Genomic DNA, 72,089 nt, shown 5'->3' with positions numbered 1-72,089 from the left:
CTGGAGGAAACCCGCCAAGCACGGGGGGAACATGCAAACCTTAATGACTTTAAAACAAGTCAGACTGGACCTGCTGGTGGTTCAGAAATAATATATATATAAAAAAAACCTATATGGGTAATAATTAACCAAAATATTGTTTTTAGACAATGTCTCAGACGCAGTGCAAGTCTATTTGCCATAACCTGACAAAGGTCATAAAAGTCTATACACAGATGTACAAAAAGTAAACAGACACGACATTATTTACTCTAGGGGGCTGTAATGGGCTTCCTCCTGGCTGCACATCCATAATAAACAAGCTGATGAACATAGATTACTGATATCCATGGTCTTATGTGTAAATTTCCTGACTACCCATCTTTTTAAATTAAACTATAATTCTGTAAAAGGTAGAAATGTTTAGGCATGCTTAAAGATGGGTCTATTCCAACCTGAAAAAAAAAGAAGAAAACAAATAGTAGTCATAATAAACATAATCAAACACACATTTTGGTGCATTTATTTTATCATGCAAATTCTGGGTGTGTAGTTACTTTGTGCATGTCTGTATACACTAAAGAGTCTAGTCTTGGTTATATTTAAATGAGGAATAGCATGTGCACATTGAAAAGAATAAACTTACCGCTTAAATGGATTAGGTTTTTGTATAAGGGCCGCTTTCTTGTTCTTGATCATTCACCATCACTGCTTGCACGTTACAGGAACACGTCTAGGAGTTATTGCCACATCCCCCATACAGTCCCGACCTCGCTCCAAGCCATCTTTATACACATATTAGTGGAGTTCCTGGGGGGCCAGCATTTCAGACGTGAATTTAGACAGGCAGTTGTGGTAGCCCTAGTATAACACGAAGTGTTCTATTATTCTGTACAATAAGAATAAAGTCCCACTTTGCCTTGAACACACCTCTTATAATCAATCTGTACCTTGTACCATCTATGGATTCAATGTATGCATTAATGTTTGAGAACAAAGTGTAAAGTTCTGACTCGAACTCAAAGGGTTGAATCATTGCTCAGCTTGTGATTTACACAACAGTAGCGTGCATACACCAAAAAAGAGAAGGCGCCAGAGATTGTTTTGATAAAACAAGTGTTCCATTAGTGAGTGTGTGTGTGTCCTCGTGTCCTCTTCCCCCTCCATAGCCCCTCTGACCCTTTGGCACTAGTCGAGCAAACACAGTCTGCACGCAACGCCGGGTCACCAATGAATGATTAACGCGGTAAATGCGCGCTCATTCCGGGCAGGAGAGCGACTGGAAGTCCGCTAAGCGAGGCGGGGTGCGACTCAGGCACTGGGGGAAAGGGTGCACACACACACAGTACCACGAGGGTATTGTGTTCAACGCATGACTTGCTCCCATGTCAAACACTCGTATCCTCTTTCTAAAACACCTTCCCATGTTTTTTTTTTTTCTGTTCTTTTCTTTTGTATTTTTTTTTGTGTGTGTGGCCCCCTTTTCGCGCCTCTCTCTCTCTCTGTTTCTTTCTCTCTCTTGTGCACGAGTCAGCAAAAAGTAGCGGTCACAACACCTCCGTTTCTGACAGTGAGATGGATGGCACAGATAGATGCTTCCGCACGCAACCATTGTTACGCAGCGCACGAGAGAGACGCTCTCACGCCAAATCCGCAATTGTAACAAGCATGATAATGAATCCTTCTCGAGAGTCGACTTTTTTTGAGTGTGTATAATGTGTGGGGTTTTTTTTCATTGAGGGAATATTTTATCCAGGGAGAAATAAGTCATTTAAAAAAATCCTGACATTTAACACATAGTGCCCTAAAATTCTATCTATAAATGCGAGGGTCAAAATATCACCCGATACACGATCAGGTCACGTGCGAAACGGTTATTATTAATTATTCATGGGTGAAAATTAAATCTGCTAAATGAAGGTGCATGTCACCTGCAATGCATTGTGCAAAAAAAAGGCATTTCAAAGTGCTAATTTGATTGCTTTAATACAAGAGGTGTTCAAGTCAAAGCGGGACTTTTGGATGTACAGAATAACGAAAGTAAAACTTCCATTATTTCTTTATATAATAAAATATAAAAAGAATAACAAATCACAGTTTTTAGAGTAAAAACCTTTATATCACAGTTCTGTTGTTCTCTATATAATCCCCTGATACACTAATGCACTTATCCACTAGTGCTTGGATACCGTCAATGTAGAAAGCTTTCCCAGTACGCCAAATCCATGATCTGATACGCCGGCCTCCCAGGAACTCCTATAATGTCCCAAACATGTGGAAATGGCTTGGAGTCAGGTCAGGACTGTATAAGCGGGATGAGGCAATAACTCCCAGATGATCTCCTGTAATGTGCAAGTACAGTAGTTTTGGTGTATGATTGTGTGTACAGTTGCCACAGACAGATGTGCCTTGGAGAGGATCATCATTAACGGACATACGGCCTCTTTTAAATATTTGCACCATGTTCCATCTGTGCTTGAAGGCTTCTGTAAATGTCAATCTGTCAATCAGTTTTACGTCTTCATTCACAGAAAAATTTCGTAACAAGTCCCACTTTGACCTGAAAGCCCCCTTATACAAACCTAATGCAGCTATGTAAATAGTAAGCTAATTATTTTCAATAATGTTCCTCATTCAGATATGACCACGATCATACTTAGTGTACAAAGACATGCATAAAGCTGACATGCTATTTGTTTTCCTCTTCTCAAATCAAAATAGACCCATGTTTAAGCATGCCTAAAGATTTCTAACTTTTTACAGAAGGTCAATATGTACCATGTTTACATTTACCACCGTTTAACAGATGCATTTATTCAGCAAGTTGGTGACAAGTTATCCGTCGCTGAATGTCCACAGGAACGACTGCAGTGGACTCCGAGCCACCTCAACCAGTTTTATGCGCTAAAATGCCCCCCCCCCCCCCTTACATAATCTCTATCAATTATTATATTAGAACATAAATTCATAGGTTTTTTACTATCAAATATGATACTACTATTATAATGAACCCTTGGCACGTGACAGCCGTCGAGACCATTAATACAAATTCTCATATAATGGCACATTTATTTTGCAGAGGTTTGTCATGTAATACAAAAATTACACTAAATAAATATTGTTTATGCTGAAAAAGTACACGAAACGATTTTTATTATAAAAGCGCATATATTGGCTTTTTGGAATTTTCATAAATCATTCCTAAGTGTCGACTTTTTGAAACATAAAGTTTGAACCAACAGAAATTGTCTGGATGTGAACTATGACCATTGATGAAGAATGAAGTCCTTGATCATCTGTAATCACTTCTCCTGGTCAGGGATGTGTTGGATCTGGAGTCTATTACAGGAAAACTGGGTAAAAGGTGGGAATTTACAGTACAATAGACATGACACCAGGACATTTAAAATTACATATAGACCTGTGGATATGTTTTTTTTTTTTTTTTTTAATGGAGGTGGGACCAAGTCTTGAACCTGAATTGAGGCTGGGAACCTAGAGCTCTGAGAAAGTACACAACATAACATTCCACCCAACTGGAAATTCCCATCATGTCTATAGAAATAGTTAGACCTAAATTAAAAGTCTTATAATGGGGCAGTGGTGGCTCAGATGGTTGACGGACTTTTTGAGTTGCGGAATTACCTTGAGAAATGGGGGAAAACTAACAATTTTATGTATGTTTAATTGCTGTTAAATAAAATATAAAAAGAAATTAAAGTATAATAAATAAAAAAATTAAACCAATGCTTTAGCTGATTTGAAATATAAAATGAATCCATACTTTAGCTTTTTACTTTGATGCTAAATTGTTTATTTATTCAAGTATAAATAAAGTGTTATATTTCACATTTTATTTAATCTTGTATAAATAAAATTTAAAATACACAAAAATATTTATACTTGGATAAATAAACAGTTTAGCATCAAAGTCAAAAGCAAATGTATAGAATAATCTACAGTGCCGGTGTAAAGTGCATGGAGTATACATTACACATTCACACACTCTTATTTATGCATACTTATGCATTACATTCATGTCAGATTGCTGTTAAGATTAGAATACCGAAGCCTGTGTGTGTGTGTGTGTGTGTGTATGTCATAAAATCTGAGGTATGTATTTTCATTTGCACTCTGTAAAGCAAATTTTACAGCCTTAAATGTTTAACAGTAAGTAATGTTTGCAGTAGCACATACATGTATAGTAATCCATGAATTATTTGTGAATGGCATGAGAGCTACTGCCACCCAGCCCGGTTATTGTCTCTCCAGCCTGAATGTTTGCGTGCTTAACAGTTGCACGTGTTGTCAGATGAGCTCACACGCACTCCGTCTCCATTAAACCTGTCGTCTCTTATCACGAGTGCCGTGCCATATTTCAAAGTGTTCAGTCTCTCTGCACCTCTCACTCCCACTCCGTCATTCTCGCTCTGGTGTCATTTCCTTGCTCTTACCTGACATAATTCTTTGAGAACAGGTGATTAATCAGTGTGTTTTGCCTCTGGATTAAAAGCCCCAAAAGGCCAGAGGAGGTCTTTGAGAATGCATTTAGCAGGAAATGCTGTAAGTGTAAGCTATCATTGAAGCTCAGGTGAACTAACAGTTAGGGATCAGATCAGAAGCAGTGCGACTTACAGGCTTGTACATCAAACGTGGCTGTAAAATACAAAAACAAACACACTACCTGTTAAAGCTTGAATTACAGGAGAGGAAAACGATTGCAGATAATACTATAGCAGATAATTATTTTCTTACATTTTCCCACCAAGCTGTCACCTGATGTTGGCTTTTTGAAGGTAGTGATGAACGCACAACTGGTATTCTGAACAACTAAGGGAGAGGGTTTTATTTTTCAGTAATGCGAAAGTGAAAATGTAATTTCTGCTTCTGATCCATGTGCTTTATTATATGCTCTTAATATGTGTTTTTTTTAGTTTCAGTACATTTATGCTTGTTACAACTTTAGATTACTGTAAATGCATGATATGACTGAAACCTGATGTGGTCTTTTGTTGGCTTAGCCCACCTGTTCAACACTTAATGCAATGTTTTTCTGCTCACCGTGGCTGAATAGAGTGCTTGTTTATGATTATTATGAGTTGAAACTCCTGTGTAAGGAACTTCCAGGGGACTTGTGTACTCCAACCAGCCCATTGGCCAGCAAATGCCAAATTCACAGAGGTCCCATTTTTTAACATTATGGGAACACTTGGGCTCATGATCTGCATCTGCATGATTATCATTTTTTTTAGACTAATGTATTTATTCACACTTTTTTCCCAACCGCAATAGTACCTCCAGTCAACATACACTCGCATTCACACACTACCGCCAATTTGGGAAGTTAATTAGCCTAACCTGCATGTCTTTGGACTGTGGGAGGAAACCGGAGAACCTGGAGGAAACCCACCAAGCACGGGGAGAACATGCAAACTCCATGCACACAGACCTGAATCAAACCCGGAATCAAACCTGGACCCTATATATATATATATATATATATATATATATATATATATATATATATATATATATTGGATGACTTATATATATATATATATATATATATATATAAAATCATAAAAAAGTCATCTAAAATAAATCTATACCCACTTCAGGAAAAAAAATAGTATTATGTATATTATAGTAATATAATATTAAGAATAGTATTATATTATAATCATATATATATCAATATATAACATATAGTAAAGTACTTGTATTAAATATTATTGAAATAAAATAATAATAATAAATAAATATTTTTTTTCCCCCAAAATAAAAATAAAGATTATCAGCTCAAGTGTTCCCTTGAAATAAATTCATGTTTAAAAACTAAAGATTATAGGAATAATTTAATGTAATTACCTCAATTAAAATTCACTTTTTTTTCTCTAAACCTTAGAAATCTCAGTCAAGTTTCATGACACTTTGATAATACATAAAACAAACAAAAAAGAAAAAAAAAACCCACATCTGCACACACCTGAGTAATTACAGGTGAGCAACAGGAGTCTGTGGCCTAGTGCGCTTCACAGCTGCTGCCCACATCAGGGACTTCCTGCCGCAGATGGCGTGCAGGTAGCTCGTTTTCTCATGCCGCACTTCAAACATCGACCTTCAAGCCTTCTTTGTCGCTCTGTGTTCAGGGCGGTGTCACGCCACAAACACGCAAACAGACTGACGGAACCTCTATATATACGCTGAGAAACCGCCGAAGCGTCCTGCGTACAAAGGATCCACCATTTCTCAGACAGTTTGTTCCCATGTGCGGTAACAGTCAGGCGTTTTCAACACTTTATCTCGACATGTATCATCGGTTTGCTCTGATTGAGGATTCACATGTGCTATATACTGTCGTGCATTCTCTCTCTCTCTCTCTCTCTCTTTTACCCACACACCCTGAGGTTAAAGTCGTCTTTAACAATATAGGTTATAACGTAGCGTGCTGAGGGCTCATATACCTTTACAGTTGTTTGACTACTATTCATCCTCCACACCCGTGCAGATTAGGCAAATCAGTGCTCCGCTTGTACTGTATTTGTACTGTCCTGACCCTGAGTGCGTGAATGTACACAACAGTACATCACAAATTGCACGATTTCAAACAGAAGTTTTATGATATGCTGTGAGTAATAGGTGCCACCACCCTGTGCGTGCTGAACTTGAGAGAACTCGCCTATTCAATCAACAACATAATGACCACACAGCCTACATGTAGGCTTTACGTAATACTCAGCAAAAGCAGTTCTGATTTTTTAAAAAAAAAGAAAGAAAAAAAACGAACACTCATTTGCATATAAAATGCATTACAATGACTATTTATAAAGAGGACAGCGCTTGGCTGGAGATGTTGTGTTGATAGATGATATCATGGCATTTGCATGTTTCAAGCTGCTTTATTAATGTTGCAATCCTGAGAATCTGGAGTCACAAATGTAGGCTCACACGCAAAGGTGCCTACGCTTGTCACGTCATTGAAGCTTACAGGAAGTGTACATGACTAACAGTGTAGCCAGTTTCCTATAACAGGACCGTTCTGTTTATGTGTGAAATAAAACATGACAGGGAATGTGGGTTTAGGGTAATAATCAGCTACTGGGTGATGTCATGCAGGCTGAAAGAATTATTCTTATTGCATAAATGTTTCAAATTACAGCTTTTTAACAATGTTTTTTTTTTTTTTTATGAAAAAATGAGGCATCCATTCATACTTTTTGTGGAATGTCCATGAAGCAAGTTAGTTCCTGTTCCCTGGCCTCTCTCTCTCTCTCTTTCTTTGTTGATAATCCAAAAAACCCAGCTTTTCATGTAAAAAAAAAACTGTTAGGACAAGTCTGTTCTGTAGACATAAATTTGCAGATTTCATTTTAAATAAACATATCCTTGCACAATCATCCAATACAAAATGAACACCTTGTTACCTGCAATACAGTAAACCATGTTTTGTTATTTTTTCCTACCCCCTTTATAGATGATTTTCCCTTCCTAATTTAGTCATATCCAATTCTGTGGCAATCCTCAATACAACACCCATCACCCCCACCCTTCCTCACCATCATACACCTCTTTACCTTAAAACCAGTAAAGGTAAAGGGAATAACATGCTCCCTTCAAGAAAGGTTGCACCAACTGACCGAACTGATCTTTTTGACCTCCGGCCTCCCCCTCCCACTTGCGTGACCTGACTTAGCTACAGGCTATATTGATTGATGTGGACGTGTAAGAATGGACCCCCATATTACCAAGGTGTGGCACCAGCTTGACATTTAAACTCTTGCTCTCTGGATAACAAGGGGAACGTGCTTCAGGTGCGCCACTCCGGAGCCTTATCTCCCTGGTTGGATGAATTCCCAACCTCATGCCAGCTCTCGTATCACATAAGAGACATCGAGGACAGAGAAAGTTAACATATTCTTCCAAGTTAAACAAATTCATCTTTTTCGAACTGATGCCCGCTTTAGGAGGTGCTTCAACAAGGCTTTTATAAAAATGGCATATTTGTTTGCTCAAGTTTGACAAGACCTGCATTCTACAAAACTTGCTTGTTTTTCTTCCCTATATCGCAAATTCAGATTAGCAGCTGAAAAAAGTTCCTACATTTATGTATGAATTTGCATTTTCCTTTATTACACGTAATTACATGCAATCATGTATAGTATGCTAATTTGCTGCTTTGGTGTAAGCACCACTCTACTTTTCTTTCTCTCTCCAATGGATGAGGCTCGCACTTTTGGCTGAACTCATATGCAAGTATTTCAAACTCTGCAGGAATGTTTAACATCTGCCTCTTTTCTTCAGCACCTCACATCCAAAGTAATTTCTGATGCTTGGATCGGAATGCAAACAGTGATGGTATCCGTCCCAGCCACCTGTGACCATCACAAGCATACTGTGATGTGGGAAATTACTGTATAAGTGGTTGGACACTAATTAAGAGGAGCTCAGTAACACTAAGGCAACTCTACTTTTACGATTTCTTAACATCTTAGTTACAGGAATCGCAAAGCAGATACACTCCTCAGTATTCATGATGAAATTTGCTTAGTACATAGGCACCTTTGTGCCTGAGTCATATGTTGTGTCTGTTATCTGGTCCATCAATGGCATTTCAGGGAATAAACATGTGCATATCCTGGCAAATTGTCAACCTACCCCTATTCTACTGGTCGGTATTCTACCCATACTCCTAGCTCAGCTTTCCTGGCTCAGGTTTCTGTTTTAAAGGCTTACTAACATCATTATAAAATCCTCCAGGACCATTTGTTGGAAAAATTAATTCACACAACAATAAAAACAAAAAGACATCTACTATAAGTTTTAGGTTGTTTCACAGCGTTTCTGTTTTTCCCAAGGGATTCTCATTGGAAGCTTTCCTGAAAGGAAAAACTCCTGTCCAGGCCTCATATCCATGTTCACAATTTCCTTCCTGTCCCTGAGAACTCTTGTACTTAGATGCTTTTTTAAACTACTCAAATTGGACATGATTGACGGTTCCTATTAGTAACTGATTAATGTGATTTGCGGTGGCACAGTGGTGTAGTGGTTAGTACAGTCCCCTTGCACCTCCATGGTTCCAGTTTTATTCCCACTTTGGGGTCGCTGTGCATGGAGTTTGCATACTTGCTGGGTTTCCTTGGTGGAAGGACTCCAGTTTCCTCCAAGGCTAATTGATGTTTCCAAAATTACCCGTAGTGTGTGAATGCTTGTGAGAATGTTGACTGGAGGTTCTACCATGGTTGTGAAAATGGGAATAAATACAATGGTCACCATTGGCTTCCATGGTCCCTAGCTGGACTACAGAGGTTCCTAGATGGATGAACTTCCCTACAAACATTTGCTTAGTAAGATTTTTTTCTCTCTCGCACTCTTTATTTGAGGCAAAAAAGAGCAGCTGTTCCATATTGTCTATAATATGCCTTTTAAAGTCCAGAATATAGCCACTGTGGAGTGATTAAGGAGCACTATAACTATGACACTTTGTTGTAATTAAGCCTTTTGTAAATAAATTAAATCTATGCCACTAAAAGCATTTTGGTTTGTCTCAGTAAACAAGCTATATATTAAAGATTTTGGATATTTACCTGAAGTTCTGGGGAATTTTCCTGGAGGTAACACAACCCATAATAAATGTCTAAGGACCAAAAATTCCCCTCTGACCGGTAATCAGTTTCATTTCAGTTTTGTTATTTTCACCCTCACCAATATTGTCTTACATCACATTTGAAATGCTTGAAATATCAGACTGAAGTAGAAACCAAGGTATTACTCACTGAAGCTGGTAGGGTCATGATACCTTACGCATGGCCTTTATCTTCTCAGGATTTTATCCTGAGCTTGGGTTAATGTGTATGAAGTTAAACGTGCTCTCCCTGTGTCTGCCTGAGTTTCCTCTGGGATTTCAATGAATAAACACTTCAGAATGCATTGTTATTGAAAAAAAAAAAGAAAATTCTGGCTGGGTAACAGTAACTCCAGTTCATTGTGATGTATTTTTGGCCTTTGGATTACGGCAACTGATAAAAATCACGCTTACACTTCATTCCATTCTTCTACTTCATTACTGTAGGTATATCAGTTCAACTGCTTGTTAAGGCAAATATGGGATCAGCCAATCACATAAGAGCAGCCCAATTGCATTTAGGTATGTGGACAAGGTCACGACAATCTGCTGAAGTTTAAACCAATTTCATAATGGGCAAGAAAGATGATTTAAGTAAATTTAAACATGGCATGGTTGTTGTTGCCAGGAGGGCTGGTCTGGGGACTTTCAAAATTGAAAAACTATCTCTGAATATACAACACATAAATCCTTGAAGAAGGTTTTATTTCACAAGACCTCAACCAAATAGAGCACCTTTTAGATGTGGGGAAACTGGAGATTTGCATCATAGATGGGAAGCTGGCAAATCTGCAGCAACTGTGTGTTGCTATAATGTCAATATCGACCAAAGATTTTAAGGAATGTTTCCAGCAGCTTGTTGTATCTATACCATGAAGGGTTTATGCAGTTCTGAAGGCAAAACAGGTCCAGCCCAGTACTAGCAATGTGTAAGTAGTTAAGTGCCCAGTAAGTGTATACTGTTATGGCCACCGCAACAGAAAAGCAATTGCCCTATCCTCCAAAGATCATGAAATTGTTTGCTCAATGGCTCAACAGCAGCAGCCTGTTGGAGTGGGGTTTGAACTACTGACCTTCTCATCAGTGAATAAGGGCCTTCATTATATTGGTGGAAATATAGGGCAAACAAAAGGCAGTTCTTATTACTCAATCTATTGAGACAGTGGGCATGGTTAACACTGTCATCTTGCAACCCCATGGTTGGTGGGTTAAATCTCACTCCTGGTCTTTATTCATGAAGCAAGCATGTTCCTCCAGTGCTTGGTGGGTTTCCTTTGGTTACTCCAGTTTCCTCCTACAGTCCAGTGCAGGCTGAATGGTATTGTCTGTAGTATATGATTGGGTGTGTAAGTGAGTGTTTACTGTGCACTGTGGTTGATTGGCACAACATCCAGCGTTGTGGCCTAAGTCCTCTGGAATACAGTAGGCTCCAGGTCCGAAGTGACCCTAGACCCAAGCGGTATAGGCCATGGATGGATTAATAAATGATTATGCTGGTAGAGTTTAGACTTAACTAGAACATAGGAGGCTCATGAACTTGAAAGTTATCATAGGCTCTTCGACATCTCATGAGGAGTTACGGAAGCAACACCATGAAGGAAACTAAGGTATACACTAAAGTGACAGCTATCTTAATCATTTCTATGGTAGTGGTAATCATTTCTATGCACAATGGATTTTTGTGGATTTTAGGAGACACAGACTTATTGGTCATTTATAACCGATTTGCACGATCTTGGGAAGAAATGAAGCAAGTCATTAAAATCTTTAAGCCCACAGCAAAATGAAGCTTGGTTAAAAGTTAATAAGCGCACTATAAATCTATCCTTAAGTGCCCCCATTATGGAGTGATAAGAGTTACCAGTTTGATCATGTTGCATGTTGATTCTCATGTCATTCCTGTCAGCCCACAGCAGCTGGGTCCAAATTAATCAAAGGCATTGCCACTTTGTGACAGTTTCTTGGAGCGAAGCACCATCCGAAATAAACCGATGTGAGCGCGGAACCGTACGGCGAGTCTGCACTTGCGTGTTCAGCGAGCTCCGTCCATGGCATGTAAAAATACGTCATTAAAATGTTTCCCTTTTCCCCTTTTAATGTAAACATCATTACTCGATCATTTCAAAGGAAGCACAAACGCTGCTGGCTTAAGACTGGCAGTCCCCTTGTGAGACGTGCGGACTAGACCTGCATGTTCCTACAAGCATACGTCTTATTCACACACACGCACAGTCAGACATAATCGCTTCCTTTTTTAATAGAGCTAATAAAGTAAGTAACTGCCTTATTTATCTAACTCTGTTCACCCCAGATGCACTTTAGTTAGGTAAACAAGTTAACGACATAGTAAATCAAACTCTTTTTAATAGTACAGACAAACTGACAGGGCAAAATATCCGAAAATAAAATCATAAATCCATTTACCTCTTGTTACCTACCATGTTTGATGTGCAGGATGGAAATCTGGTATTACAAGGGGCGTTCAAGTTAAAGCAGGACTTTCGATTGATAAGATGCAGAATAACAGAACACAGTTATGAGAGTAAAAGCTTACTACAGTGCTACATTAATGCACTTATCCCAGTGTTTCACTAGTGCTTGGATACCATCAAGGTCCAGCCATGATCGGCTGACATCGGACTGTCTGCCTTATGCTGGCCTCCCAGAAACTCCTTTAATGACCCAAACATGTGGAAATGGTTCAAAGTGAGGTCAGGACTGTAAGGTGGGTGTGGCAATACTGCAAACTCAAGTTCCTGTAATGTGCATAAACATAAATTGGTAAATAATTGTGTGTACAGTCGATCCTCAGATGCACCTCTTCCACAAGTTAGCGACAAGTTATCCATTGGTTTTCAAGAATCAAAAGTTTCACTCGGCGAATGTTCACAGAAACGAGTGCATTGGGCCCACCTAAGCTGGGAGGATCATCATATACGGGTGTACAGCCTTCTTTAAAACGTGCACAGTTTAAATATTTCATGTGCTTCAAACCCTAAAGGTACTAATTCAACTTTTACAATTTTACTTCTAACACTCAACATTTAAAGGTATTAGCTCAACACTAACGACACTAATTTATACAGTGTTATTGCAACCTCGTAAGAGCAAACTCAACCTTAACATATGCATGATTTCAGAAACTGTTTCCTGAATTCTCTTTTCGAATACACGCCCTGTTCGGCCAGCGGAGAGTGAATCACAGATAAGTAATCGAAAAAGTAGATTGGATAAAGATGTTTTCATTAAAGATGTCTTAAAACGTGTTGAACTCACGAATACTATTTCAGCGAATCCAAACAAAATTAAACGTCAGACAGATATCTAAATCTTGCGAAAGGTTCGATAAATTCTGTCCAGCAGTCGATTTAAGACGCGTCCACAATTTGACACAATACTTCATCTCTTAATATATTTATTAAGCTCAAATACTAAACAAAATTCAGAGTAAATTATGAGAGCTGTTTGTGTATTTATGGAAAAATCTGAATGATCTGCGTTAATATTAAATGCTTTTAGTGTCCTGTATCTTATGTAGCTGAGTGTCTTGTAAATGATGAAATGTTCTTCTTTCACTAGATCGCTGGTCTTTAGATTTTAGCGGACGGCATCTCTTTGGAGGTGTGTTTTGAAAAGCATGTTCGGAGGGTTCTTTGAAAAACAAATGGGCCTGGTACCAAAGAGCGCTTGTTTTACTAAAAAGAATAACCATATGGTGTTAAAGGAGCCTAAAAAACAACAATTTGATTTAATTTAACACTCGCTGAATAGAAAAGTGACACAAACAAGCGGCAGGGAGACAGTCTGAGTGTCTGAGCCTCCGTGCTGTACACACTCTGTTCCAGGACTCTGTTCCAGGAGTTTTTGCGGTGCGTCGCTTCCAAGAATGAAGCTCGGAGGACACTGAGCTCTCATGGGGCGGATCAGCCAAGAGTGCTGTGTAAACTAATGTAGCCTGGAGCGCCTCCGAGTACACACCTCCTCTCTCTCTCTCTCTCTCTCTCTCACACACACCCACTGTCTCTATCGCTCGGTTTCTCTATCTGTCTCACTCACACGCACTACAACAAGCTTTACTGGCATGATCTCTGCAGCTGCTGTTTAGAGTCTTTCTGTGAACTTGTAGGATGGATTTGCAGAATCGTGCGTGCATCATTGCAGCTGGTGTTGGTGTAAATGTTTGGTGTATACTGTATAAGTGGCCTCCGGATCTCACAACCATACTATACGTCCATTTATCCTTTCATCTAGGAATGATTGTAGTGCACATTTTTGATCGTGGAGGCCAGTGGTGACCAGGGTATTAATTCAAATGTATTTTTATAACCATGGGAGGACCTCTGGTCAACATTCACACAGTACAGGCAATTTGGGAAGGCCAATAAACCTAATCTAGATATCTTTAGACTGTGGTGGGAAACCCAAGAACATGGAAGAACATGCACATAGACCTCGAGGTGGAAATCAAACCCCGGACCCTGGAGGTGCGAGGCCACAGTGCTAACCCCCTAAGCCACTGTGCTGTCTTACTACAGCATGAGTGTGGCAATTACTGATTTGAATAATTTTTTTCTTTCTTTATCTTCCTCTGTCTGTCTGTCTCTAAAGACTCTCTCACCCACAATATCATTGGTTTACTCTCTCTCTCTCTCTCTCTCTCTCTCTCACTTGCTTCCTATCTATCTACCTGTACCTCTCTCGCCTATATTCTCTTTCTTCGACTGTCTCTTCTTCACTCCCCTGTCTCTCTCTCCCTCCCTCTCCCTCTCTCTCCCTCCCATCCCCCCAACACTCTCTGTATGTTTATGAGCCGTTCGCACGCGCGGCCACCGACAAGGCGAGACGGCGCCGGACAGGCCTGACTAGTGTCCTTGTTTTTTTTTAATAAAGGAGTGCTAGGTTAAAGGGTTAAAGAGTTAAAGGGGCAAAGGTCATGCCTGCAGGTGCATTGCGTGAGGACGCTGCTGTATCTCAGTGCCTAATAATAAGTCTTCATCATTCAGCACTGGCGGCGGGGCGACGACCCACAGCTGTACAGCTGTGTACACAGAGTGTATGTGTGTATATATATATATATATATATATGTAGTATTTCATTTTTCTAATAAATTTTAATTTTAAAAAAAAAAAATTTCTTAAAGAGAAATCCGCTTTCACTTAAAGGTCACTTATTAATATTTGTTGAAAAAAAACATATATAAATATATATAAATATATATAATACGGAAGGTATTCAGACCCTCTTAAATTTTCTCACTTTTTGTTATATTGCTAAAATCATTTAAGTAATTTTTTTCCTCATTAATGTACACACAGCACCCTATTTTTGCAGATTTATTAAAGAAGAAGCCATTTGCTAAAATCATTTAAGTTTATTATATATAATATTTTACACATACACACTTCCATAAATTTTCTTTTGTTAAAATTTCTTTCATCTTTGTAAAGCTGCTTTGAGACAATGACCATTGTTAAAAGTGCTATATATATATATATATATATATATATATATATATATATATATATATATATATATTATAGTAAAATTTTTCTTAACCAAAAAAAAAACTCTATATAACTCAGATATATACTGTAGTACACTGATCAGCCATAACATTACAATGTAACATATTGTGCCCGTTATTGTGGAGGTTCCTCTTGTGCCACCTGGGCAGCTTTGGCCCCCCCATGGTGCGGTTGGGTCTGCGCGGACCCTCCGGGTGCTGTAGGTTACGACGTGGGGCCTCTGTGGATCGAGCTTGTTTTTGTCCAGTGCGTCAATGTATGTAATTGATAATCAATTTTAATTTGTTATTGTAGTAGTATGTGTGTGCTTGAACTGGCCTGATACTGACCTGGATCTGTGCCATGTCTAATTGTAATTGCCATTTTCACAGGAATAAGATTTCATCTCGGTGCCTTTGTCCTCAGTTATTCCTGAGAGCTCGCGTCAGCTTCCGTTTACATCCTACGCATAAACTGACCCACAGACACATCAAGGTTGCAAAAAATCTCTAAGCCAAAAGACAACAAGGTTCTCCTGTATCCACGTATGTTTCTGCTTCATGAACGGCAGCTACAGTGTGGAGTCACTACAGTCTGATTAAGGTTTAAAACCTCAAACATCCTCAGGTCCATCCGTCTGAGAAGATTACAAAAATACCTACCCTTAAGGCGACGACCCGAGTGACAAGTGCTTGTACGCTGAAAGGTACGAGTGTGTGTGAGGAAGTGTGTGCATTAAAGAAAATCCAGGGAAAAAATAAACTGACAATTTGCATGATTATCTGAATGGGAGATGAATAGAGTCGTGATAGGCCCACATTAAGAAACAAGAGAAACGAGAGTGATAACATTAGTGTGTGTGTGTGTGTGTGTGTGTGTGTGAATGTGTGTGCGTATTTTTTTTTTCCTGCCCGAGGCGTTGTGCTCCAGATTTGAGAATGAGTTAGCGTGTGAAGACATCGTGTCTCTGCACACCACGCCTGCACCTGTCAGGTTTTGTGCAGCATGCCTATGTTTCGTGCGGACCAGTGATGGGCTGAGAGAGAGAGAGAGAGAGAGAGAGAGAGAGAGAAAGCATAGCTGATTTGCATGTGTATGTTTCTCTCATTACACACACACACACACACACACACAGCTGCATACCTGAGTGTGACACACACCTGGGACTTAACTCATGCCTTCAGTGGCCCTGGAGACAGGGCGAAATATTTACATGGACACTCGTTCTCGTTCTCGCTTTCAAGCCAGTTATCCTAAAAACAAAGAGTGTGAGGTATCTCTGAGGCAGGGTTAAGACTGTGAGAGTTTCGCTGTAATTACTGTACAATGCAGTCCGATGGTTTCTGCTGTATCACACTGTTCCTGGTTCAGACAGAATCGCATACTGACAGGAACCGGAACGTATGAATTCCTGTTTTTATGTGAATTCTTGATTTTTGTTTTTCTTTTTTAATTGCTTCACAGTCTTACTGTTGTATTAAAGGACATAATTAACTGAAAATATTTTTTTACTCTACTGTAAAATGCAATAAATAAATAAAACTGATAACTAAAGTGTTATTTTCATTAAAGCACAAAAAAAATTATTTTACAAAACATTCTTTATTTCTGTAAATGTTGAACGACATACAACTTTTAGATCCTAAGGGAAATTCCAGGAGTTTGTTTTCTACAAAAGTGTTTAATTAGTTAATTAATTTATCAATCAAATACATAAATAAATAAATAAATAAATAAATAAACATAATAAACAAGTCATATTTTATAAAGATAAAGAGACTTCATTGTCATTGTAGTGATACAACAAAATTTGTTTTGTAGCTCTCAGAGACCAGCAGCAAAAAGAAATAAACAACAGAGTAAACAAAATAATTAACAAAAGATAATTGAAATAAAATATTATTAATATAACTAAATATGTGATGTATGATGTGTGATACAAACTTTTTAAAGTATAGCACTAATACTAAAGTGCTACATTATGGCAATATTGCATATTTTATAACATTTATATTGGAGCACAATTTTGCATTCACGTGCCACAAAACTAACGATGCTATTAAATAAAAATAAAAAAAATCCATTTTGAAGCAATCAAATATAAAATTATTTCCAATGAAATAATTCTTGAAAGATTTCATTTCGACTATTCTGTATATCGTAGCTCAGATTAAGCCACACCCCTAAACCTCTAAAGCCTGAGATCTTGTAAAGCAGTTTAGTGTTTTCATAAGATCTCACGCAAATGATTCATCTTTTCAGCTAATTACCATCTCCACATGCACGACAACCCTAAGAGGCCTACGGTAATGCATGCACGCCACACACACTCAGCACTGATCACTGCTGCTTATCTAAGCTGGATTTGGTAATAAAATAACATTACGTTTATTATCCTTAAGACTGTACTGTATAAAGCTTGTTTAAAAAGCACAACATGCACAAGCACACTACACAAACACATCAAACCACACACCCTCATAATTTATATATAAAATCTAGCAGTGCATATGGTGTGCATTAAATGCTGTTAAAAGTTGTTCAACAGTTAGACCAAATTCATATTTTTTTGTTTTTAGATAATACTACATCAAAGTCTCTTTAGGCTCCCCGTTTCTTCACATCATGTTTACTTAATTTTTTTCGTTGTAGTTTTAACAATACAGACAAAAGAAAGCATTCTTGCAAGAGAATGATGTAATGATGTAAGTAATACCAGGACCTTTTTGGGAATGTTTGAGATGTCATTCTCTAATAAATTAAAAACAATATATTCCTGTGGTGTAAGAGGAACGAAAAACTTTCGGTGATGCTGATATTGGAAAATAATCAACACTATCAAGTACTCTCATGCTCTGCTGTATACTGGAGTTCGGGGCTTAAATACTGAATTTAATACATATCTTGGGTATGAGATATAATGAAATGAGGATAACAATAGCTCAACTGAATTAAATATTGTACATCAAACAATTTTTAGCTAAATTTATTTTTTATGTAATTTGAATTCAGATATAAATATATGCTGTGCAAAAGTATTGACCCCTGTACATTTCTCCCTATTTTGCTTCCTAAAATACAGATTTTATATTGTATTTTAGACCGTTTTACAGGCTTTTGTTTCTCATGTTTAGTCCAGTCCCTGTGCCTGAGCAGTTTCTGAGCAGTGTTTCTTCTTTGTTAAGCCAAACTGTGACGTATGGATCATTCAAGCATAAAAACCATCATCTAACTTAAGGCATGAACCGATGAGAAACTGGTGCAGCTGATGACAGATGATCAGGCGGTGATTAGTGTATGGCTGATTATGAATGCTGAGTGGTTGGAACAGACGAGAGAGGAAATGAGGTCGCTGCTAAGATTGTTACATAAACAACACATTTTTAATTGTTTTTATGCACTTTATGGTACGTTGCAGTAAAAACCCATTTTTAATTTAATTTAGTCTACATCATTTAAATTAATAAATATTTATATATTGTATATAATAAGTCATGGCTCAAGAATTTTTGCACAGTACTGCACATAATGTCTCTAAATGTACACGATGCATGCATTAATCTGCTTATGTATTGCAAATAGTAATATATTTATTTTATTCATTTTAATCAAGTCTATAGATCAGTTTATATTACATTCTGTGTGAGTGCGCCCGAGCATCAGCTCTCAGAACCAGGATCAACTCTCAGAATGGGTTTAGAATCGTTTTATACTTAAAACCTGCCTTGTGGGGTGGAAAGATTCAGTGGTTGAAAAATCTATTCCTTGCTTTTCCACTAGGGGGCAAAATTTTAAACCTTCATTCATACAGGTTTCAAGTTTCATTGTCAGTAGTTTCTTTGATGTCCCCTAATGAATGTTAAAAATAAATATAAAATAATCTAAACATAAATATTAAATAAATAGAATAAAAATATCTAAAATAAAAATATAAAAAAATTTAAAAATATAAATAAATAAAAAATTAATTTACTAACCTGTTTTGATTAGTAAAAACAAGTACACACACTCAGAAAAATGATGGACATAAAAAATGGGTATAAAAACAGAATTAAAAACAATAAATATGAAATATGAAAACAATATGAAATAAGACTATATATATATGATATATGATAATATGATATCATATATATAATATATATATACTGTAAACTATCCCCGTAGAGTGCAATTTACGCAAGTGTGTGAAAAAGTCCGCAATATGTTTGATAAAAAAGTCTGTACTGTGTCTGCAAGGCTGCAATGGTTTGTGCAGATTCCAGTGTTACTGTACTGTATCTACTCTTTAACTGCACACAAGTAGACTCTAATAATGTTCTAATAATTACAAGACTTTTCAATTGTAACTGGTTGCACCAGAATTAATTGGTAGTACTGGCACTGTGCATTATAGTTAAATAAGAGCTGGCTTAGTGGTTAAGACGCGCACCTCCAGGGTCTGGGTTCGATTCCCACCTCCAGGTCTGTGTGCATGAAGTTAGCATTTTCTTCCCATGCTTAGTGGGTTTTCACCCACACTCCAAAGCCATGAAGATTGTGTTAATTCATGTCCCCAAATTGCCCGTAGTGTGTGAATGTTACAAATGGGAATAAATACAATGCTAATCACCACTGACCTCCATGGTCCCTAGTTGGACTACAGAGGTTCCTAGATGGATCTGAGTCATGTTTTTATGTTTTGAGGATAGGGAGGTAGAATTAAATACTAATAACATTTAAATGCTTGTTAGTAAAGTTTATTTCTGGTTTATTATCTATTTATTTCTGCAATGATATTTTAATAAGTGCTCAGTGTTAAGAGCTTTAGGCGAGGTCTCCCCTCTCTCTCCCCACCCTCTTATAAACGGTGCACTGTACAATAAACTAAAAGAGTGATGTTTATCTCTGCAGCTTAAACCCAAACCGTGTTACATCTTTATGGAGGCTGGGTCGATGCTATTTCAGTGTTTCTTTTCCCCGAGGTGTTATCTCGGCTCTCAGCTCTGCTTCATGTCGATCAGCACGTAAGACGCGAGCCGGCCACGCTGACCCCGACTACCTGCACTGAGATACAACACCTGATTTTACCACTAAGGGAATCCAAAACATGAGAAACAGATCTCAGTCTACGCTCGTCTTTATATTCTATTTTTGCCATTAATTTAATCCCTTTCCCGGTATAAATATACACCGTATGACGTATAGTACTAAGCTGTCCTGATTTAACCTTCATATCAGGGCTAATTATGTGTGAGAGAGGCCATGATTTGATTGGTAAAAACAAGTACACACACATACACACACACACACTCAGAAAAATGATTGACATACAAACATGACCTCAAAAGACTCTCCCAGATTTCCTGTAACCATAATCACACGGCTCACGATTTCTAATTACGGACTGTTCCTGTGCCGAACAGTGTGTGCGTTGGCATATCTTTAACTTGTAGCTTGTCTCAATAAGGCAAGTTGTTTTATTCAATTATTTGTTTGTTTTCTTTATTTTAAACAAAACATACAGGATAATAAGAGGCATGTTTGTTCGCGTGTTCGACATGCGTGCCTACGCTGTGTTCTTAGGCCTTCACGTGTGTGTATGTGTGTGTGTGTGTGTGAGTGTGTAATCAAAACCCTTCCCTGTCGCTCATATCATCAGTGGTGGAATGTATTCAGTCATTGAGGAAGCGCTTTCCTGGCTCCAGTCCATCTCTGGTTCTGCTTTATCGCTCCTCAGGAAACACAGCCATCTCCTGCTGCTAATGGCATCCAGTGCCAACAGGAGCAGCTCACATTCGGTCCGTGTAAACCACACACACAAATTACAAAAATGAAATCAACACCAGTCTGCCAGCGCTGCTTGAGCCTGTCCCTTAGATTCCATCAAGTTTAGCATTTTAGGCCAACTAAAAGGAACTTAATTAGCTGTGTTCCTGTTCTTGAAAACAAGGACATGTTCTAAGTGTTAGTGTCACAGAAACCTGTTCAGCGGTGTATGGTTACCACGTCACGAGGGAAAGATATAAATGGAAGAAAATGACCTCATAATCATTCTGGATTATTTAACTAGAATATAATGTGTTGCATAATTGTTATAAAAAAAAATATATATATATATATATCAAGGACGGTAGCATAGTGGTTAGCACCGTTGCCTTGCACCTCCAGGGTCCGGGTTCGCTTCCCACCTCAAGGTCTGTGTGCATGGAGTTTGCATATTCTCCCTGTGCTTGATAGGTTTCCTCCCACAAAATTAAAAGACATGCAGATTAGGTTTAATCATTCCTGGTTTGCCAATAGTGTGTGCATGTGTGTCCTGAGATGGATTGCCATCCTGTCCAGGGTGTTCCGCAGCTCGTGCCCAAAGTATCCTGGAATAGGTTCCAGGCACACAAGCCTGTACAGGATAAGCGAAACTGAAGACCAATAAAAAATAATTATAATAAAATCTAAAAGATCAAAGGAATGCTACACAAATTGAACCATCAGCAATATGTAGTTGTGACCTCATTTAAACGTATTTTGTTTTAATATTGACTGGTTTAAACAAACTTTAAAGGTCCCATATTTTACCATCTCTTTAACAAGTTCTTAGAGGTTCTTTAATGTGTTTTTGTGTGTGTGTGTGTGTGTGTGTGTGTGTGTCATATTCCATCAGCTGTTATGCATTTTTCCCCCTCTGTTTCATTTTTGCAGTGTTTAAGCCTGTGTAAGTGAGCTACTCCTGAGCCACGCCCCTTTAGAGATCAGCAAAACTTCTTATATGAGGTAACAGTAGGGGAAAAAATCTACTTGGCTTGTTTAAACCTCGCCCACTTCATAAATGGGATAAATAAAAAGGATGAGAATTTAAATTTAAAATAAGACAAAAGACCCCACATTTTTATTTATTGGTTCTTAAGTTTGTTTATATAAATAAATAGAAAATCTTAATATTGATTGTGTTGAGAATAGTATAATATGATCACTCATGTTGTGTTAGATTAGATTTTGTGCTTTTTAGTATCTGGGGAATTTACAGGCCATGAATGCATACAAGAGCTACTTTTATTTCTTTACTTTAAAAAAAAATTCATAATTTTTATTTGTAAGTTCTATTTTTCAAATGAGCCGAAAAGCCATCTTCTGATCTGCTGACATAAAGTGGTGAAAGAACAATAATTACAGTAATGCTGCAGTTTTCAAAGGGGAATTCTAAGGAATAAAACACTTCCTGGTGTGCTGTACTAGAACAATAACCAGCAACAGGGTTGTGTGATGAACCGATTAAAGTCAATTATTGCCCTATATTAATACAGTGTTTTATTTTAATTACATCCGAGCAATTTGGCAATTATTTTTATATTATATTTGATTATTTAATAAAAACTTATTTTTGCATCACATCTAATAATATGCCAAATGAGTTAGTCCCCTACAGTATGTTACTATAATTTTTAAATTGCTTTCTAAAGTGCTTTCTTCTTTCTCTTTATGTTAGCCCCCATGTTCGACTGGTCCAGTTTAGACCCGACCATCACACTGGTTTCTTATGATCATTATGTTACCAAACGCCAGCCAGGAAAGTGAATAACTTTGGTTGCCAATCAATATGGCAGACAAGGAAAAAGCGAGGACGGTCAAACAGCAACAGCATCTCACAAAACCCACTGGCTGCACGATTATGCAGTGGTGGGAAGTCAATTGTTACAAAAACTGTCTGGTCCTCACACCTCACATGCTTGAGGATTCAAACCTTGGTCTGGGAGTTTGTATGTTCTTCAGGGCTTGGTGGATTTCCTCCATGTACTTCCGGTTTCCGTCAGTGGCCCAAAGACATGCATTGTTAGTTGATTGGCATTTCCAAATTTGCTATAGAGTATGATTGGTTATGTATGTGTGTGTATCAGTGGGTTGCCAGAGTAGTATAACTATACCTACAATAATGACTACTAACGGGGTTTTTTGGTATGGTAATGGTAATTGCCATAGTGATGCCAGCTTTAATGTCCTATATTGACCCAGGTTTCAAAGTTCCCCAAAGTACTGTAAATGTGTGTACTGTAAATTTCACAATTTAAATAGTTCTCAAATAATGCAATAAATTGTATTTCGTGCACTCCTTTAGAGAAGAACAGAGCTGGACAACAAGCTCGGCCGATTATATAAGGTTACATTAGGGGAAAATTCAAACTAGCATTTTAAAGCCCTGGTCAAAACAGGAAGAAAATCAGGAAAGGAAAAAGGGCAAAGACGGCGTTTTTTTTTTTTTTTTATCTCACATTTTTGTTTGTCCCCACACTGGAGATAAACAATGTCTAAAATGCATAAAAAGTGTTTTTTTAACAAGTGAATGGGTCACATGTAACCCTTAAAACTTCGAGAATTTTGCATAAAAAAATTATATATATATATAAATGATGAAGTAAATTTTTGTTCATTTTAACCTGTAAATTTTAACAACTGTACAAGCACAACTGAGAAAAAAAAAATGGGTGGCATAGTTGTTTTTATAACCAAATAATAATAATAATAATAATTATAATAATTATAATAATTATATACTGATTTTAAGAGTTCTACATGTTATGTACATGTCATTTACAGTACACATAATAAGTAAGTAATAATAACTTTTGTTTTTACCTGATATAAATATATGACAGAAAAAAAAGAAAAAAAGATATATATATATACTGTATATATAAAAATATAAAATATGTATTTTTTTTTAACCGTCATATATATGCTTACATGTTAGGGTTCATAGGAAGCTTCAGCTATCAAACTGTGCATTTGGGTTTTCGGATATGTCAGATAAAACAAAAGTTTAGTAATTATTAGTTTTATAACGTGTAAATTTGACCACGACTGGAATATGGGAATTATTAATGTTTTAATGGAAATGGATGTCTTTTTTCCACTAAAACATTAAAAAGCATTACTCTAAAAATAACACTTCATAGGGATGAGTGCATTAATGCCTATAAACCTATAATCTGCCAAAAATGACTCAACATCGTCTGAATCAGACCCAAGAACTCATCAGGGGGTTTTGTGGATATACAGTTCTCTCTTGTAAACTGATGTGATGTCACTGTATAATGTTTACGCTCCATTCATTTTAATTGGGTTGTGTAGCATTTAAACAGTTGTATTGTATTAATAAAAATCTGTGCTATGTTTTTTTTTTTTTTTTGCACTATAACAAGTCTCTAGCTGCAAACCTGATGATACATCACCATGATCCTGTTCTACTCCAAAAAAAAAGGTGTTATACTGTAGAGCATATTTGAAGCTGGGGTGTTGCACTCCACAGTATGACAGTGATAAAAGGGCCGGAGAGAGACGCATCCGAATTGAGACAACAATGGAGCATTTTCCTCACCGCAGCACCTTTTTTCAGGGCTGACACACGAGAAGGCAGACTGCAGACTAGCCGCGACGCCGCGGGAGATAATTACATGTTGATTGTGTGTGATTGTGACTTAGGCACAATAGTCACAGGAGCTAGAAGACTCAAACACTGAAACTCATTCAGCACTAAGATCACACTGGAAGTCACTAGGTGGCTCCTGAGCGAGAAATAAACTCGTCTGACCTTTTGTGGCGTTGCTTAAGACTTACTGTCTAACATGTGGTCTCAAATCCAGTCTAGTCCTGAGACGTAGATTCGTACCTATGACATGTTTAGCTTTTGTTCACAAACTTAGTGGTGTTCGACTTTACAGTACAAACTCCAAAAAGACAGCTTCCCTCTTCTCTTAGCTTCATCCACTGTAGTTATTTGAGATGAATTAAATTATCAGACGTCTCAGCCATGTGAGACACTAAAAGCAGACGTCCGACATGTGACGTGATAGACAGCAGGCCGACCGTGACTTAATCTCTCGACATCTAGCGAAACCAAATGTAACTTTGTACTCAGGACAAAGGAGTTAAAAGAAAAAAAAACATCTTTGGTGAACAGTCAAGGATGATTTAAGGTTGATATGAAAATATAATATTCAGATGTTTAATGTCACTTTGTAGATTGAATTGTTCCTTGACTTTGTTCTTCGGTATTGTAAGAATATTTAAATGTTCACATTTTTATTCTGATCATTTTCATTAGGATTGCTCGCAAAACCTCTGCTTGAGCTACTTATATTATTCATTTCCAAATATCTTTGACTATATTCACTGTATCTACTGTATACTGAAAGGGCACGGTGACTTAGTGGTTAGCACTGTCGTCTCGTACCTCCAGGTTTGATTCCCGCCGTGGGTCTATGTAAATGGAGTTTGCACGTTCACACCATGCCTGGTGGATTTCCTCTAGGTACTCCGGTTCCCTCCTATACTCCAAATACATTAGGATAATTAGTGTTCCCAAATTGCCCATAGTGTGTGAATGTTGACCGGATGTCCTATCACACTCTTACAAAATGGCAATAATGGACCTGCACGGTCCCCAGTTTAACTACAGAGGTTTCTAGATGAATGCATATCTACTGTACTGTATGTTGTAAAACTAATAATTATCTTTTTATGGAGAATTCTAGACTGGATAGAGAGTTGGGGAGCATCTGTTCCGGGTTTCGGTTATGTGCTAACCGAAAGGGTAGCATACTGTACAACCCTGGGGATATACTGTAGGACCTGAGTAACATGGGACCCTAGGAAAATAGGACCCTACAACTGTCAACACAGGGTTCTGTTCACACCGAACCTTTTCCCATGCTCACATTATGTGCCATGTAAACCTGAGGACCATAGGACACTGGGAGTGTACGGATGACCCCATCCTGCATCATAATTATAAAGGCAGGCTTGGCAGGGTTCGATTCCCATTTTGGGGTCTGTGTGCATGGAGTTTGCATGTTCTCCCCGTGCTTGGTGGATCGATATCCTCCCCGGTCCCTAGTTGACCTACAGAGGTTCCTAGATTGATGGATGGAATATTAGCTGTAGCTTACATTAAAAAAAAAAAAAAAAAAATTTTTTTTTTTTTTCGTTTTTGCTGGTTAGGAAATTAGATCATATGATCCTGTCACTCAGTTGACTTAAGGCAATTGACTTTACAAGATCTTAGCTTGGCCATGAAGCAGCAAATGATGTAATGAAGTCAAATTCCTGATACACATGTTTTGTCATAATCTGTTCCCATGGCAACATGACAACACTGTTGCAGCTGTACAGAAAAGGGTGTGTTTGACAGGACCATGGACTTTCCAAATATGTGCATGTCGAGGTTGCATATTTGCATGTTTGTGTGCGAGTGTATATGCACTGCAATAGTAGGCCACATACTTCTAAAAGATGGTTGTGAGCGTGACTTAAAAGAATTGCTTATGTCCATGATAAAATCATGCCAACGACTGCAATGTTGCAAATGTGAAACATGCAAAGAATTTACAGTATGTGATGTAATTAAACAAATTGGCATTTTATTGCAGAGCCGAAGAGCTGCTTTCTGTCTCAGCAGAAAAATACGAAATAAAGACATATTTTTTTCTGATGAAACGATATCAATAAAAAGAACAAAAAGGTCAAATAGGAGTGGGAAGCATTGTCGTTATTCTTTATTGCAAGCCACACAGAAATCGCATATCATGATGAGCTGAAATGCTGCATACTTTAACTTTTGTTTGAAGTAGAAGATATACATCATAGTCATTATTTGTATAGGGTTTATATGAATAGGTGATTACATTGCTGAGTCTGAATAAAAAAGTAAATCCCTGCATAATGTACCAACATGTACTTTATTTCAGGATGAGCCTTGACCTAAAATAATGTTTTTTTTTGGTGAGCGCTATCTGGGTGGCATGGTGGTGTAGTGGTCAGCACTGTGGTCTTGAACCTCCACGGAGTTTGCCTGCTCTCCTCGTGCTTGGTGAACTACCTTCCACAGTCTAAAGACATGCAGATTGGACTAATTGGCGTTTCCAAATTGCCCAAAGTTTGTGAATAAGTGTGTGTAAATGTGTGTGCCCTGTGATGGATTGGCATGCCATCCAGGGTGTACTCTGCCTCATGCCATAAGTATCCTGAGATAAACATCTACAGTATCTGTTTTCTGAATTTTGTCTCCCTCTGCTGGTGGAATATGAAAGTTTCACTTTAAACTCAATTCAATTGCAGTTAAAATCCAGTAGGTAACAATACCGCCAACTCTCAGACGATTGTCTAGTCCAGCCTTCCTTAAAAACATCTAATGCATGTTCAGTTAGTTGTTTGGAAGCTACACAAGTGCAGGACAAGATACTGTGCATTTGTTCTACATGTAATACATTATAAATTTTTTTACCATGCATGGTACAGCTAATGCGCTGCATAAACAAATTATGAAAATCTGAATAATTTTCACACTAATTGATGTGAAAAATGTGGCGAGGTTAAGGACATGCTTCTTTATGTATTTGGGAAGGGAGTCTCAATTACCAGTGCTATGTAACAGTTAGGGGCAAATCTATAACTAAGTTTTCCGACATGAAAAAGTCTTCAGTCTGATCTCTTATTAAATGAGAGAGTGGTAAAGAAACGACTGTTTATGAAGGACTGTTTATAGTTGCTTTTATAACATGACTTGATGTTCCATTAAATAATCATTAACCTAAAGAGATAAAAAAAAAAAAAAGCATGACATCTTTGTTAAATGAATTCATAAAAACGTAATCAAGGGCAAACTGTGGTGGTATAAAAGGAATAAAACCACAGCATAATAAATTTTAGGATGGTAACAAAGACTCCACTTCAAGTCACCAGCACACTGTTGATTATTTTTCTATAATAGCACACCACTAGCATATCAGACTTTCTCCATTTACACAATTCGAACTCATTTCACCGCCAGTGTTCAGGGTTATCATAGCTCTCTGTACACCCATGAGGAGACAGCTTGCTTGATTTGTCCATTGTTTCACTCCTGAAGACAGCCAGCTCCAGTTTTATGTCCTCACTAGCCATTTAGGGTCTCTCACCCTCCCGGTTGTCGCATCCGTCATGTATTATTGAGCGTCATCTCGTCTTGTCCTGAACCATCCGTGTCTTTAAACTCCGCCTCCCCCATGGAGTCTGCGGGCGTGTCCAGTATGAAGTCTGTCCTCTTTCCAAAAACTTTGTCTTGCAGCTCGGTGATGTCATGCCGGATATCCGCCACCATCAGTAGGAGGAAATCGAAAGATCCTGGAGGTCCCTAAAGCGGAGATGGGCAGGAAGTTTACAAGCAAGAAGAAATAACATTGTACTGACATACAGCACTGTGCAAAAGTTTTGCCCCCCTATAATTTCTTTATCTTTTGTTTCCACAAATTTCAGACTTTCTTATATTTTTTATATTATCTTGAGGAATAGGTCTCCAGGCTTCCTGAAGGACTTGTTCAGCTCTCGTTTCCCATCTAGTCCCTGTACCTGAGCAGTTTCAGGGGAATGGTTTTTGTTTGTTAAGCCATACAGTGACTTATGAATCAGTCAAGCTTTAAAAAACATTTAACTTAAAGCATGAATCAGTGAGAAACAGGTGCAGATGATCAGGTGATCAGGCTGCTGATTAGTGTACTGCTAATGCTAAATGCTGGTTGGAACAGATGAGAGGGGAAACGAGGTTGCTGCTGAGGTTTATACTGTACATAAAGCCCGTCACAGTAAAACATTTGTTCTTTTATTTATTATACATCGTTTTATTTAAATTAATATGTAGAAATGAGAAGTGGTTCAAGACATTTGCAAAGTTCTGATGACCACTTCGTTTTATTTATTCTTTTCCCATTTTCACCTGCTGCAACTGCATTATAGTCACTTCTTGTTTAATTTACAACCAGTTGAGCGCAGCATTGTTTGTGCCACTATGTAGGAAATTTGATTTAATTCTAATCAGACACAGTGTGGTGGAAAAAGTATTTATTCAGATTTAATTGCGTATTTGTTACACTTAAATGATTCAGATCATTACACAGATTTAAATATTACACAAGGTTAATCTGAATAAAAACAAAGTTCTGTTGTAAGTTATTTCTTGATTCAACGGGTCTGGCAGTAGCCAGGTATGAGTGTGGCAAGTGAAATTTAACTCGGTTCCCAAAAATCACAGTGCATTCATAATTTAGCAAGAGGGCAATTACTTTTTCACATAGGACCAAGTAGGTTTGGACAGCTTTTTTTACCCTCAATAGATAAAATCACCATTTAAAAACTGCATATTCACCCGAATTATTGTATTTATTGATTATCTGAACTAAAAAAATAATTAATACATTTTAACTGATGTATTTTTTCCTTAATATTAAGTTTTAATACTTAATTCTATTTAGGGTAAATAAAATGTAAAAGTTGAAAGGTTTCAAATCAACATTTCATTTTAGATCACATGACATGTTTGCAACCTGTGAGATGTACAATTTTAGATATCTTAAGCGATCTAAAGCAAATTAAGAATGACATTTGCAAAACCCATCAAGCACCATGATGAAACTGTCACTCAAAAAGACTATCACAGGAAAGTAAGACAAAAGTCCATTTAGAGTCACCAATTAACAAACAGCACCTCAGATTAGAGCCGTTATAAAGCTTTACAGAGCAGAAGTAGATATACATCTCTATATCAACTGTTCAAAGGAGATTATTGTATATTTTAATGCCTTCACCAATGTGAGTTTCAGAGGTCTCCAAAATACATCTTAAAAAAAAGAAGCTCTTCCAATTGAAATAAAGCTCAGATCATGCATTGATCATGAAACTGGGTTTTCCTAAAGAAAGAGAAAAAAAAGAAAAGCTGCCCAGAACTAGAGGTGAGGGATGGGCTAGGTAAATATTTTTGTTTTGTTTTGTTATAAAGGTTTTTTTTTTTAAAGGAGAAGACTTTTTTCAAAATGCACTTAATTAGTTGTTTCAGCTGTTCCCATTGAGGCGTCGCCACAGCGGACCATTCGGTCTGCACAACAACTCGGCACAGGTTTTACACCGGCTGCCCTTCCTGAGGCAACCCTCCCTCCCATTTCACCTAGAAGATGGTTCTGGCCTCGACTGGTGTTGGTAGCAGATTCTCTGAGGACTTTATCGTTTGATAGTTTAGGACTACCTGGACTCCATATTAACATCAATTAACATCAACTGTTATAGCTGAACTGACTGCCACCTAACACACTGTATAAATGCAGATCATTTACTGCTCTCTGTTTCACCCAGATGAGGATGGGTTCCCTGTTGAGTCTGGTTCCTCTTAAGGTTTCTCACCAGGGACAAACTGACCATTTTGATTCATACACATTCACATTCCATACAAACTTAAATAATTCTTTTGATTGTGTAAAGCTGCTTTGGGACAATGACAATTGTTAAAAGCACTATACGAATAAAATTTAATTGAATTTAATTGAATTTATTTTTTATGGATATACTGAAATACTATGGATATACTGAATAGGGAATTCAAACTTATTTGTAATAAACTTTAGTTTTATTAAGTGTGTTTCGTGTATTTGCTGAACTGACTTTATTATAAATTGCCCTGCTTCTTAGTTTGGGAGATTTTAACTCTAGATCAAACATGTAAACTCACCGGTGGTCCTCGGGGTCCAGGAGAACCCTTTTCACCCTGCATAAGCAAACACACACCAGAGTTCTGTTATAAAGGGTCTATTATAGTGTACATACACGTTTCAAATAAATCTCAGTTTTATTCCAGACATAGTACTTATATACATAATCCTTAATGCATTCTCAACACACACACACACACACACACACACACACACACACACCTTAAGTCCATCTCTTCCAGGTGCTCCTGGCGGTCCCTAAGGAAACAAGTGTTACTAAGGATTTTTTTTACAAAAAAAATAGTGTTATTCATGTGTGTGTGTGTGTGTGTGTGTGTGTGTGTGTGTGTGTATGGCAGTAAGTGCTCACCACTGGCCCTCTGCGTCCCCTCTTAACATGTGCCATGTCCGGCTGTGGACCCATAGGGCCCATATCACCCCTCGGCCCCTGAGGACCTGGAGTACCAATGGTACCAGGCTCTCCTTTCTGTCCTGGAGGTCCTGATTATTAGATAAAAGAAAAATGAAATAATAAGCAGTGTTGAATACTAGTGTGTGTGTGTGTGTGTGTGTGTGTGAGTGTGTGAATATGTGTGTGTGTGTATACGTACCTGGCAGGCCTGGAGGTCCAGGCACCCCTGGAGGACCAGACATGGTGTGGCAATCATGATTTTTTCCGACTCTACCAGGATGAGGCTTCTCACTGCTGTTAGCAAAATCAGGTGAGATCACCTAAACACACACACACACACACACACACACACATAAATATACACAGTCAGAAAATATAGTATGATGTATGTTATATTAATATAATATTAATATTATCATATATATTTATGAAAAGCGGGCTAGTATTTCAAAAATTTACCCATAAGAAATAATGGAAACCCAAATTATTCGTTTCACAACCCCAATAAAATAAATACATTAAAATAATTAGTATGAAATTCAAAGTAAAAATGAAAAAAATTACCTGCACTTTACCTTTAAAAAAAGTAAAAATAAATCCAGACAGATAGGCGTTTCTGTGTGTGTGTGTGTGTGTGTGTGTGTGTTTATGTGAAGGCGAGAGGAGGGGGGAGGAGCATGCCGTCCAATGACACATGAAAATGGATCTTTAACCTCTCTAATGAAACTTGCTTTTGCTTTATACGCATTTGCTTTGTCTAATAAAAAGTACACATGCACGTGAAAGGATGACTTTCATGCGCACACACATGCAAACACAAAATAAAAGATGCTTTAAACGCATACACATAGTCACACTGTTAAACAGTATTGTTGATTATATACATTATATTCATTCATCTAATTATTATCTAGACACATTTTTCTCACACATACTGTAGAGCTGGGGAGCAGGTAACCTCAGTCAAAAGAACTCCAGTAAGGATCCTGACCTCAGCTAGGGATTGGCAGCTTTTGGTGGACCTTGAACGACAGCTGAAGTTCCCCAGCCACATTGCTATTACCACCCTTCGACCAGACATTGTACTTGTGTCTGAGGCTACTAAGCAAGCTGTGCTGTTGGAGCTTACAGTCCCATGGGAAGACCGCTTGGATGAAGCCTTTGAGAGGAAGCTATCCAGGTACGCAGGACTAGTCAGTGACTGTCAGCAGGCTGGGTAAAGAGCAAGGTGCCTTCCAGTGGAGGTTGGATCCAGAGATTTTGCGGCCCGTTCCTTAGCCCGAGCCTTAAGTAGTTTAGGCATCATTGGAGAGCGAAAGAGGAGAGCTATCCGCAGTACCACCGAAGTGCCAGAAAGGGCCTCAAGATGACTGTGGCTTAAGCGAGGCCAACCATGGAGTCATGGTAGCTAGTTAGCCATCTGGACACAAGCTAGGGTCTGATCAACCCTGGCTGGGTCACCTGGTTGAGGGTGTATGATGTTGAAAGACCCGAAACACCCAATGATTCCAGGAATATCACTGAAGATGTGTCCAGATGCATCAGCAGATGTATTTACATAGTGTACACCCTGAGACATCAGTGACAGCCAGGAAAGACTGGATGACAACCATGAATAGTGTGGTGACTACTGGAGAGACAGTGACAGCTTGGAGAGACAGCAACCGGGGCAGAGTGGGCTGGCAACCCATTCTGTGTCCACCGAGAGGAGGACACCAATCTAGGTACTACGAATTCATTAGGAAAATACCCCCAGGGGTGCCCGAGAGGGGGGGAGGATGAGCATCCCAAACTGATGGACACATTGGTAACAGACACAGGCAACGGACAAACGACAATGAGCAAACAGTGTACATGTGGTAAAGTCTGCAAGAACATCCATGGCTTAAAAATCCACCAAACAAAGATGAAGTGTTTGTTGGGAGCAGGAGCAACACAACGCACAGGTGCTCAACCTGGTGAGACGCAGGAGGAGCCTGGCCCGGAGTCACCCCACAGTGCCCGGAACCTCCAAGTGCTGTCGACTAATCCCTTAAACATCAAGTCAGATCGGAGGCGGATTAAATGGCCTGCAGCCACCATGACGTCATTGTGGAAACAGTTTGACGATGATGTTGACCAAATGCTGGAGATAACAACAAAAGGAGAGGCTGACCGGAAACTTCAAGTTATGACTACCATTATTGTCAGCATTGCAGCTGAACGGTTTGGTGAGGAGGAGAAGCGAAGCTCCGGGACTTCTTACATAAAATCAGAGAGCAGCGAAGATACATGACATCAGGAAGGAGATGAAAGCTCTGAAGTCCCAGTATAAGGGGGCAGGAGAGGAGGGACGAATTGGACTTGCCCAGTTAATGTGTATCCTCCGGAAGAAGATTAGGGTTCTCCGCCGGGCAGAGTGGCACAGGAGGCGACGCCACGAGAGGGCACGCAGACGAGCAAGCTTTATTGCCAACCCTTTCAAGTTTACTAAAGAGCTGCTGGGGCAGAAGCGCAGTGGAAGACTTGGCTCTTCTCAGGAAGAAATTAACCATCACCTCACACAGATGTACAGTGACTCCTATAGAATGCATGAGCTGGGAGAGTGTAATACTCTCATAGATCCACCAGAACCAGAGGTGCAGTTTAATACATCAGATTTGCAGCTAAAGGAAGTCAGAGAGGTTGTACACAAAGCAAGAGCGAGTTCTGCTCCGGGACCTAGTGGCACTTCATACAAAGTGTACAAGTACTGTCCCAAACTCCTACAGCGTCTGTGGAAAATTTTGCGAGTCTTCTGGAGGAAGGGAAAGATCCCAGATCAATGGCGAGTGGCAGAAGGGGTGTGGATTCCAAAGGAGGAAAACTCCACCCATTTAGATCAGTTCCGCATTATTTCCTTGCTGTGTGTGGAGGCAAAGATCTTCTTTAGCACCATTTCCAAGAGGCTGTGCACCTACCTTACAAAGAACAAATATATTGATACATCAGTGCAGAAGGGTGGCATATCAGGTATGCCTGGCTGTGTGGAGCATACTGGTGTGGTGTCACAGCTAATTCGGGAGGCCAGAGAGAACAAAGGCAACCTGTCAGTGTTATGGCTTGACCTGGCAAATGCGTTCGGCTCCATTCCACACAAGTTAGTCCAGCTCACTCTGATAAAACATCATGTTCCAAATAGGTGCAGAGACCTCATAGCTGATTACTACAACAATTTCAGAATGAGGGTCTCTTCAGGAACAACCACATCAGTTTGGCATAAGGTGGAGATAGGTATCATCACAGGTTGCACTATCTCTGTGATGCTGTTCTCCCTGGCCATGAATATGCTGACCAAGTCCGCTGAGTCAGAGTGCAGAGGGCCCCGAATGAATTCTGGACAACGGCAGCCATCCATCAGGGCGTTCATGGATGACCTAACAGTCACGACAGAATCGGTGCCAGGCTGCCGATGGATTCTAAAGGGACTTGAGAAGCTAATGGAATGGGCCCGGATGCATTTCAAACCTTCCAAATCAAGGTCTATGGTGCTGAAGAAAGGCAAGGTGGACGACAAGTTCCGGTTTTACATCAAAGGTATAGCCATACCAACAATCTCAGAGAAGCCAGTCAAGAGCTTGGGCAAGGTTTTTGACAGCTCTCTGAAAGACTCATCATCTATCCAGTCAACTTGTGCTGAGTTGGATGGCTGGCTGAAATCTGTGGACAAGTCTGGTCTACCTGGAAAGTTTAAAGCCTGGGTCTACCAGCATGGCATCCTTCCCAGAATCCTGTGGCTCCTCCTCATCTATGCTGTTCCAATTTCTACTGTTGAGATCCTAGAGAGGAAAGTCAGCAACCACCTGCGGAGATGGCTTGGGTTGCCAAAGAGCCTGAGCAGCATCGCACTTTATGGGCATAACAACATACTGCAGCTGCCCTTCAAATCCTTGGAAGAGGAATTTAAGGTAACGAAGGCTAGAGAAGTGTTGCAGTACAGGGACTCTAGAGATCCAAAAGTGGCTAAGGCTGGGATCCAAGTGAGGACAGGCAGGAAGTGGAGGGCAGAGGAGGCAGTCCAGGAGGCTGAGGCAAGGCTACGGCAGAGGAGCCTGGTGGGAGCGGTCTCAAAAGGCAGAGCTGGCTTAGGATCCTTTCTGACTTCCCAAATAAACACCAGAGGAAAGGGTAGGCGGCGCCTTGTTCAAGAGGAGGTAAGAGCAGCAGTGGAGGAGACGAGATCCTGCAAGGCTGTGGAATTGAGGCTACAGGGGGCTTGCACAAGATGGGAAAATGCAGTTGAGAGGAAAGTGACCTGGACTGAGATCTGGAAAGCCGAGCCTCAACGCATTAAATTTCTTTTTCAAGTAGTACATGATGTGCTTCCAAGTCCATCTAATCTACACACATAAAGTCAAAATTTATTTACAAATTTTGCTCGTCTAGCGAAACACTCGCAAACCATGTTACTCGCAATTAAGATGCATTTCATCAATATAACACATATTAACAAATGTAGTTTTCAATTAGATTATATTACATATTTATACCAAAAAAGTTTTCTTTTCCTGGAGTGTGTGTGGGAGATTTTTTTGTCTTCCACTTGTTAATGTTACCTAATTATAAAATATTAAACAAAAGCTGTATCTCCAGTCAAAAGAACCAACGAACGACTCAGGACTCTGCGCAGATCTGAATGAAGTGAGCAGGATTTATTGCAGCAATAAAACCCAAGTGAGCCGCACTTGTAATGCTTAGGTCATAAATCCAAGCGTGATCAAGAGCAGACTGTCTGACGGTTACATACACACTCATTATATACAGTTTATAAGGGGAGGGATGCACACCGTATCTCCTCCTCAGTACTTCTTTTTTTCATTCCTTACCAAATGTTTTAACCCATTATAGTCTTACTTTTTCTAAAAAGTCCTCCCATTATGTTTAGGTTTTTCTACCATATTATGTTACGTCATATACCTCATCATCTGTACCAAGTGATTATATCTTTTCCATTATAATAAATTTTTCATGCCAATTTCTTTGCATTATCTTTACACTTCTCTTGCTCAATTTATAAAAAAAAATATTAGGATGGCGCTTAAATTTACTATACATTCCTGTTTTTTCTTGGTTTATTCTACAGAGACAGACCATGGGTAAGCATCTCTTTGTTTGGTATTATTATTATTATATTTTACTAAAATATGCTTACATGTGTATACATCTTTAGGCTGACTCTGTATATGTATATATGCAGGTACATAATGTTTAGTACAATAAATTTAATACAATGATGTGTATTGTGCGTGTGTGTGTGTGTGTTACCTGTCCAGTGGAGTGTGTGTGTCCCAGACGGTGTTTGAGCTGCTGTAGGCTGGTCCTCATGTTCATGATGTCCTGACATGTAAGAGAGCAGGAACCGGTGCTCATCTGTGTCTCAGACTTCCCTGCAGAGTGTGGGGGAGAGACTACACACACACACACACACACACACACACACACACACACACGCACGCACGCACGCACACACACGCACATAAAAATGTCAATTTGTTGGCTTATTTAGATTTTCATCTTTCATTTTATTCTAGTGACTGTTATAATATTGAGTGATTGTTATAAGTCACTACAAAACACAAACACACACATACACACACACACACACACACACACTGACACTCACGTTTGTGTGCAGGTACGCAGGAGTGCTGGTCTCCAGCTAGAGTGTATCCAGGACCGCAATGGCAGCGGAAACTGCCGGGTGTGTTTTCACACACATGCTCACACAGCGTCCCGTTAGACTCCTCACACTCGTCTACATCTGAGAGAGAGAGAAAGAGAGACTCAGTGAACACCTGAAATATCATCACATTCACACTGAATTCTTCATCAAATTCAATAAAATCATCCCCAACTTTAAGTGCCTCCCTGACAAACTGCCCCACCTACTGGAGGAGCACAGGGAGAGAGCACACTACACACACCTGAGACACAATACACACTTGGCACCAAGTGGGGCAGCGAGTGATCACACCACACCATATAACACATACACACACAAACATTACTGATCACTGTTTTATAGTATCCAAGCACTAGTGAAACACTGGGATGAGTGCATTAGTGTATCAGGGGATTATATAGAGAGATAAAGAGAATTTTTACTCTTACAGTGAAACCTCGGATTATAACCGGGGATCTGTTGATCTGCACAATTAAAGGTCCTGCTTTGACTTGGACACCATAATGTATTTATATAAAGCTGTTGTAGAAAACTAATCAACCTTAAGCGCTTAATCAGGTTTGCACATTATACTGTATACTCGAGGTGGTACCAAAAAGTTTTAATTAGCTCAGTACGTCCCTCCACTCTGACTCCTGTCTGAAACCAGTAGATATTCTAGGCGGTAGAATTCGCTATTGATGGTCTGGCCCCTGGGGACGAATTCTCTATGCACGATGCACCAAATGTCAAAAAAATACATTCACTCAGTCTAGCAGATTTGCCCAGCTTCACGCTGAACTTCACATTTGATCTTTGTTCTAACTTGCTGTCCATGACAAAATAGCGGAATAGCATTTCAAAACCAGAATAGCATAGTCACAAGACAATGTCTTTTGGCACGCCGACTTATGAGTGTTATATGAGGGCTCCCAGTGACTGTGCATGTTACGAAACTAATCTTAAAAGTTTTTAATACCACCTCGTATTCATCAGTGCAGTTTTACAGTATATACATCATAAATATACAGCGTATATATACGCGTGTGTATGTTTGTGTGTGAATTTTAATAATTTACAAAGTAATAAATCAGACTCTTCAGAACTATTATCCATCTTGCCAAAAAAAGGAATTTTTTTTTTTCTTCTATGAGTTTTTTTTCCTTTTATAACGTATTCGTATTTTTTTCTCCTCTCATGTCCCTTAATGGTCACATTATTAGTGATTTAATAATGTATAATTATCTCTATAAGAACAGAATGAGACTAAAATCAAACACACACAGACACACACACACCTAAGCAGTATGGGTGGAGGTGCTGCCGGTGTCGTTCCCGGTCGAAGCGGTAGCCGCTGTAACACGTACACACCACCCGGCCGAAGTTGTCCATACACTGCTGCTCACACGGAGAACCTGCACACACATCTACACCTACACACACACACACACACACACAAACAGACAATACATAAAGTATGTCTGTTCTTGTCTTTATACAGCACAGTGTTTATAATTTCAACTCATAATCCCCCTGGGGGTCATGTATGACACTGCAACTTGTTAAGATATTGAAAGTAAATCAAATTCAAATTCAAATTTTATTTGTCACATACACAGTCATACACAGTACGATATGCAGTGAAATGCTTAGACAACTGCTCGTGACCTAAAATAGAAGACTATGAATAGTAAAGGAAATAAATATGAAAATTAAAATACAGGGTAAATAAAACTAGGAAAGAATAAAATAAAATATAAAAACTAAAGTTAAAAAATAAATCAATAACTGTACAACAAAAATACACAATATAAAAAATATTTGAAGAATTTATGAATAAATATAGAACAATTAAATAAATTAAATAAAAAGTACTTTATTTAAAAGGTCAAATGATTAAAGAGGTCCAATTATGCCATTTTAAAGGTTGCCAATATTGCTCAATCAGTCTCTTAAAACAGGTTTACATGTATGCAAGGTCAAAAAACACTTTAGTTTTCTCTAAAAATAGATTTAATTCATCCCATTTCTAAATGATTCGTAAACGACTCGTGTAAAGCGACTCGTCTGTCTAAACCCCTCCTTTCTGTGAGCCCTCACTGCTGTGATTGGTCAGATGGCGCGGTGTTTTATGATTGGTCTACCGCTACAGCGTGTGTCGGAAAACGAAACACCCATGACCATAACCGAACGACGGCTCTGGAGACCCCTCAATACATAGAAAAGATGGCATCGGTTTTAACGTGTAACGACCAGCTAATTTTATATTAACTGTGGCCACAAAAATCCTTTTAGGTCTTTTATCTTTGTGTCGGTGTTGCATTAAAAGGCCGGTCAGCTAAAAGGACAAACACAAACTAAAAGATAAAGCAAACGTGTATTATACAAATCTAAATAAAGTAAATGAAAAGGTGCACCACAACCAAACAAAGATATAAACAATATTCACAAACTATATATAATAAACGGTATGTGTGCGGATGAGTGGAAAATGTCCAAAGTCCGTGTTTATTGTATGTATGTTAGAGAAGTATAGTTCGGTCTCAAAGGGGTTAATGAAGTCTGAGAGGCCGATGACGGAGGGAGAGAAGTCCGGGGAATATGTCCAGTCAAAGATAATCTGGTTAAAAAATCTTCGAAAGAAAACGATCCACAACAATCTCCCCTTCTCTCGTCCAAACAAATAACAGCAGCGCTGGTGCACCATTACTACTGAAGTGGCAAGGCACATGCGCAGTTCGCGTGTGCAGATGCATTTTTTTCCCTCTGGGAAAATATGCATCCGCACCCGCAAAGTGCAGTTTCGGTGAATGGTGGAGAATAAACAGTTAAAAAGGACTCTCGTTTTTATTGTTTTTTTAAATTACAAAGTGTTTAAGCGAACCTGGCATGAATGCTCGGTCACATTAACAAGAGTGTGGTAATGTTAATTGTAAGATGGCGGGCAAGTTGTTCCTGATATAGAACGTGGGCGGACATTATGCAAATATGTTACGGAGTGACGTGGATCCGTAACAGGGTAAAAATCGATTTGTTAACGACTCGTTTAGGCGAATGTGAGCCGATTCTTTTTTTTAAATAGACATTTATCGTGCACTGTCAGCGTCACAGATAGTGCAGATAGTTTATGTTCACATACAGCTACTGTACATGACACACTGCATGAAAGAAAATATTTGAAAAAGCATAATAGGACCTCTTTAAAGATTAAAATTAATAAAACAAATGAATATTTTTTTAAATAATGTATTAATTAGTGCAAAATGTGTTAAGCAAAGAGGAATAAAAGAAATAGTAGGATTTTACCTACTTTCTGGGACACACTGGCCCATGACGAACCTGAAACCCTTACAGCACTTCCTCCTGAGAGAGAGAGAGAGAGAGAGAGAGAGAAGAAGAGATAAACATCTGCTCTTTGGATTGTCTTTATGTTGGACAGGTTCTCAGAGCCTGAGTTCAGAGATTTATTAAATACAATCGTCGTCTAGTTTACATGAGAATCATTTTTTCTTAATTACACTGATTTATCTGAGTGTGTGTGATATGATCAGATTGAGCGTAACGCCTATAAAAAATCATGTTTCCATCAAAACATAAGCTTTAAAAAAACTCTGATAAAGTGCATAGAGGAAGAGGGTTCGCGTCCTGTGTCCAGCTGTTTCAGAAATAAATAAAGCACGAGTCTATGAGGGAAAATGAACAAACAGGGAGGGAGAGAACAAGAGACTGCGAGGAAAACAATCTCACACAGACACGGTCTAGTCTGATCTTTCAACAAACACACATCCTAATAAACTCTGAATTCTGAAGTGTGCTGAATGTTTAAGCTCTCATCGTATCGATATCATTGTAGCTCGCTGGCATCGAGGGTGCCAATACTTTTGGGGTTTGGATGTATGACGGTATGAGACACTTCGGGATTTGAATTTCCTCTCAAAGGGTTTCTGTAAACATCATTTCATTCTTTTGCAACACTCTCTCTGTTTCTCTAATTCTTTCTTTCTTCATCTCTCTCATTCTGTTCATCTTGTTCTGTCTCTCCCTCTCTGTCTCTCTTTTCCTCTCTTTCTGTCTCTCTCTTTTTGTCTCCTTCTTATTCTGTTTCTCTTTTTCTGCCTTTTTCATTCTGTCCATCTCACCATGTAATTAAATTTTTAGTTTGTTGTTGTTGTTAACTGTTTACCTACTATCTTATTCTTTCATGTTTATAAAGGTTTATCATTTCAAATTGATTTAATTTATGATGTAATCAATGTTTTATAATTGCTTTGGCAACAATGTAATCTTCTCGTTAACATTCATGCCAATAAAGCCCTTCTGAACTGAACTACCCTCTGTCTCTCTCTCTGTCTCTTTTCTGTCTGTTGTTCTTATTCTGTCTCTCTTTTTTTATCTTTTCTTTCTTTCTTTTTATTATTCTTTCTCTGTCTTTTCTGTCTCTGTCTGTCCTTGTGTCTCCTTCTTATTGTCTGCCTCTCCTTTTCTGTTATTCTCTCTCTCTCTCTCTCTCTCTCTCTCTCACACACACACACACACACACACACACACACACACACACACACACTCTCTGACTTGTATTGCTTAATATTTTTAATAATTCCCATGGAAGGTAAAACGAGGCGTGTGTGTGTGTGTGTGTGTGTGTGTGTGTGTGTCTGTGTGTGTGTGTTTTCTTGTACTCTGGACCAATAGGCCCCCCTCCTCCTATTCCACACTCTGTCTCTGTCAGTGGTCTTTACAGCAGGAGGACGAATGAACAACAGATGTGCGAGTCCTCCTCAGGAACCAGCCTCTCTCTCTCTCTCTCTGTCTCTCTCTCTGTGTGTGTGTCTCTCTTTCTGTCTCTCCCTCTCTGTCTCTTGTAATTCCATTACAGCCCTCATTATTAGCTTGTGTTAAATGGACTCTGTGTCTATTTGACTCCAATTTGTCTCTGTGTGTATAAAATCCACTTTCTTTATCGTGTATAAGTAGTTTAACTCTCGGCGCAACTCAACACACACACACTCACACCATCGATAAGCCTCAATAAAAAGCTCAGCTTAAACGTTAAAACCAGTTAACTTGTGATAACTCTTGTTTAGACCCCACATGCACTTCAACACACACACACACGAAACCCTCGATCAGTTTACACACTTATCCGGTCATAAGGGGGCATTTTTTGTGAATGCAGGTTTGATTTATTTGCTCATTAACAGCTGGAATGTGAACTAATATTCATAATGATCTCACGTCACATTCTTTCTGTGTGTGTGTGTGTGTGTTTGTGTGTGTATGTGTAGACAAGCGCTATGTCCTCTATGTCGAGTCATACTGCCTGTCATATTCCATATAAACAGACACTAAAAAGGAGCAGGAATCACTCACTGGGTTGCCAGGTTGAGCGGAAAAACACAACAGGCTACAGATTGGCTAGACTGGACAAGCTAAACGTCTGTGTGTGTGTGTGTGTGTGTGTTTGTAAACAATAAGTCTGTGATTTAATTAATCATTTTACGATTAAGTTTGGTGTATATTTATATAAAATGTTGTCGCTTTTTACATACAACTTTTAATGCATATTTAAATTCTTCAATTATTTCGCCTGTACTGGGACGCAACAAGATTATTAAAAAAACTTCTAATACTTTTTAATCCTTTCTATTCAATACACATGCTGTATATTGGTATGAGGGGAAAAAGTTTCAGTTGTAATCAAGCGAGAAAACAACATCAAAAGAACACTCGGGTTGTTTGCCTGGATAGTTTTATGTATGACAGCATCTGCCAGGTGGTTATACTGTAGCTACATGCACTAAACAAAAAACATTCGTACAAACCAGAGGCCTGTCTGTGGGAACTGTACACACAATCATTCACCAACACGACTTACACCTTACAGGAACTCAGCTGGGAGTTACTGCCACGTCCCCCCGTACTGTCCTGACCTCGCTACAAGCCATTTCTACATGTCTGGGCCAAATAAAGGAGTTCCTGGGAGGCCAGCGTTTCAGACATGAAGCAGTGCACTGAGAAAACGTTCTACCTTGATGGTGCACAAGCACTAGTGAAACACTGGGACAAGTGCATTAGTGTAGCAGAGGATTGTAAAAGAATAAAGGAAATTTTTACTCTTTTAACGCTTAAATGTAAACGAAAGTCCCGCTTTGACTTGAACACCCTCGTAAATTTGACAATGTTGCAAAATCATAGAGCCAAAAATTAAAGCAAATATGTGTGATGAGTTGTGGATTTTCTTTAACTAAGGTCCCATAATGCCCCAGCTGTAAATACCCCTCTGGTAATGCTTTTTTTGTTTCACACGTCAGTCTTCAGCTTTTTCACTCCTCCTCCAAATGCGCCATTTCTGTGTCTATGTAAATGAGCTACTGCTGGACGATGGACTTTTTTTTGAGTCAAGGTGAGAATTTCATGACGCTGCTGTGCTCTTGTTGCTCTGTCATACTGGACTCTCAGTTCAGGTATTTTATACGCCTTCACCGCGGTTTTGGAACATATGAGACAAAACCACGGTTTTAACTGGGTTTAAACTTCCTGAAGGAGGAATAAACATATAATATTGATCTGTCTATTTATCTTTGAAGGTCCAGTTTTCATAGTCTACTTTCCTTTCCATTGAGTAAGCCATGAAGTGTCATGATTTTGGTTCACTAGTTTATACGGTAAACTATTACGTTGATTGGCTCTGTTACAGTAGGTGTATAACCATGTCCACCTAGAGGAAAAAAAGCAGTAGATCATCGTTATGTTAATTATTCTCATTTGTCAGAAAAGCATCAGGGTTCCGATAGAACTGGTACTCGGACCAGGTCCTGACCACGGTCTGTCATTTAGTTATGCCTGATCTAAATTTCCCCCAGACTACAGAAATACACTCAGTGTTAGAACTTTTCATCTGTAGAACTTTTAAAAGCGTGCGCATTTGTATATCTTGTGTTATGATCGCATCTGTTCTTTATGATATTTGAATTCCTTTAGTTTGTGCTCTTGGAAAAAAAACAAAAAAAAACTAATGACTGTTTAGCCTGTGTTGTCTCTCCCACATATTTGGCTCTGCGTGTGTTTAAATGCCAGGCGATGGAGCGATGATGCTAATGGAATTAAACCCTCGTCGATGCAGTATAAGCAATGTCACTTTAATAAACCACCATGAGTCGTGTTGAATTCAAATGCTGGAACTGCACAGCAGTCTAACCAAGAGCAACAGCTCCATTTCTGCACTCTGGATCATAACTAGTTTTTTGTTCTTTGGTGTTGGGTGGATTTGTGATTGATGAAGGTTTACTCTACACCAGAATTCAAGACATTTATTGAAATTGAAGTGTTCACGCACGGTCCAGGATAAATACTGCAGCTTTAAAGACGCTGATTATACCAAAACCATGTTATTGTTATCATTGAGTTTCTTGAAGCTCCTTTGGCGATGGTGGTTGACCCTCGTGGTTGTTATGGCGATGGAGACGGAAACTGGGAAAGGATCCAAAGAGACGTCTCTTTCAACCATCGTAGCCAAAGGTCAATGACCCATAAACACACGAGGACAAGAGGGTGACTGTGTGTGCGAAAGAGAGACAGGGAAAGACAACAATGTGTGTGTAAAGCTCTTTTCTATGTTTATTTATTCTGCCAGCTTACTCCCAGGAGTCAACCCCATGGGAGCATTAAGAAAGAGGATCCATGGTCCAGAGAGAAAAATTTACTACACAACCCTCTTAACTTTCATTGTCACCCATCCATCTATCTATCTATCTATCTATCTATCTATCTATCTATCTATCTATCTATCTATCTATCTATCTATCTATCTATCAAAACCCCTATTTACACTTTTTCATTATCTTTCACTATCTTATTTTGTCTGGCTAACACTTGCTAAACTAGCTAGCTGACTAGCCTAGCACCCAGATTTCGTACGTATTGAGTCGACTTTCTCGAATCTCTGCCTGTTTTTTTCATTTAATCAATTTGCTCACTTTTTCTTTTTTTAACTGGGCAATTAAATTACAAGGATTTAACACTATGATAACAAATCTGACTTTAATATGAAAAATCAGGGCCACCTTATGTGAGTTAATGCATAATTTCAAAAGCAAACAAAAAAAAAATAAAGAATATTGCCTCTAGCATGATTTAACACATCTGTTCTGTAGCTTTCTTAAAAAAGCACTTGGGCGAATTCGAGTTCCCAGGAAGAGTGAATCTTAAGGGTTTTTCGTAACAGGTTTATTCAAAGTTTCTTTTTACAGCTCGACCTTTATGGTGTGGTTTGTAGAAAGGTTGCACAAACATCTGTAGGCAATCAGCCGTCCTTTCAGTGTAAGACTTGGATTTTGCAATAACTGTTGAAGCTGGGTATTTCCACTCAGACATTACATTTTGTAACAATCAGTTTGTACATGCTTACTGAAAGAGGATCACTTAGGCATGCTGACAGAAGTCACAGAAAGTTGGGAGGCGTATAACTGGACAGGGTCTATGGGTGGCCAAACAGTTACATTTTCACTTCTGTAAATCAGATTTATGCAAAACTGGATCCCATAATGAAGTCAGGGGTAGCTCAGTGGTTAAGGCGTTCAGAAGATTCCAGGTTTAAACCCTATGACCTCCAAGTTTTCCCTGTTGGGCCCCTCAGCAAGGCCCATAACCTTCAACTGCTCAGAGATATAAGGAGATAAAAATGTAAGTTGCTCAGGATGCCAAATGCTATTAATAAACAGACCAAAGTTGACGATGACGAGGAACCAGTCTCAAAAGGAAAATCATCCTTCTCTGACTATTACCGCATAGTCGGCTTGTAAATCATTCAATTCAATTTCAATTAAATTTTTCTTTTTGTATAGCGCTTTTAACAATTGTCATTGTCATAAAGCAGCTTTACACAATCAAAAGAATTATTTAAGTTTGTATGGAATGTGAATGCGTATGAATCAAAATGGTCAGTTTGTCCCTGGTGAGCAAGCCGAGGGTGACATTGGCAGGGAAAAACTCCCTGAGATGGTAATAGGAAGAAACCTTGAGAGGAACCAGACTCAACAGGAAACCCATCCTCATCTGGGTGAAACAGAAAGCAGGAATTGATCTGCATTCATACTCTGTTAGGTGGCAGCCAGTTCAGCTATAACAATTGATGTTAACTGATGTTAATATGGACTCCATGTAGTTATTGGAGACTCAGGTAGACTTGTAGGAAATTCCAGACCTGAACTATGAAGCAACTGCAGCCAAGTCAAGTGCTCAGAGAAACAGCTGTCAACATAGTCAAGGCCAGAACCGTCTTCATGGTGTAAAACTGTCCCCAGACACTGGACGCATCCCAAAGGGACACAAATCCATGTGATTAGATCTCCAACCATCTCAAAGCATCAAATCTCAAATCATCACTCGTTTACACTACAAAGTCAGGAGTAGGTGTGTTAGTAGGACATTTATTGTGAACATCATGGTCTTTAGGAATGCAGAAGTTCTTGAGTAGAAGTCAAATGTGTCGAAGTGAGATTGCTCGCTGGGAAAAGCTGCTCTATCATCTGGAACACATATACAAAGTGTGTAAAGACACTCCAAGATGCAAAGGGATAAAATCCCAGAACCTTCACATAACCATTAACTCTCAGCTCTCAGCTGTTCTGATCGGGCTTTGGAAAGAAAAAAAACTCAACTTTGATGCAAATATCTGCAACTGTAGAATAAACTTGATTTCAAACTGTGTGAGCTTTTATATTTTTATTTGTAACAATAAAATGTGTCTTGGAGTCTCTAGAAGACTGTGGAGTGTTCTCCATGTAAAATTATAGAAAAATAGATAAAAGGCCAAGTTGTGTGTACATCCGGGAGCCATTCAAAACTTGTTTGCATCAGTGGAAAGCCAAGTGAAGTGAGTCCAAATATTTTTTAGTGTTTTTTTTTTTTGCATTTTGTGCAAGATTTAGTGCACCTCCAGGGTCCAGGTTTGATTCTCGTCTCATTGTGCATAGAGTTTGCATGTTCTTCCCGTGCTTGGTGGGTTTCCTCCAGGTTCTCCTATTTCCTCCCACAGTCATACAGATTAGGCTAACTGGTGTTCCCAAATTGCCCGTAGTGTGTGAATGAGCATGTAAGTGTGTGTATGTGTCCTGCGATGGATCGGCACCCTGTCCAGGGTCTACCCCGCCTCGTGCCCTAAGTCTCCAGGCTCCAGGCCCCTGCGACCCTGAATACAGGATAAAGCAGTATAGACGGTGAGTGAGTGAGAGTGAGAGTAAGGTTTATTTTTTTATATTTGACTTCATTTACATGTCTTTTCTAAATGTGTTTATTCGCGAAAATATGATAATAATGTTGGGAATTGGTAATATTGGTAATATTTTTGGGTGACTGGAACAGATTAATTGTATTTACATTATTTCCTATGGAAAAATGCATTTCGCAATACGAAATTTCAACCTAAGAACTCGTCCCTGGAACAGTTTAACAGTTAAGGCCGAGGTGCCGCTGTAGATGCTGATTAACATCCATTCGCACAGCGTCCGAGCACATCCATGGTCCCTAAGCTTCAAACAGGGTTAAGAATTTTGATGGTAGATTAAGACAGACACGACAGCTTCCCGCACACAGCGCCTGTATCTTATTTTATGCATTAACATAGTGATGTAACGTTACCTCTCTGTTTCATTTTCTCTGTTTCGAAAATACTACCCACATCTTAGCTCCCACATTACTCTACTGTTATATGGTGTTTATGGTGCTTGTTGTTATGTACTCACATTTGCAAGCATCAGCAGGATGTTCCCTTGTGGTTCAGCGGTATGCACGCAATGCTCTTGCCACAGCGACTGGAGTTTGACTCCCGTTCAAGCCAAGGGTTTGGGATTAATTTGATTTCAAAGTAGGTTTTGAAACCTTTGTGTATGGGGGAATTAATTATCCCATCTTTGTGTAGTGGAGGTCATGTTGTTTCAGCATCATTTCATTAAAATAATTCTTATTACAAAAATATCCTAACCTCAACATTGTCACAATGTCTAAAACTTCGCCAAATGAATGTCACCACAACATTTTGACAACCCAAAAAATTCCAACAAATACACAAGCAGTGATGTCCTAATAATGTTCTATGAATAAAATATTATATTTTAGAGAAATTAGAATTAAGCAGTATGGTTAGTGCACATTAGACACTGTGGTATAGTAAGTAGTGAAGAAGGTCAAAGTTATGTCATCTGTAAGAGGAAAAAAAGGAAATAAAAATCAGAATAAGATTTAAAATGTCAATTTTAGTAGGCTAATCATCACCTAAAAATAATAATTAAAAACATAATAAAACTTATTTGTGTGTGAGATAAAGAGCACAAATCAGAATCATCATCCTGACAAACGGCTGCTAGCGGAAGGAGACGGACGCCCTGCAATCCTGCTGTCACAGGAATGTGGCCCCCACCAAAACACACACACACACACACACACACACCCACACACACTACGGATGGAAAGGAGATGAATGGATGAAGGGGTTGGGAGATTAGGATCAAAGAAAGAGCACACTGAAGAGGGATAAGAGGGTGCACTTTGTTTTGAGTGGAGTTAACGTGAGGTTTCCCTACGGACAAGGAAAGAGAAAGTCCATACTACTGACTAATCAACTGATGCCTGAGATATTTAATGACGGATCGGTCTTACACACACACACACACACGAAACAACTATTGATACGGCAGGAAATGTAGTTGAGATTAAACTTAGTAAAAACACAATTATTACGATATGATTTTTAAAATTGCACTCTGCATGTCTTTGGACTGTGTGAGGAAACTGGAGTACCCAGAGACACAGACACAGAGGTGGGAATCGAACCCTCGACCCTGAAGGTGCAACTAGTTTAAAGAATATATAGAAAGCAAGAAAGAGAAATCCTCCATGTTCTGCTATTTGGGGGAAAATGATGTATCTGATGTGGATCACTATTACTGTTACCACAACACACAGCGCTTTGCCGATAGCTTAGCGGTTAGCACTGTCATTTTGAACTTCCATGTGTGCATGGAGTTTGCATGTTCTCCCTGTGTTTGGTGGGTTTCCTCTGGGTACTCCGGTTTCCTCCCACAGTCCAAATACATGCAGATTAGTCATTCATTGGTGTTCCCAAAAATCGCCTGTAGTGTGTGAGTGAGTGTGTGTGTGTGTGTGTGTGTGTGCGTGTGTGTGTGTGTGATGGATTGGCACCCTGTCCAGGATAGGATCCAGTCCCTCTACGACCCTGTATACAGGATAAAGAGTAACAATGAGTGGATAATGATTGAGTGAAAGTGCTTTGCATAAGTATTGGCCCCACATGAAAGTGCTACATTTTCAGCACTGGCATAACGTAGTGCAAAAAAAAAAAAAAACATTCAAAGTTCTGAAGGAGTATGAATGATGCTTCTATTGGTTAAAAAAGAACATCTGGAGAGAATTATGATCCAGAAATTCATATGAAAAACAACAATAGACTGCCTCAATGGAAATAACATGGTGTGTTTTAGCAGCATTTAGCACAGAGTCAATGTTCAGATGAGTAGCTTTGGCTTTTGGCTTGTTGGGGATCTAAACACGGGGGAAGATCCAAGCCGAAATATTATTATATACCTACAACTAATTTTTAGGTGTAACACACACACACACATTTTTCATACAGACATATGGTCTTTATTTCAGCACTACACCACATTCAGCTCTAACTAACTCACTGATTGATCTAGCAGCGAAGGTTAGACAGGTTTGATGGAAAGAAAATTATGTAAAACAGGAGTGGACATGGGGGCATTATTCAAAGAGTGACAAATCTGTTACTGAGACTGCGTTACATGTGCATGTATAATGAAATTATGACAATGTGATTATGTGATGTTCAACACGTAACAGTAATGTGACTGATAAGACAGTTCTTGGTGTAAATGAGTCAGTAGTGACTCAATTTAATTGTATTGTAAGGAGATTTAAGGATGGACATTGGACATTGGTCACAGAACAGGTTTAGAAAAAATAAACGTTTTTGGATATGAATTAGAAAAATGTAAGGAAAAGGACATAGGATACAGCACAAAATCTTTACATATTTAAATATATTCTTTAAACAAGAAATCGAATTTTATGGACATGACTTGAGAGAATTGTCCCTATAACATGGGGCTTTTCCATGTCCCACAAGATGGTAGGGGTTTCACTTTTCACTGTCACTTTGTACTATGATAATTCGAGTTTTTGTCTTACTGACTTTAAGAGAAAGATTATGAATGATTGGCTGCTTTCCGTTTCAAAGTGTGCTGACATCATTTCCTTTTTCTGTCACTATGGTAACGTAATCAACTCCGATACCTGCTGCTGCTACTTACTGTATGGGAATGTCACTCCACGGAATGCTTTATATGGTACATTTATTAAATGTTAAAAACGTGTACTACTGAAATGTGTAATGTGTAACTCGTGAATACATTATTTTATTCATTTGCAGGATGTACAGAGAAATTATTATTGCAGTTTTGCTTTTTGACAGATTTCTAACTTGTGCAATAGTTTGGTTTTATTGAGTCAACAGCTTTGTAAAAATACATTTAAATATTACATTAATTACAAATTCTTGTGTCATATCAATATAACAATAATAAATCCATTTTTGAGCCCTATTATTATTTTTTCAGCACGGATGACTAATGGGAAATTTCGTAACGTTTTTGTCCACTACATCGCTCACAGCCTTTGTACTGAGCAGTTTTACTCTGCGGTTTGGAATTGCACTTAACGTGGCTGAATACCAATAGAGCCGTGGCCAAAAGTTTAGAAATTACAAAAATATTCAATTTCACAAAGTCTGCTGCTTCAGTGTTTTTAGATCTTTTTGTCAGATGTCACCATGGAATAGCGCTCAACATTCCTTCTTTGGACAGGCTTGTTTTCTGGATACTCCAATCAATTAGAAAGGGGATCGATTCATCAGAGAAAATGACTTTACCCCAGTCTTCTGTACCTTTTGCAGAATATCAGTCTGTTCCTGATGTTCTTCGTGGGGAGAAGTGGCTTGGTGAAGGCTACCATCATTGATTATGCAAGAATGGGCTGCCATCAGTCAGAATGTGGCCTAGTATTTAACTGACAGCATGCCAAGGGTCAAGGGTCAGAGGTCTTGAAAAAGAATGGTCAACACTGCAAATATTGACTTTTGACTTAAAGTCAACGTTATTTTTAATAAAAGCCTTCGACTCTTATAAAGTTCTAAATGTAGTTATACTTCAGTACACCATAGTAACAACTGCTAAATGATCTAAAAACACTGAAGCAGCAGACTTATCTGGTATCTGTTTCATCTCTAAAACAATAAATTTAACAATAAATGCACAAAAGAAGTATATTGTGTTATAATATTTTTAATATTTTATATAATATTTTATATAATATTTTAGTCACATTACACAAATCTGTCATGGATGATTTTTCTGTAGTGCCACACCCCCAGGTGTTTTATTCCTTATCAATTAATTCAATAATAAGCATCTAATGTAAGGATTTGCTCTTTGATTCTAATCATCAGTATAAAATATAAAATAATACTCCTTATCAACTGGAGTTTATATAGTCAGCCATAACCCTTTCTAGGCTTTCAAGATTTTATGTATATTACAAAGTTCATTTTGATGTTTATATTAAACCATTATATCATATCATATATTAAAATCTATATTGAATTAACAAGTGAAGTCCGTGAAGTCACTTTAACACAGCGTCCCTACTGTAGGTGATACAGAGGGAGATTAGCAGAGTCTCCCATATCACTCAACACCTTTCCCTCTCTTCTCACCACATCTCTCCAGCCCTGAACACCCTGTGACACGAGACACTCCATAAACCCACATAAAAGTCAGAGGGTGCGACCGCTAGCAGCTTCTCTCTGTTTCCCATTTCCTGTCCGGAGCCCATTAGAGCGGCGGCTCCTGGTTTTACACGAGCACGACAACCGGACCACCACCACCCCCCACCTCCAGCCCCCTCTCCCAGGGGCAACTTCGCTTCATCTGGATCAAACATCATGCATTACCCTGGGAGCTTTCCACAGGAAACACGCCGTCATACACGACTGATGCATGACGAGAGAGAGAGAGAGAGAGAGAGAGAGAGAGAGAGCTTTAGTAATACATCTTTTGGCAGATATGTTTACAATTTACACACAGATTTACAATGATGCTCATGTCAGGGGTCTCTAAGGTCTGTAATTCTCATTTCCTGAACTGGTCCATGGTGGAGTTTGAAGTATGTTTTGGATCATTGACCTGCTGTCAAATCTAGTCTTCTTTAACATTTACTTTTAGTAACATAGGTTACTAATTAAGTATCCAGTACCAGTACCAGTAATTTTTTTCTTTCAGTTTCTTGTCTGACTGTGAGACATTTGCTTCCAAAAATCCAATTTTCATCTACCTGTGAAGTGTTCCCAACCGCAAACTACAGTGGAGGTCAAAAGTATTAGGACAACATATGCTATATATTCCCAACTCGGGAATTTTCAAGTGATTTACAACAATTCTGTACATGATCTTCAGGAAGCGATCAAGCAGGCATGGATTGATCGAGTGACAACAGAGTACTCCAGATGTCTTTTTTGACTCCATGCCCAGACGGATAGTACAGGTTTTAACAAATACTGTAAAGGTCTTAATAGTAAATATTGATTTTTGTAAAGCAATTAAAAAAACATTGATTATTATATTATTCTGATTGGCATTTTTTTTTTTTTTAGAATTTAAGTTCACATTTCTCTCAATACTTTTGGCCAATACTGTATAAAAACCCTAGACTATTCTTTCTCCGTACAAACCTTTGTGTCCAAAACGCACCTCACTATTGTAAAGTAAGTTTTACTTTTGATGACTCTTCCATGCAGATCATGTTACTGCAAGCAACTTTGCAAATGATGCATCAGCACTCTTGTTTCAGATCTTCAATAGAGATTCGGTAACCATTTCATAATCTATCATTAGTTTGAGTAAATTAATTAATAATCGATCATTAATCAGTTTAACTGCTCAGTAAAATGTTTCTGTGATAGTTTTTTTTTTTTTAGCCGTCAATCAAAAACAAATTAAAACTGAGATGCATATAAGTACCTTACCATGTATTGGTTAAAGTTGGTATGAGTTGTCCTGCTTTGCACAACTGTGAAGTTTGTCACCCAGAACACGAGTACCATGTACATAGTCAGCGCCAAAAATAACATGCAACACTGCGTGTTTTAGAAATTTCTAACATTTAAATTGGTAATTATTTTTTATTATTGATGAAAAGCATGATGTTCAAAGGAAATCTACTAATTATTGATTGGGGGGTTTGCTTTGCTTTCCTACGTTTCAGACAGTGAAAATTACAGATCAAAGAGTTGGAACCACTTTGATCATTTTTCATAGCATTCATTCTTCACTGTTTTCACGAACTAGCTTCAGTTTTCGTTCCACAAAGGAAGACTAGGGTTGTCCTATGTTAGCACACATTAAGAAATGTTATGGAATTTAAACAAATGGCGTCCAATTTGTGATTAGGTTCTTCCTCCATCCCATTTAAGAATCATATGGCACCACACTGTATGATAACAAAGTGCGATCAGAAACCAGTCAACATCCCTCCCTCCCTCTCTCATTTTCTCCTTCTCTCTTTTCTTTATACTCTAAACACACACACACACATACACTTTAAGCAAGACTAGTCTGGGTTTCATCGCCACTACTGTATTAATGATACACAAATGGACATTTCACAGTCCCACTATCACAGGCCAAAATACAGATGATGAATTTCTTCCAAAAATAAAACTGGCTAAAAAACTGCAGTCCATTTCACTCACACTCTCGTACAAGACAAAATGAAAAGGGAATTGCTGACGAATTTAATAAAAGACTTTCAGTCATTTCATCGTTCCGTCCACATACACATGTACTGTATACGCATCCATTATTATAAATAAAGGCTTCTTGCATGAGAATAAAACTGTGTGGCAGGAACAGATGCTGTAATAAATGATGACGGAAAATACCTAGGAGGATTACTCATACACGATAACAGGGTGATACATTTAAAAATGCATGCCTTCACTTGGCTCATATGCTTTAGCTGGATAGTAGAGCATTTAAAATCCTCGATATTTAGGTATAATAGCTGGTTACATGTTCCTGTATGCCACCAGGAAATATACCCTACACATCCTAATGGATTAATCAAATTTTAAATAATATCATGTAAGCATGGTAATACATAATGATTTTAAACTACAAAGAAGAAATATGATGCTGTTTAATTTTCTTGGAAAGCACAACACAATATAGAATGATAATAAAAGTTGTTGTACTATATAATCTTAATTTAGCTAAGATAAGAAAAATATATCTATAGAACATAAGACAAAATATACAATATAAGAAAAATCTAAGAAAACCTAATGTAGTTGTAGAAATATGAACATATCCTTGCAAATGTAGTAACTGTCCTTTCATTGTACAAATTAAATTAAAAAAATTATTAATTTATATGGTTGCCTGCTGATATTTGGTGCATTGTTATAAGTAAATGCACCAAATTCCATATTCCAATATATATATATATATATATATATATAAATATATATATATACATACTACTGTTCAAAAGTTTGGGGTCACTTTCTAACTCCATGATCGTTCCTGATTTTTTTTCTACATTGTAAAGGAATGCTGAAGGCGTCCAAAAATACATTAATCTCCTTTGAACAGTTAATGGTAATATGTTTCTGCTACTTCTGCTCTGTAAAGACTTCATAACGCCTCTAATCTGAGGGGCTGTTAATTGGTCATTTTTGAGGGATGGCCTTCATGAGAGCCAGTTTCATTATGGTGCTTGACGGATTTAGCAAATGCACTTGACAATACTGTTCTTGCAAGAACTATTACAGAAAGGCTGACCTCTGTGTCTTATAATAACAACTGTTGTTTTTGTTGTTGTTACGTGATTACCTAATTCCATATGTGTTACTTTTGTAGTTTTGAAATCCCCAGTATTGTTGTAGAATGTAGAAAATAAATCACTAAACAAAAACAAAGAAATTTGCGAATGTTCTAAAACTTTTGAAAGGTAGTGTGTATATATATTCCTCATAACATCATTTATATATATATATATATATATATATATATATATATATATATATATATATATATATATACACACACACAATATATATACACAATATATATAAATGATGTTACGAGCAACCTTCAAGCGAAAGACCCAGGACCCAGAGACATGATGCGACTGCCTGCTTCAAGACTAAAATTCTTGGGAACAAGTTATCCATCATTTTCAAGGATAATGTTGACAGAAACAACTGCAGTGGGATCGTCATTCACGAATGTACAGCCTTCCTTATAACGTTTCCATTTTCAAATGTTTTATTGAGTCTAAGTCTAAGGCATAGTGTAAATGAAACAGCTTCTTAGTACGTCCTTTCACAGTCACAGTTCTTCTGAGCATCATAGTCTATATACAGTAAATATACGTACTGTGTATACTGGAGAATGGTATTGTTTTGATTAAACATTAAAACATTGTTTTGATTAAAGCATTTTGGGTGTTTCATTCACTCCTTCTGTGAGTTTTTATGGGTAAAACCAGTGGCTAAGTTTAAACATCAGTCAGTCAAGCTGCTGAGTTTTAAACATTTGAAACAGGACCTACAGTAACTCAAACCATAGGTGAGTATCTGTATGTGAAAGTAGCAAAAATGAAATTAAGGACCAAATGTAAAAATTTAAGGGGTGAATTGGAAGGTCCAAGCATTGGGCCAGTCTGCAAACTTTCATTAAACTAATGGCGGCCATGTGTATAAAGCAATCGATTAATTAGAAAAGAATGTATAAAATGCACCAAATCTCAGCTTACTCAGCTAAATCTGAGTTTCTGAGACGCCTTTATTTTAATATACTCTATCTCTACATGTCTACCTATTTGACTGCATCTTAGACTTTTTAAATGGTGCAAATGTTATCAGAAACGTCATACAGATACCAAAAGAAGAACAAGAAGAAGAACAAGAAGAAGGATAAGATAAACAGTAGGTTTCCAATCACTGGTGCTTGGATCTTCAAAAATGCCCCCACAGCATACCCCGTGAATCCATAGAAGTCAATTGAATTAAACAATATACAAACCGTTTAGGAGTTCACCCTGACAGTAAACAGATTCCAGACTCCTACATCTCTGTTTGATACTCACTAATGTAGACTTTGGACTGGAGCAGTTTGATGGCATGAGAGAAATAGACGAGGTCGTGGCATTGAGACGTCTGTTTTTGCTCTTGACTCTGAAATAGGATTTGTCACATAGGGCATCTGGAGCCCGAAACATCAACAGTCTGTTTAAGTCGACTAATGCACTTATATATGCTTAAGATCAGGATATCTAATGTCTTCTGGGCTGTTATCAGGGACAACAGGAAGCATTTTCAGTGCCGTGAAACTTCAAACAGGACTGGATGGCATGTAGGAAAATGTCAGACAATGTCATGAAAGTCTTACAGGATTAATTTCTTATACGTCTTTAACAGTAAGAGTGTTGACAACTTGAATCTTTGTTTAGATATTTTTTATAGCACTATTCAGTATAATTGGCCAACTCATGGAAAGTTCCATAAATCACTAATATATACAGTATAACTGTTCACTGTTATCCATACATGAACACTGAAACACATCATTGAAATAAAAATTTCCTTCTTTGTGTTTTTTTTAGTACAGTAGCACCCTGAATATTTTACACGGGACGTTCAAGTCAAAGCGGGACCTTTGATTGTGCAAAATAACACAACACTCTCTTTATAATGTTCATTTCTCTATATAATCCCCTTCTACACTTATGCACTTATCCAAGAGTTTCTCTAGTGCTTAAGCCCTGCCGCAGCCATGATCATCTGAAGCTCAGGCCTCCCAGGAACTCCTGTAATGCCCCAAACATGTGGGAATGGCTTGGAGTGAGGTCAGGACTGTACAGGGGATTTGGCAATAACTCCCAGCTAAACTCCTGTAACCTGCAATTGTTGGTGAATGATCGTGTGTACAGTTCACACAGACAGTGTTTTTTTTTTTTTTTACCAGGGTTTTTTACTTACTATCTTGAAATCAAGGTCCCGTATATGTATATGTGTCCAGACTTGTATTTGTTTATTTATTTATCTTACTCTGCGGTTATATTAAGTTTACTGAAAAATAAGTTGCGAGGTGACGGCCTTTAGACATGTTCGTTTAGTAATGTTACTTTATGTCTAGTTAGTCATGTCCAGGTTTTCAAGACTCTTTTATTAAAGTCATTTGTTTCTAACACATTAAAAATTTTAATTAATTTGTTCCTAACACATTAACACATTAAAGCTGTTTTAGTACTTTTAGTCATATCTATCGGTATGCAAATGATGGGCAACATCTGCACTGCATCTTTATAAAGTATTACATCATAATTAGTCCTGGACAGATGTGTCAGGTAACATGATTAGGATCAGATCTTACCTGAGGCATGTGCCACTCTCTCCTCCTGCTCTGACACACGGGTACTCCACTGTTACAATCTTATTATCAGGACACTCTTCTCTGTAACACACACACACACACACACACACACATATTATCATAATACATATAGTTATAAACCGTACTCAGTACATGCTGATACTATCTTGAAGATGAGTATTCTGCTATAATGGCGCATTCTGTAGTCTTTTGTTATTTTCACACCAAAAGCAACTCACAAACTTACTGTGAAACAAGTTATTTTTCTTTCTCTTTAAGTTAATACGACAATAAAATGGGTTAAAAGAAATTAAAAACTGCTTTAAAAAATACATCTACACTACACTACATCTTTACCTCTAACTGGTGCTGACACTGGAGACTCCTTTCATACAATTTATGCAAATAAATGTCTCTTTCACCAACTCAATAATTACACACAGTGCTGTGCAAAAGTTTTGACACCCCCCCCCGCCCCCCTCATAAAACATAAAATGATTAATGTTTTACTGTGACAGGCTGCAAAGTACCTAAAGATACAATTAAAAAATTAGTTGTTTGGATAACATCCACTGCAGCGACCTCATTTCCCCTCTCGTCTTTTCCAACCACTCAGCATTCAGCATAGCGCTAATCCGTATCACCAGCCTGATCATCTGTCATCATCTGCACCTGTTCCTCTCTGGTTCAGGCCTTAAGTTAGATGTTTTTTATGCTTGAATGATTCACAGGTCACTATGTGGCTTAACAAACAAAAAACATTTCTCTGAAACTGCTCAGGTACAGGGACTGGAGCTGAAAAAGTCCTTCACGAAGTCTGGAGAACTATTCCTTAAGATTACATAAAAATATAAGAAAGTCTTAGTGGTCTTAAAGGCAAAATATAAAGGAAGAAGGAGAATCCAGTTATATCGTGTGTCCATCATAAACGGTCTCCGGTAAGTTGCTACTATGGAAATAATATGCATGAATATAATCCTGTCAGAGCTGCCGTTGTAGAAAATGAAACAACAGTTTCATAATGAAGAAAGTTGTGTTACAGTATGACTTGTCTAGCTTTCTCATTTATTTACCAAAAAAGAAAGTTGGAGCGAGCGAGAGAGAGAGAGAGAGAGAGAGAGAGAGAGAGAGCGGGGTCAGATAAGTTCCACACACCAATCTTGGACTGTTTTTGCTTTTGGACCGCAGATTAAGGCCTGCTGAGAGACTGAAATGATTCGAGCTGCCAGAATGAAACTACAAAGCTATCCAAAGTGATGCAGGGGAGGAGGATTCAAGTGGGTAAAGAGCCCCGCAAAATGATCTGCTATGTTGTGAAAGTTCTCAGTTTCTTTTTTAGGAAGGGGAAGAAAGAAAACCCCAGCCTTTTATTTATCCCACATTCATTTATTGGATCGTGTTAGCGCTGTGATTGATTTGAACACTCAAAGACTCATCTGGAGCATCTGAGATTGTTCAGGATGATCACAGACAGGGTAAACTGTTCGAATACTAATCAGAGGTGTCATTGCAGTAATCAAGCTGTCTGCAATATATTAGCCAGGGCAAGACAAATATTGCGATAATTGTACATGAGGAGTATGTTAACCAGTCCTCATACCAATATGGAGCATGCAGACTACATCGGGTTATTATTTTCCAATAGCAGCGCATGATGAAGTGTTTTATTCCTCTTAATCCACAGCAAATATTAATTAAAAACATATATTATAGTTTTTATTTTTATTCCAGCTGACACTGGAGACTCCTTCCATAAATGATAAATAACCATCACCCTAAGTATTTTTTTCATGCGGCGCGGTTCATCCAAGTCCCTTTGTTAGTTGTTACTATAGAAACAATACTGTATTTAAATTAGTGTATTTTTGTAGCTTTAATAAATCCAGAGAGTGGTTATAAAAATAATAATCGAGACATTCTGACCAACCAGAATGGCACATTTTACAGCCCTGTGCTTTAAGTTCCTTCAGCTCAGTCAATACATTGTTAAAGCATTATCAATGGAACAGTTTTGAGGTGATGCACACATGATCTAATGTACACATCTATAATCTTACTATACTGTAAGTATAATGATTTTTACACTAATTTATACTCAACATTTTTCATATATGGCATATAATAATATACCAAAACAAGACATGAATTAAAAAAACAAAAAAAAAACAATGCATATACACACACAAATATGTATAAAATTTCCAGATTCCTTATGACCTTAAAAGCTCTCATGTCAGTGTTTAATCATCCAAAATCTCAAGGCTTTTCCCATGACACTGCACAGGATAAGGCACTGATGAGGATTAGATCAAAGACAGAAAGAAGAAAAAGGTGCTTAGAATTAACTGTCTTATACACACACATTAATCCTATTGTGGCGATTTAAGAACCTTAATATTAGGTTCCTGGTTACCTAAAAGAAGTGTTCTTCAAAGGCTCTTATTTATAAGTGTTGAGTGAATAATTAAGAGTTTTTAGCTACTGTACTTCAAAGGAAGCAGAGCTACAGTACAAAGAACCTAAAAAGAGTTTCTGTTACCTAATTATAAGAATGCCAAAGCAGTGAGGTCTCTGGATTGATCCTGAGCACAAGTAATGTCAGTATTGTGTTCTGCATGTTCTGATTTCATCCTATTTTTGAAACCATCACATGTGGTGGAAAGGATGCAGTAGAATTAGGTAGAGAGAGAGAGAGAGAGAGAGTGTGTGTCTGTGTGTGTGTGAGTGAATGGTGCCCTGGGATGAATTGAACTGGCAGAATGTATTCCTGTCTCACACCCAGTGTTCATAGAAAAAGACACCGGATTCTCCAGAGCCAATAACAATATTGCATGATGTACCAAGCATTACACTGTGCTCTGTTTTCGATGGAAATATGGAAATGTTCATATGTGTGATTAATAACAACATATATAGATTAATAACAAATAATTTGATGAATACATTTTTGTATTGCAACCACAATCCAAAATAACCAACAAGCCTGCCAAACAAACAAACAAAAAACTAACAAACAAATAAATGAATGAATATCGAAGATGCATAGATCAAAAAATATTGAGGAACCAAAACGTGAGATTCTTACTCAATATATAGTTAATTAGGGTTTATCATGAATTTAGCTGATATATCTCTTTCACTCACTCATATTCTATTCCGTTTTATCCTGTATACAGGGTCTCAGGGGCCTGGAGCCTATCCTAGGAGACGAGGGCACGAGGCGGGATACACCATGGACGGGGTGCCAATCCATCGCAGGGCACACACACATACTTATTCACACATTAGGTCTTTGCACTGTTGGAGGAAATCACCAAGCACATCCACCAACCACAAACTTAAAAACTCTGTGCACAAAGACCCTGATGCGGGATCATCATCCATAAATGTTCAAAATGACATCGATTAATAACAAATAAAATGATAATGAACTTTTGTTGGATGTAACTTTTTTTTTTTTTTTTTTGGTGCAACTACAAATAAACCCACCCCCGCAATAAACCCAAAACACGCAACAAGCCAGCCAAACAAAAAGACAAACAAATAAATAAATAAACGACCAGATTGAAAAAAATAGGCAAATAAATAAATAAACAGACAGATAAACAAACAAACAAACAACAAAGAAACAAATAATCTGTATCAGAGATGCATGGACCAGGGCATTTCACTGGAACCAAAACTGTCCTTATATTACAGACAATAAAAATATGAGATTATTACTCAATATATATTTCATTAGCGTTTTGCATAATATTATCTGATCATCCTTACATGTTGTGTGTGTGTGTTATCCTGAATATTTCACATGATCCAACAGACAGACTGGATATAATCCTGATCCCAATAACGCACAGTAATGATTAACACATAAACACCATGCAATACACACCATACAGTATAATGGCAAAAAAAAACAACAGCTATTAAAATAATAAAGTCATGCAGGGAGGTTGAGTAGAAGAAATAACCCCTCACCCGTTGCTGTCAGCTTCATTCTGTGATTTTCCAGAAGTCTGGAGTCTAACAGCGCTGAACAGAGTCACTGGAAGGAGAACCATGCGGTAATAGAAGCGGCTCATGGTTCCCTCGTGTCCTCAGTCTGTCCTCAGTCCACAGTTAACACTTCGGCCACTCCAGTCCTGACACTTCTTAAAGAGAGAAAGGGGGGGAAACCGTAGCTTTAAGGAGGCATTTTTTTTCTCCCTTTCTTTATATCTGATTAGGAAGATCGGATTAAAAAGCCCTCACGCGCATGAACAGCGCGCGCGCATCCCGCAGCCTTTACGCACTCAAGTGTCGGAGTGTCGGCGCGCGAGCGCGCGCGCACACACACACACACACATATACACGCGCACACGCGCGCGCGGTGATGACCTGGGACGGCCTTAAAGCGCAAGTCTTCAGCAGCCCAGTCCCAAACCCCAGTCCAGCACTTTCAGCCTGCACTTAAACACGTCAACTTCCACATATTAGACCGGAAGTTTTCCATCACATTATGACCACCTGCCTAATATTGAGTAGGTCCGCCCTTTCTGCCACCATACAGCAACACTAATGACCTGTGTATCCTGACACATTTCTATCACAGCCAGCATTCAATTATTATTATTATTTTTTTTTTTACAGAAGCTCTTCTATTGATCAGACTACACGGGCCAGCCTTTACTCCCCATGTGCATCACTGAGCCCCGTCCACCCATCACTTTTTGGTTCATGTCCTAACCACTGCAGACCAGGAACATCCCACAAGACCTACAGTTTTGGAGTTGCTCTGACCCCGTCCTCTAGCCGTCACAATTTGGCCCTTATCAAAGTCACTCAAACCCTTATGCTTACCCATGTTTTTCTGCTTCCAACACATAAAAAAAAAAGAGTTCACTTTCTGCTTAATATATCCCTCGCACTGCCAGCCGCCATGGTAACAAGATATAAAAAATGTAGCTACTGTTTAAAGGGCCAAATTGTTATGTCTAGACGATCGACTACAGAACTTCAGCTCTTGTTGGATGTTACTGAGCGGCAGTGGCCAGGACATACCAAAAGTGATCCAAGGAAGGAAAACCGGTGAACTGGAGACAGGGTCATGGGTGGCCAAGGCTCACTGATGCACATGGAGAGTGAGGTCTGGCCCGTGTAATTGATCCAATAGAAGAGCTACTGTACTGTAGCTCAAATTGAGAAAAAGGTTAATGCTGGATCTGATAGAAAGGTTAAGATCTGATATATGGCTTACATGGTTACAAACAGAACCTGTCGCTGTTGTTTGTCTTTCAGTCAAAGGGTCATAACAGTGGGCCATACAATCTGGTACAGGTTTTACAGATTCCCTTCCGGATGCAACCACCTGTAACCAAGTTGTGTGTAAATTGGATGGTTTGTTGTGATGAACCCTTGACCGGAGCAGGAAAAAGAACACTAACATTGGTACTGTACTACTAGTATAGGAAAAAGCATCCATTGGGGATTCGGTCAAATTCTTTTAGCAAGAATCCAAATTCAATAAACAACACAAGTAAATTCGTCACACTTTTCAATTGATTTAACTTTAAAATAGCTTTAATAGTGTTCTACTGTACACACAGGGGAGAAGTGAGTGTTAAGGATGTACCCTTGTTTTCTGTAACGAGTATTTTGCGTTTCAGTGTGTGAGTAAAAAAATAGAAATGGGAGAGCCGAGAGCCATGTGTTAGAAAGGGCTGAGCGGCAGTGTGTGATTGTGTGGATGCGCAAAGCCAAATAAAACTGCTGAAAAGTGAAAGCGGTAAAGAAAAACCAAAAGTCTGTTAAAGTTATTCCAGCTTCCGTGTAGAAATGTTACAGGGTTATATTACAATGTGTTATATTTAATATTAAATCCCACATCAAATACAGTAAAAGTTTCTTTTCTACAGAGCAGTGGCTATTATGTTGTCATTAGGATTAAATTTCTATGTCCCTATTTTATATAGAGATGTGAGATGAACATTATATCCAGTAATGACTGATATGTCGAGTTTCCACATCATTTATGTTATAATTTGCCCAGTGAGAGCATTCAGGGGTCATATATTATAAGAGAAGATCATTTCAACATGTAGCCAATCATTTGAACTTTTACGAAGTAGATGTTTAGTCAGACAGGTTGACTTTGGAAAACAATTGACCACTCTTATTCACAGCAGCCATTTTGCCAGCTGGCATCAGGCTTAAAGTTGTCTGCCAATATGCATTAATTTACAATACAATTGCAATAATTTAAAATTTACAATAAGACACATAAACGCAGGATCTTCTTGTTGCTTTGCATATGATATTTCTGAAACACAGTTTCTACAGAGAATTTAAGCTTACAAAAAGAATTATAATAATGCAGAGCCTGCAATAAAACACGACATATTGCACACAAGAAAATCGTTCGAACATTCTTAGGACCTCCTAAGGGAGGGAGGAAGTTTGGAGTTATTACAGATGGGGGACCTCTCTAACTGTCTGGAGGGTCCTATGTGTACTGTTCACGTTTAGCACTAATGGTTATAAATAAAAGACACTATATACAGTAGAGTAGATTATATTGCTGTGTGACTCTGCAATGCCTTCCTGATGACTTTAATGTCTAACCCATTAGGAGTCGTTTTTTAAAACATATGAATGACCAAAACAAATTCTTAAAAATTCATAACAGAAAAAATCAAGCATAGAATTCCCCCGACACACACACACGCACACATACCGAATCAAATTCCCCAGACCAAACACTGAATGTGAATTAAAAATCCCTTTGTTTCATGTCTGCTAGAATAAACATATAAAAAGTCAGTTCTGAGGAACCGCAGACAGAGGCAGTTGCACAAATGTCAGGGTTTTGATTCGGTATCATCGACCGCATTAACCAGACCTCCTCACAGTTCCCACACTTCTACATTGCCCCATTCACTTCGCCTGCGCTTTCTGGGGTTTGGGTCTGGTCTGTTGTCAATGTCAACATTTCAGATTTAGCACTGATAAATGTGTTTCCCGTAGAATGCTGTGTGCAAAAGCAGCTGGGAATTCTTTATACTCACACACACACACACACACACACGCACACACACACATCTTTGCTGCCATGTAAGAAACTTTCATTCTTGTAATTATTAATGCAGCTAGTTAATTCTGTGGTTACTGTACGCTTAGAACCTAATCTCAGCAACCAAAGGTAAATATTGTGACTCTTTGATTTATTAAAGAAAAACTGCAATTTTAGGAAAGAAATTAGGTTCCCGCAAATGTAAAAACATCAATATTCCTGTCTTTCTAGCTCAAGTCTGTGGCTGAGTAAATAGCAGGGTTCCTGAGTTACAGTAAATATGATCTCTCTTTCTCTCTCTCTCTCTCTCTCTTGATCACACAAATCGTTAAAAAAAAGCCAAACAACAATCAACCATAACATCAAAACACAAAAGATTATGCCCAGTAACATATAGGTTCCCCTTGTTTCCCTTCTGGATCAGATTTGTTTGTTTGGAGCATCACATGGGTGCTCAACTGGCTTGGAATAGAGGGGGTCGTCAAACTGGGCCCCCATGTGCAGCAGGCTGTGGTGCACTGGGTGTTCTGGTACCTTTCTTTCTAGTCTAATCAGTTCACAGTTGCCCATCTTTTAAAATTCCCCCTATTTCTCATCAGTCTGGTCATTATGCCCAATCAGTGCTGTTTAATATACATGAGCCAGCATATGCCCATAATTGGCTAATGTCCCTTTGATTGATTAGAAAGATAGAATATGCCCCTGTCACTGACCATTTACCTGCCTAAGATTGTGACCATGAAAGGTCAGGACTCAATGTTGTAATCTCCAGACTTCAGGGAGAAAAAGAACACTTTACTGTTGCACCACTTGAAACCCTAACTCAAAGGGACATACACTTTTACATATAAACAAAAGGATATAAACAACAGTATTTGGCCAAACATGCACTGATATTGTATCCAAATACATACACTTCAATATGTCGGTCGGGGGAGTCAGTCCACTTTTGCAGCTATAACAGCTTCCACTCTTCTTGGAAGGCGCAAGAGTATTTATGAGGTCAGACACTGATGTTGGACGAGAAGGCCTGGCTCACAATCTCGATTCCAGTTCATTCCAAAGGTGCTTGATGGGGTTGAGGTCAGGGCTCTGTGTTAGGACCAGTCAAGTTCTTCCACGCTGAAGTAATCAAACCATGTCTTTATAGTCTTTGCTTTGTGCACTGGGGCTCAGTCATGTTGCAATAAAAAAGGTTTTTTTTCCAAACTGTTGCCGCAAAGTTGGGAGCATAGCATTATCCAAGATGTCTTGGTATGCTGAAGCAGTAAGATTAATCTTTACTGGGGATAAGGGGCCTGATTGAAACACCTAAATTCAATAATTAACAGGTTTGGCCAAATACTATTGTGAATATATTGTATCTTTCACATATAAAACATGAACATACAGTCTTTACAACTACAACCCTTATGGGTCCAACAAAAATCCTTCTGGGGGAACTCTTAAAGAACAGACTGTTTCAATTATTAGAGAGAGAGAGTTCCAACGAAAACTCGTAACTATCCAATAAATCCCTGCAGATCTCGTATAAAGTTTATAAAAAGTTCTTTAATTTGTTTACATTTTGTTGTTACAAGTGTACGTTTTTTGTTAAGTATGTTGTAAGTGTACGTCAAGTAATCCCACAGGAAGTGGTTGCAACACACAGGGAAATGGTTCTGCATATAATAATTTATTAAACATACTGTAATTCATAATATCATATATTATTCAAAGACATGACCAATCAGTTTACTATTCCCACAACAACAACAACAACAACAACAACAAAAAGCGGGGCAGGGTTTTTTTTTCTGTTAAAAAGTGCTAAAATAAATTTATAAATAAATAGATGTTAGTTTATAAAAGTTATAAAAAACAAAAAAGCTTATAAATGTCTCATGTCATGAGACACTGGGATAAGTGATTTATATAAAGGGATTTTTTTTACTCTCATAATTGTATTCTTTTACTCTGCACAATCAAAAGTCCCGGTTTGACTTGAACCCCTAATATATAGGTTACTGTAGCAGTATTTACTTCTCATTTCTCACTTCGATCATAGTGTTGACACACTTCGTCATGTATCATGTAGCCTACTGTACATACTGTATATAAGTCAAGTGCATTTAATGCATCACTTGAATTGATGTTGTTTGTTTAAATTTGGGGATTTTAACAGTTAATCTGGAAATTGAATTACCAAATGTTTTGATGTGAGAAAACAGTGATGTCAGTGACAAATTACACCGCAAACACTAGAACTGTTAAGCGTGGAGAGATTAAGGACTAAACTTCAAGGCCGGCCTGCTGCTACTCACACTTTCTCCAGATTTTTGTGGTTATGCTTTTAAAGACATGCGGAGAACTCATTTACGATGTATTTATTCAACAGGAAGAAAACAGATATAAAGTGTGTAACTGGTGTCATTAGCAGGAAGTTTGGCCGCAGTCCTAATAATATTACGCAATCCGACACAGTGATGGATTAGGATCACTCAGATGGGCAACGCACATGGATCTGCTTTCTACAGAGTCACTACTTCATCTAAAGCTGTCTGAAAAATGTGTAACGTTTACCGTGGAAGTGTGAGCTTGATAAATGACTTCCAGTAATGGTGAGACACCAGAGTATATCACTGGACCGTATTGTTGTAATGAAAAACAGCACAATGCTTTATGCTTTATTAGCAAAAAGCAGAATTGATTACTCGATTAGGTTTTTAAAATGTTCCTGACACCTCCTGGCTGAGGAAAGGCGATGTCTTAATGTTTGGCCAGCAGTGAAATGCACTGTACACCATGAGCCAGGACGTTACTCTGTGTCAAAACAGATACGCAGCAGTTATAGGTAACAAGGGAACGGTTTGGTAATGTATCATGGAAACTACATGTCTAAATTATCACACACACCTTCAACCTTTTCGGTGTCATGGGATTCCTATGTATTTTTTTTTTATCAGCGTCTCATATGTACTCAAATCACTTTCTTCATCAAGACAGAGAAAGAGTTTGATGTTATCAAGTTTAAGCTTAACAGTTTATTATTGTAATAGGGTTTCTTGGTAACATTACGTCTTATCATATTAAAAAAAATACAGTCATGGTCAAAATTGTTGGCACCTCTGAAATTATTCCAGAAAACCACTTGCCATGATGCCCTGACTGTGTGCAAGGCATCATAAAATCTGAGGATTACCAAAGGATTTTAGATCGCACGTTAGGGCCAAGTGTCATAAAGCTGTTTCTGCGTCCGAGATCTTGGGTCTTCTAGCAGGACAATGACCCCAAACATACTTCAAAAACCACCCAGAAATAGATGAGTCCAGATCCAAATCCTATTGATCACCTGTGGAAATATCTTATAATTGCTGTTGGGGAAAGGCGCCCTTCCAATATGGGAGACCTGGAGTTTGCAAAGGAAGAGTAGTCCGAAATTCCGGTGTAAAAAGCTTATTGATGGTTATAGAAAGCGACTGATTTCAGTTATTTTTTTCCAAAGGGTGTGCAACCAAATATTAAGTTAAGGGTGCCAATAATTTTGTCCAGCCTATTTTTGGAGTTTTGTGTGACATTATGTAAAATTTGCCTCCCCCCCCCTTTTTTTGTTTTGTTCCAATACACACAAAGAGAATAAACGTGTATAGCAAAATGTGTTAATGCCATACTTTTTTGTGAGAAATACTTGATTTTCTGGAAGAATTTCAGGGGTGGCAACAATTTTGGCCATGAAAGTATATCTATCAGCCTTGATTTAGTATTGAATTTTTTTTTAAATCTATATTTTCTAAAATTTTATATTAAGTCCTCATTTTTAATATTTATACACTTAAAATATACTAATTCCAATTGAAATATCTCTGTATTTAAAAAAAGGCAGATATTAAGTAAGTCCTCCATTTATTTGCACCAGAGTTGTTATTGTAGGAATTCCTATGTACTGTACATGTACATAAGGCGGCATTTTGGCTTAGTTAGCACTGTGTCCTTGCACCTCCAGGGTCAAGGTTCGATTCCCGAACTCGGGTCTGTGTGCATGAAGTTTGCCTGTTCTCCCCATGCTTGGTGGGTTTCTTTAGACTAATTAGGCCCATTCCCAAATTTGGCCTAGTGTGTGTGAGTGTGTGCAATGCGATGTATTACCAGCCGGTCCAGGGTATACCTCGCCTTACGCAACCCTTTACACAGGATAAAGCAGTATAGATGATGAGTGAGTAATGTACATGATGGTTGTATATACAGATGGAAACTTAAGTAACTGTACATAAGGTGAACCAGCAAGTTGAAATTTTAATAACAGAATGCATATGATCCTATTTATAGTGATGTGAGAAGGAGATTCCTCTCCTGACACAAAGCAGAGTTATTGTAAAGGGGTTTTAGAGGAGATGGGGGGTGTTCTGGGCAGTTGTGGCTCAAATGCTTAAGGCTGTGGGTAACTGGGTTACTGATTGTAAGGTCTGGGTTTGAGCTCCAGCACTGAGCCATTAACCCCATCTGTTCCAGGCTTGCTGTAACCTGGCTAACCCCAGATTCCTAAATGGGATATGAAAAATAATTTCACTGTAAGGTACATGTAATTAATAATTAAATATTAATAATGATAATGATAATAATTAAGGATGGCTAAGAGTTTGTGTAGCATCATTGTCTCAGATTGTCCCAGATTTATCAAAATATTATTATAAAATTAAGCCTCTTTCCATCACTAAATAATATCCTTATTTACAGTTTATCTCATAATACTAGTTATTTCCTTTATCCTGTTCCATGTTATGAATAACCATATTTACTGAATAGCTATTTATTACATGTTTATATTGAAAATGTGCCGCACTTCTGGACTGTATTATTATTCCCGATGATTCATATTCGTAACTTCAAACAATAGAATAATTCAGCATAACTTCTGTTATGGTTTAGTTTTTGACTTTACCATATTACAATCACTGGCAGACAAACTTAACTTATTCTCTCTCTCTCTCTCTATCTGTATCAAGCTTCCAGTCACTCTTATGTAATCACCACTCCGTGTGCAAGAGCTGTGCAAAATACTTCATCTAAAGAGAACCATGTGAGCTGCGAGGAAGGAAAGCAGCATGACATTACCATGCAGTCTGATATTTCCTTTTACATTGTTGATTTACTCCGAGCTTGTCAAGACACGGACGACCGACCCGTCATCCACAGGTGCACAGATGAGATGTTGGAAAAACTTCACTAACATAAAAAAAAGGATGTTTGGAAAGCATTCAGACTGGAACATCGAAATCAGACCATGTGTTTAGAAGCAAGGTTCTGAAGATGTGTGTTCCGCTCAAGATACTGACATAAAGCTAGTTTCTGTGCTGTAGGATTATGGGAATGAATACAATGTGGCCAATAAGTCTGAAACGACCCCATTGTTTAAAATAAATAAATAACTTTAAGTGAAAATCTGTTTATTTTCTGAGATATTATTTAATATTGAAAATATGAAATTTAACGATCTACTACATTACTATAAAACAAATATAAGGTAAATGTATTTAGATGATAATAATAATAATAATAATAATAATAATAATAATAATAATAATAATAATAATAATTGTACTATCTTAAAGATTGCCATTTTTTTATCCACATTTATGTGTGCTCCATGTTACAAACTACTCATGACAAAATCAATAACTTGCTAAAGCATAGTGTTCAGTGTTTGGAGTCAAGCTTGCATCATGTTCTCTTGTTTTGTCCAGTCTTTTGGTTGTCTGCCTAAAGAACTGATAACGTTCTGCATGCTAAAAGACTTGATTTTCCAACAAATGACCAGAAAACAAGAAAAAGATAAAAAAAAATAATAATAATATGTTTATATGATGTTAGCACTCAGAAGTGAAGAGCACAGATGAACATTAAGTGCTTATAAGTCATTAATCAGTAATCTGTTACAATGTTACAGTATAGTAGCATCAATTAAAAAGAAATTGGCTATAGACCTACTGTAGAACCACATGCTAATCAGGAAGGATCTGGACCCTGATGAGTAACAGTAGAAATATGGCCATTATATCTAGCAGGCTTATCAGATGCTCAAAATATGATTTTGAATAAATTTAAGTCAAACCAGGACTTCTAATTGTGCAGATTACCAGAACACAGTTTTGATTAGTGACGATGCTAGTGTATATGGCGCACTGGCTGGACTCCCATTCAGTGCCCAGCCAAAAAATAGAAATAAAATAATAATTGCCCTAACAAATGTTATATTAGCTTATTTTATCATTTGCTGTAAAGAGCTACTGTAGATGTCTGCTTTACTCTCTGCTCCCCACCCACAAGACATCAATGAGTTAAACTGACTCACACATTATCATGAAAAATGTGATGTGCAAAAAAAAAAAAAAAAAGATCATGCAGCTTTTATTTTCTTGTTATTCTGTGTGCATTGGCTATAAGAGTAAACACTTCCTTTATTTCTCTATATAATCCCCTGCTATACTAATACACTTATCCCAGTGTTTCACTTGTGCTTAAACACCATCAAGGGACTGTAGAAAGTTTTCTCAGTACGTTGGAGCCATGATCGGACTGCCTGCTTCACGTCACCTCCCAGGAATTTCTTTAATGGCTGTTTACTTCAAAGAAAAATAAATAAAACGGCCCGATTTGATGATCAAAGGCATTCTTTTTTTTTCATGACTATGCACAACCTCATACTGCCAATCGTACTACTTGTACTTGTACAATACTAGAAGTCAGCTAGGAGTTATGTACTATACAGTACATTCCTGACCTCACTCCAAGCCATTTCTACATGTTTGGGCCATTAAAGGAGTTCCTGGGAGGCCAGCGTTAAAGCAGGCAGTCTGATAAGAGCTCCAGCATGGACTTCCAGTATCAAAGTCTTAATTTTACATTTTTTTGCCATTTAATTAAGAATACCCTACCTAAATATACAGTACCTCCACATCTTAACCTTTTTTGTTCATTGGTTTACTAAGATTTGTGGATAGCTGCTCATAAACTATTTCAGTTTTATTTGTAATTTTATGTCTATTTTGAGATTAATACTGTAACTTAAAATATGAACACTAATCCAAGCGTGTAACCGAATTTGAAGGTCCATCCATCCATCCATCTATCTTCAACTGCTTATCCAAAATTGAGCAACAGTTCCAGCAGGGAACCCCAAACTTCCCTTTACCCTGCCACCTCAGCTAACTCTGACTGGGGGATCCCAAGGTGTTCCCAGGCTAGTGGGACTCCACCTAGTCCTTGGTCTGCCCCCTGGCCTCTTTCTAGCTGGACGTGCCAAGAACACCCCCCTTGGGAGGCATCCTGGTGACATCCTTACTAGATGCCCGAACCACCTGAACTGACACCTTTCCAAGCAAAGGAACAGTGGCATTTCTCACGGATGACTTCTCAAAAAGCCAGCTACCCTAATGAGAAAACCTGTTTCGGCCACTTGTATTTGCGATCTTGTCCTTTCAGTTATGACCTAACACAAATTTGAAGGTGATTAACAATATTAGTAATATTATTTGTATGGATTTAAAGATTTACTGATTTTAAGCTTTATCTGCATTTTTAGCTTTTTATTTCAATAATTTGTCGTTGAACCTTGTACACGGTTTAGTAAGACTCCAGATTAATAGGCAAAATCAGTAAAAGCCCTCAGGAAAGTAACTACAGTAATACAAAAAGCTAAATTTATGACATGCAAAGGCGGCCCACAGCCAAAAACGCTCGCTATGTTATCATTTCTGCCAAAGTTCAATATTTTCCTTTACTCCAAATCAGGCTAATTCATCCAGTAGTCATGGCTTTGGCAGAAACCTAAGGACCAGAGTCACATGCCTGAAGTTAAGC

General features: G+C 38.2%; 1 protein-coding gene across 1 annotated transcript; it reads right to left on the bottom strand.

Moving 5' to 3' along the window:
- Nucleotides 1-26,544: 26,544 nt before the first annotated feature.
- On the bottom strand, nucleotides 26,545-61,490 carry LOC128527472 (collagen and calcium-binding EGF domain-containing protein 1-like). The gene is made up of 11 exons (XM_053499865.1): nucleotides 61,184-61,490; nucleotides 57,206-57,286; nucleotides 39,991-40,043; nucleotides 37,979-38,113; nucleotides 36,642-36,779; nucleotides 36,284-36,426; nucleotides 31,200-31,320; nucleotides 30,959-31,089; nucleotides 30,811-30,846; nucleotides 30,609-30,644; nucleotides 26,545-28,247 (listed from the first exon to the last, which is right to left on the bottom strand). The coding sequence occupies exons 1-11, from the start codon at nucleotides 61,285-61,287 to the stop codon at nucleotides 28,053-28,055; spliced, it is 1,173 nt and encodes a 390-aa protein (XP_053355840.1). The 5' UTR covers nucleotides 61,288-61,490; the 3' UTR covers nucleotides 26,545-28,052.
- Nucleotides 61,491-72,089: the final 10,599 nt, after the last annotated feature.

Source organism: Clarias gariepinus, chromosome 7 (assembly GCF_024256425.1).
Source record: "Clarias gariepinus isolate MV-2021 ecotype Netherlands chromosome 7, CGAR_prim_01v2, whole genome shotgun sequence".
In the NCBI taxonomy this organism is placed as follows: domain Eukaryota; kingdom Metazoa; phylum Chordata; class Actinopteri; order Siluriformes; family Clariidae; genus Clarias; species Clarias gariepinus.
The sequence above is the reverse complement of the archived record's forward strand: the minus strand, read 5'-3'. Positions and strand labels throughout refer to the sequence as shown.

Coding starts and splice junctions, on each gene's coding strand:
- LOC128527472 (XM_053499865.1), bottom strand. CDS start 61,287: ATGAGCCGCTTCTATTACCGCATGGTTCTCCTTCCAGTGACTCTGTTC. Junction 36,427..36,641: donor CTGCGTACCTGCACACAAAC/GTGAGTGTCAGT, acceptor GTGTGTGTGTAG/TCTCTCCCCCACACTCTGCA. Junction 31,090..31,199: donor TGGACCTCCAGGCCTGCCAG/GTACGTATACAC, acceptor TCTAATAATCAG/GACCTCCAGGACAGAAAGGA.